This window comes from Haliotis asinina, chromosome 5 (assembly GCF_037392515.1).
Source record: "Haliotis asinina isolate JCU_RB_2024 chromosome 5, JCU_Hal_asi_v2, whole genome shotgun sequence".
NCBI classification, from domain to species: domain Eukaryota; kingdom Metazoa; phylum Mollusca; class Gastropoda; order Lepetellida; family Haliotidae; genus Haliotis; species Haliotis asinina.
Window position 1 is genome coordinate 71,793,552 of NC_090284.1, and position 72,089 is coordinate 71,865,640.

General features: G+C 40.0%; 1 protein-coding gene across 1 annotated transcript; it reads left to right on the forward strand.

Annotated features, from left to right (window-relative positions):
• Positions 1-4,236: 4,236 nt before the first annotated feature.
• On the forward strand, positions 4,237-46,922 carry LOC137284219 (rhodopsin-like). The gene is made up of 3 exons (XM_067815950.1): positions 4,237-4,728; positions 41,535-41,668; positions 44,217-46,922. The coding sequence occupies exons 1-3, from the start codon at positions 4,529-4,531 to the stop codon at positions 45,002-45,004; spliced, it is 1,122 nt and encodes a 373-aa protein (XP_067672051.1). The 5' UTR covers positions 4,237-4,528; the 3' UTR covers positions 45,005-46,922.
• Positions 46,923-72,089: the final 25,167 nt, after the last annotated feature.

Sequence of the window (72,089 nt, forward strand, 5' to 3'; positions counted from 1 at the left end):
CTTACATCACAAAATACTGCTCTAGTTTGTTTTCTTTTGTCTACAGCACCGGTAATGAAATCCTATAAATACTTCCATTGATTAACAGTAGAATCTCCTGGTTTGAATCCGGATTGGAGATGAGAAACCATGTCATTTTGTCTAAAAGAATTTTGAACGACGACAGGGAGGACAGAAGCCTCCTTCCATACCTGGGGAAAGGTATTTTCAGAATGGGATTGGTTAAATACATCTGACAGAAGTCGCGCGTTTATTTTTAGAAACTTATTGCTAATTCCGTCGGGTCGTATTGCCTTTCTAGTATCTACTGGATAAAGACTTTCATAAACTTCGTTTGGCCGCAAATAAACTTCACTTAATGAATTATCAGAATACGACACAATTCCTGCAGTATTCCTGTCTGGAACTAACTTTTGTTTGATTTGTGAAATATTCATTCATTATATGCAATTTCGGTGCTACCGTCATGAAGTAGGTCATTATTAAGTACTGGAGGAAAAGAGCTGAATGGAGATTTGCTTTTGTATAATTTTTAATAAGACGCCATCATCTTTCGTTCCATGTTTGTCATTAATCAATCTATCAATTTTGTCTGTATGTAATCGTTTTGCCATTCTGACGGATGATATAACTTTATTTCTGTAACGTCTGAATTTTTGTCCAATCGGAAGGCAAGTTGCTCCGTTTAGCAATAATTTGCGTGCGTCAAAAATACTGCAAAACCTATTTTCAACGCAGCGCAGCGCAACGCACCCAAAAAAAACGGACGTAGTGTAAAGTATAAATGATAAAATTACTAACTTGCGTTTTCTGACGTAACGCACGACGCAACGCAAGAAAAAACGGACGTAATGTAAGCCCTGCCTTATCTGTGCGTCCAACTCTTTGTTGGAACAAAGTTAACGTTCTCAATCATCTGTGTCTCAGTGACCGTTATTCTCGGGTCACTTGGTTCTGGATGTGGCATGGTCCATCCTCCCAGAGATTAATCATCACAAACTCATCTAAAGTTGGTTTGTTTAACAGAGGTGGCGAATCCACTCGGCCTTTCAGAGCCACAAACATTGGCCCGTTCCATTTCGGACAAGAATCTTTCACCCTCCATTCGCTAGAAGTTGAGATTGAATAGTGTTCACTTAGTTTTATTGTCAGCGGTGTACTAAGGCACTGGACTGATCGTCTTTCATGAGGTTATCTTTTTTCTGGTTCCTCCTGTCTTGATAATGTACTATGCTTCAAATTGTTGATTAACATTATGGGGGAATTCATCAGCTACGCCTGATAGTAGAATTGTCTACCTTTCTCCGGAGTCCACGATGCCCCATTCACACTGGCCACGTCATATGTATTATGCTGGTCTTTATGTCAGATGGGGTGGTGGGTAGCCTAGAGGTCGAAACGTTCGCTCGTCTCGCCGAAGACCCGGGTTCGATTCCCCACATGGGTAAAATGAATGAAGTCCATTCCTGGTGTCCACCGTCGTGATGTTGCTTGAATATTTCGAAAGCGCCACACAACAATACTCACAATTATGTCAGCAGAGTCATTCTAGTTCTCATTCTCCAATCATTCCACAATATGAACAGGTTAGTGCCATCTGACATTTTGTTTTGGAAGCTATTTTTTACCTGATTTTTTTCTGCAGGTTTGCGGTAGCGTATGTGTTTTCTCTATTTCCTCACTTTCATCTGCCTTCGTGACCGTGATTGATTGGCGAGACACCTTGTGCGTGACATGTATCCTCAATAAACACTAGCAAATTCTAATCCTGTTACACCTAGTTTGATTATGCTGTAATTGTCCTTGTTTGTGTGTTGTATTCTAAGATTCAGTCTGCAGCCGGCACTGATCTCAAATTCATGTGTCTTTGTGACGAGCTACAAAGATCACCGCTGGTTCATCACTAACTAGGGGCGGTGGGTAGACTATTGGTTTAAGCGTTCGCTGGTCACACCGAAGACCCGGGTTCGATTCCCTACATAGGTACAATGTGTGAAGCCCATTACTGGTGTCCCCCGCCGGGATGTGGCTGGGATATTGCTAAAAGCGGCGCACTCACCACTTGCGAAATATTAATCTTGCAATGTGTGCAATAAATATTCGTTTTCACAGAACATTTATTCAATTTTACTTATCAACCCCACAAAGTATCCAGCTGGTGACCGGTTTGCTGGCTTGGTATTTCTTTTTTTCTATTTCCGGAAATGAGAAACGAATCGCTTTTATCGGGTAATTCTGTATTCTTGAAATATCCAACTTCCCGTTCTGCTCTTCTCAATCAATCGTTTCCAGTCGATACTTAGTCTGTAGAAGTGGCGTTGTATTAGGATGCTGGATCTTTGTGACAACTGTGACCTTGTGCCCTATCTCATACACTGAGAATGGAGAAGAGTCTACACTGCCATGTTGGAAGCCTCTGTTAACAGGTGGGCATGCTTCAGTCAATCCAGAGATACGATTACAGGTCTCTAAGACTCATCGATTAACCTCGTCGCCAATTTCTCGGGGGTGGGTAAGTAACGTATCCTCTATGACACTCTCAGTCGTGACGCATCAAGAGAGACCATTCTGAACATTATCACGAAAACCTACAGATGTTAATAACGGTAAATGTTTTAAAGCTTCTCGCCCGTGGGCGTCTGCAGTTTACTAACAGAAATCGTCAAGGCGCAGTTTTAAGTAATGTATTTAACCAACAGTAATCATTGCTACTGTCCCTCTAATTATTGTATTTGCACAAACAGAAGCGACAAAACCCTTTGCACGTTAATAAGAAATCTCTGCCGAAAGCAGACGATGAGATAATTGTGGCATTACGATGTGCAGATATTTGTTTCAGCAGTGATTGTCACTATGCGACACGATGACAGAGTGTGTGTTATGAAACACTATGAAATAGTGATGATATTATGTGTTCGCGAAGAGGCGAACAAAAGTAATTATTGCTTGTGCATTGACCAACAGTAATCATGTTGGTGTCACTTTCATTTGACGTATTTGCACAAAAGTAATCATTGTTCGTGTCCCTTTAATCAATTCCCACCTCCGTACGCGTGATGTTGTGGCTAGTGCACCCACCCGGAAAGCGGAAGGTCGCATCACACACCCAACCCTCCACTACTCCTAGAATTTGTTTTGTACAGAATACTTTTTGAACAAAGTATTCACCATAACACACTTTCGAGCGTGTAATATTATATTACATAATATTATATTCTTACCGCAGCACTGAAATCTTCAATGAAGCAAAGATTGCGGCCAGCACATGTAACCGATGATCGGTACCAGAATGACACGCCTAGTTACATATGATTACAACAACCATTAATAAATAAAATATAGAGTCCAGGACAATGACACAGACAGACTACCAGGAACCCTATAAACTCATGGCATATTGTGCAATATCTAATGATACAAAAGATCTAGTAAGAAAAGAGATTCCATCCAATCCACATAACTCCAAAATATTAAACAAAGCTGAAGCTCCCATACATATTATGTAAATTTAACACGCGATTCTGGACTTTCAACTGAATTCAAAAACACAACTATTACATAATAATAATACTTAAAACTGAACAACAGAGTTGTTTTGCATGCACACGTATGTCTAAACCTGTTCATAAACATATGTTATATCCGGGATTACACGTTCTTAGTAAAGTACAAATTCTAGAATGTTTTGAGTGAGTCCCATTCTGGACCCACGAACCCACACCCTCAAAGTCAGGCACCTAACCCGCTCAGCCACCGCGACTTTCACGACAATAATTGTCGGACAACTATAATTTACTAGAATTTGTACTTTACTCAGAAAGTGTGATCCCAAATATAGCATGTTACAGTTGACCACGTTCTAAATGACACTGTCTAATCGTATTAGTACAGAACGTTACCCACATTTGAACACAAACAAAATTTTTATAAACAAATGGTCAAACCTAGTTGGAAAACAAATATTTCATAGAAATTTGGAGACTTCAGGAAGCAGGAACTTGCATCCGAGAGCATCATTCTAATTTTAATAGATCTAGGCAAAGGCCAAGACCATGGACAGTGACCCACTATCAAAAAAAATGTTAAGAGCGACCCGTAATATTGACATAACTATGCAAATAGTTTCCGTAATTAACACTATCGAATGAAGTGAAAATACTCTCACCTGATCCACAAATACCTCCAGAATCAATGGCCCGATGTAGGGGAGGTAACTGAACAATCACACCCGGCAGCAGACCGCGAGCGTTGGCGAGAGAGAAGGATGCTGGTATTGAACGAGCTTCTGTCGCTGAATCAGCTGGTGCCACGGTAGCTCCCACAGTACAGTTACAATCATGGAGCGACAGAGACGGCGCTCGCTTCGTGGTCGGATACTTGGCGCATGTGACACATAGTTATGCTCTATGCTATGCACGTAAATAGGGTAGTGAGGATTTCACGTACTCATGACAAACAGTGAAATTGCAGATGAGGTAAAACATTTATATTTGTAGAGAAGTCGAGGGATGTGGTCATTGCACATAGCATGGAGTGCGCAAACTTCCCCGACCTTCTGTGCCACAACGTCTCTACGAACGTCACCGCCAGCGTGGACAACTCTACGACGTTGATGTTGACTGTTGATGATAAACAAACCTGGCTGTACGTTGTCATCGGAGTATGTGTAGCCATCATGGGCGTCATCGGCATCATTGGCAACGGCACAGTCATCTGCCTATTCTTGAGGTAAGTCCCACAACGTAGGATTTATCCGTCAAACGCGTCAAACACACAGGCACAGTCAAACTATGCTGTCATAATGTATACACTTTCCAAGGTGTTGCTGACTGGGTTTACATCTTGATGATGTGCGTGTATATTGTGCAGGTGGGTGTGACACTGTTCCAAATGATGTCCGACAAAACCTGATTCCGTGAACAAATGACAAGAGAGGAGTTCTTTTAAAACCTGGGCAGTGTTATTTTGATAATATCTGGTGCTTCATAAACTCTTGGCTCAAAGTTTCTTGAATGACACAAGATCCACAGGTTTCCTTAACGTAAAAACAACTGAATGACATTAATATCTGGTTTGATTGATTTACACAGTCATCAAACTACATTATTCAAAATTCCGGAGACAGGAAACGACCACACCTCTTAGTTCTGTGAAAATAGTGTCTCGATCACGTTATTACTATTACAACCGAGTTCATTGATCCACAATCGCACAAGACAAGATGTTTATGTCATCTTTAATTCATGCAATACAGTATCCCCGTATACTGTGCTTGTTTAATGATTGTATTTGTTGCAGACCTAGTGCCTTTCAGAGAGTGGCCTTGTGTTACATATATTTAGAAGATAAACATACTGTGTTGGAAAATCAGAGGTATATAAAGAAATTATAATAGCTCTAAATTTTGTATTTAAAACCTCACGTATAACGAAATTATAATAGCTCTTTTGATTTAAAACCAAAAACAATTTAAATACACAATTTAGAGCTATTATAATTTCTTTATATACCTCTGATTGTCCAACACAATACGTTTATCTCCATTCTACCATAACTGTGTTATTCAGATTTTAAACAACTATATGATGTGTTGGAAAATCAGAGGTATATAACGTGATTATATACCTCTAAATGACTTTGATTAACCGATCACGATCCAGTATTGGGATTGCACCTTGTCAGTAAAGTGGATATTCTAGTACTTATGAGGAGTATTCGGCATTCAAACCCACACACCCACACACCCTCATTCTCAGTGTCAAGTCAGCTATCTAACCCACTCAGTCACCACAAAGATTACGTCAGCTTGGCATAATGGCATAGTGGTTAAATCGATCGCTCGTCACACCGTAGATTAGGGTTCGATTCCCAGAATGGGTACAACGTGTGAAGCCCGTTTCTGCTGGAATATTGCTAAAAGAAGGCATAAAACCACACTCACTCACTCACTTACTCCCATATGTCTTAAGTGGAATCTGTATTTGAAAAAAGAGAAAGAAGGAGTACTTCAAATGTAATATAAAATTTATGTCATAATGTTGTCGGTTGTTGTTTTGTACAAAAAAAGGCTATGTACACGACACGTATTCCTGCGATAAGTCTGTAACTCGTCATGCCTGGTCAAGACAGCCCAGACATCGACCTTAGCAGTTGGAATACGGTGATATGAACCAACCAAGTGACCGAATCTGACCCCTGGATCCCAGTTTAGCAGTTGAATGGCAGTTTACGTCAGTAGATGATAATTTCGTAGATATGGGTTCTATTTTGAAGCTAAATCGCCCTCCTTTAACCACCGTATGTAATCATTACTGAAGATTGTCAATTGATCGTGCATTTTTTTTATTGTGTTAAATATCCATGTTTGAAGGAGATGATGTGCAGCAATACACTCTCCCCGATCGCGAGGTACTACAAGTGCATGTACTGTACCCTTTCTTCTTGATGCAGTTCGCGCAATTTTGGGTGTTGCCTGGCCGCTGATATCTATAACTGATTGTTCTGCACAAAAAGTCAGATTTCATGTAAACCTAACGTTTATCAAGAACAACTTTGGTGCCCATGATTTCAGAATTGGCAGTAGCATTACTGCTGATCGCCATGTTTATTGACGATTTGTCAAGATTCATACCTGACTGGGAATATTACTTTCAGTCAAGTCCTTTGATTTAATCCGATACCAACAAACAATCATATTTTAGTGACCCTGTATCTTCACATATCAGGCTCTGTAAGATGCAGTAAAATGTATTCATCTTACCTCACACATAAATGTCGTTTTCTGATTGGCTGTTATTTTCAATGTACACCGCTTACAAGCAGGATACACTGCAATATACCCCACTGCCAATAGCAACTCATTCTGAACTTCGTGGTACCTACATTTATTATCTCGAACAACATTAAATGCACTGAAATTACTGATGTTTTGCGAATGGAAAGCGATGTAAGGGAGATAACTCTAAATCTGTTTTTCCTGTGTTTCTTTTCTTGTGCAAAATCTAGTGATGGCTACGAAAACATTTGACTCTCTTTCCAATAAATTTTGAGGAAACGTTCAAATGTAGTCCCTTGGAACAATACTTTAGTAAAACAATACCTACGGGGAAAAACAGCAAGATGCAATATTCGAATCGTTTGATTCACACAGGTTGGCTGAAGTGTACGATCCGATACCCATGCTTTAAACAGTTCAAAATTAGCATTGAGGTTTCGGTAAGTTGCTCACTGCTCCCTCGGGAACTATGGGTTGGGGTACCTTTGGGCTCAGGGAACGTATACAAACATCGAGAGTACCTCAATTCATGCCCCCACGTGACCAGTGAACAACTCATATTGTCTCAATGTGTTTTTCATTGAAAGCGTGCAGATTGTCATTAAAGCGTTATCCATTGGCATCACGCTTCGCCATACTTGTGTCTTGCTAAACTTTACGTCATTATGACGTCATCATTCGTGTAAACAAGGTATAGTTAAAATTTCCTACAGGGTTCTCCGTAAACTTGAGATGAATAATATATGCGTTGTGAAACACAGAACCAACAGTACCGTATATTATGCCCCATGCCACCAGCAGTGACTCCGCATTAGCGCGAAGTGACATACCAACTTTCATGAGATACAAGGTGCGGCGGTCCTCAGCGCTGCGACAGTCGTAGATCTATAATAAGGTACGAGAGTTACTGTCAACGTTTGCTTGGTACAATGACACGACAAATCCTTTATGCATCATTGTATCTTACCTGTATCCAAACGACGATTCTTCGAGGAACTTGTCATGTCCTTTTTACTGGACTACTTTCTTGATTGTAAAATGAATATCGATATGTATCAGTCAACGCGTTCTCTGAAAGAGCTTAGTAAGTCGCCCTGGCAACGTCCCGTGATCACACCCCTACCTACTCACACTGAACAAGTGTTTGCAGTGCTGGTTGCTAGGGGTGGTAATAGATTAGTGTTAGATAAATACATAGATATCAGTGCAATCAGTAACCCAGTTTAGTTGACGGGTTCACGGTTGCTGGAATCGCCAACAAACGATTGGAGGTGTTTGGGGATTTTCCAACATAGTGATGTCAGAGCAAACAGGATGCATATACGCACATTAATGTATCATCCGCTAGATTAATTCAGTTAAAATCGCAAGCACCAACCTCTGCCTCTCTCTCTCTCTGGAATGTGTTTATGATGGATTCAGTTCGTAAGGAACTGGGACAATTTGGAATATTTTCATTTCAGTATCAGTGGAATGGTATACAAGTACCGCGTTTATGTTAAAACTCTAAATGACGCATGGTTCACGTTTCAATGAAGAAAAGGAAGGAATTCTGGCAGACACGTGTTGCCGGCAAATATAAGTGTCTACTCAGTATTATATCCATCTGGCAGTAAAGGTGAATGAACGCAGGGTCAACACAACTACAGCTTTTCATTGCAGTAACTGCTATAATGTGATATTGATTAAATTGATATACGTTAACGAGATCTCGCTACTTTCAGTAAGCGTGTGAGTGAAACATCGGGCGATGGGTAACCCATCTGGTTTAAGTGCTGTCTCATCACGTCGAATACCCGGGATCCAATCTCACATGGGTGAACCCATATAATAAATAATTACTTTTAATAAACCATCTGTTTCATCGTACTTGTACATGCTCAAGTAGTTAACGCATTATTACACCAGATAACCCAAGTTGTGTGAGTCCAAGTGAGTCCATAGAAGATTAACAATCATATCACTTATCCCACCAGGTACCCATTTATTGCTGGGTGAACAGAGACAAGTTTATAGAAACTCACGTGCCTAGGGCGAGACCATGTGTCACGTGTTCTCCATTCTAGGGCAGGACTGAAGTCCTGCACACTGCAAGGAGTCGAGCTGCTAGACACGGTCACCCAGCGTTGCTAAACACTGTGACGTGGGCGGTGCACAGCCGACTAGATTGCTGGTCTCGGTGCAGTGGGTGGAGGTAACCGTTCATCACACACTTTTGCTTCCAGCACTCACCCCAGCAAGTTTTGAAATGATGTGAAACGGACAGACCCTCAAAGGGGGCAAATATTTTACGTTATTTCCGCGGACAATCTAAGTTGCAGCCTGACTCTACCAGTTTATCCGCTATGCACATCAACCAATTACCAGATTCTTTAAAAACAATAATTTAACAAGGGCTTATTTATTTTGTATGTATTTATTTTGCTTCAAGTGTCATGGGAAATTCAGTACATCCAGTGACTGAGTGGGTTTAGGTTTATGCCGCACTCAGCAGTATATCACCTATATGGCGGCGGTCTGTAAATAATCGAATCTGAACCACACAATCCAGTGATCAACATAGTAAGCATCGATCTATACCATTTGGACATGAAGACATGTGTCAAGCAAGTCAGCTGAAGATCAATTCTAACTCTCACAAGCAATACAAAACTGAGAATCCTCAGTTCAATAAACGTCATGTCTAATGTGACCGATTCGACATCGTAGTAAAACAACCTTTTCAAATCTGCCCTAACAAACCAAGTTGGCAAAACCGATAAATGGTTAAAATTCTTACTTATTTATATATTTATATATAACGTTCTGTGATCTCTGATGCAACATCTAGCGATAGGTTTACAGTGTAGAGAATTAAGAACCACTGGTGTTTTGAGTGCTGAAGCATCAGCCATTGTGTCACCTGCTGAGCAACCAAGGACACACAATGTCGTATTGGCCTCTAGCAAGATCATTCTCTCCTTCTATTAATTTCACGTGAAAGCAGATTGGAAAATAATTTGATGGCCTCGATATGTGAGGCCAAAACTATAATGAACTGTACATTTCCGGACGTGTTTCACAACAAGGGTGAAGATCAAACTAAAAATGCTTTATGGTCACAACGTTTCGAGACAGTTCCTAGTCTCTTCTTCACCTGACCATAAAGCATTTTTAGTTTGATCCCACCAACTTCTAAATGCCTTTGAAACAACTTAAGGGTGAAGATAGCGGCAATCACGCCTGTTGGCTGTTGATTGATCTTAACACTTTATGGATAACAGCTCCTCTATTTTAAAATGTTTCATGGCAACTTCTTTGCCCTCTGACTTGTGAATGGTACTTCTTCCACTTCATCACGTGAATGCAGAGTAAATATTACTTATCCAGGTCAAATATAAACACTGCTTTGTTACACTGGTTCAGTTTGCTCAGATATGAGGTTAAAACTAGTCTAATAAAGTTAACAGAAGTCAATTAAATGCAATTAGAAGGTAGTCACGGACTTCATGCTATAACGAAGAACTGACTACGGTGACAATACAACAATAATGCCATCAAGGTGCGATTGAAGATGTGGTTGAAGCGGAGCTGAGTACGGGCGTCATGGGGAAAAGCTTTGGTCTCTATTAATGGTCAGCTTCTGGCGTTATATGCGGTTTTCGAGCTGGTATCTGACGGACTAAATGCAACACATTTTAGACAGAAAAGGACGGTCTTGAATACGACTCATACGCCATCGGTAGCATGACAGGAATCATTTGATGTCGTTGGAAATTAGTTTTTCCTTATGTTTTTCTTTCGGGGTAAATTAGAAAGAAAATCGTAAAAGTTTTATATTGCCCTTAGAATTCTGTCTTAGCTGGAATTAACCAACATGGCGGTATGGCGCCTGTGAAATGTAAGATCTGTGGCTAGTAATGTAAAAAGAGAATTTTACTCGAGTGGTTTTTTAATCATATAAATCATCACGAGTTGATATAAGATCAATGCTGTGAGATGTCTCGTGGAATTTTAAGCGTTGTCGACGAGTGTAGATAGAAGAACATCGGGGCGAGATTCTGCGTTTGTTTCATCCAAAATCATTTAAAAAAATTATCATTGGCTAACATTAGTAAATCTATTTTGAGTGTAAAACGTGCAGTTTGAGTGTGAAGCATCAGTGGCTTTAATGATGTCATCTGTCTGTGATGACGCAGTATGAAGCAATATTTCCATGGAAACAGCCGTTTCCGGAATATTTCTAGAATATGTAGGGTTTCTCAAAGCTAAGTTGGAAAAGTGGCATTTCGTGAAAAAAACGTCATTGGAAAGTATCCCTTTCGGAATTTTATTGTTTTTATCCAATTTGCAAACTTGCTATGTACGAATAAGGGATTTGACTCCTGGCACTGTAAAAGCTTGTTTGACACAGTAAATAGTCGACACATTTATACAAAGCATGATTTTCTCGATAACATCAACGTTAAAGTCAGTGGTTCAGAACGCTCAGCGTGTACTTAATGACTTCTTATCATTCCCGACCGCACAAATACTAACCTGTTGTGATGCCGATGGTCTTTGTGTGTCCTCATGTCGTAGTCTGAAATAGATAAGGCAGTAGGCATCTCTTGTTTTACAGCAATGTCTGATGTCCACACTGGGTCGCCAATTTGCCAAAGGTGCTTGCAGGGGTGACGGATGATGTCATACAGGGCACATCCTATTTAAAACAGCATGCTTTCTCCAACATGGTGTAAATTATGTATATTATGTATATTGATATCGCTGGCATACCATTATTAACCACTAGTACAATGTACAGATAAGAAATAAAAATCAACAGTAAAGTGCACAGCATATATATCATTGGTTCACTGGACACGAAGGTACATCAACCCATGGTTCAGAATACATATACAAGTATACATCATAGTGGTGGTATCATACGATATATATCGAGTTAGTATCGCGTATACTATTACACAGTCCGAACACTGTGTAATATAAGTAATCAGTATTGCCGACGAATAGGTAGCACCCGTAGGTCGAATTATGAAAATTTCTCGCATGTCACGTGTTGGGAGATTATCAGGCTGATTATACTAATATTACCTGTGTATAGTATAATAGATGTTACCAGTATACCGGGCAACAGATATTACCACTATGTATCAATTTAATTGAAATATCCGCACTGCCAGTTCATCCTTACCAATATATGGTAAAAGGGTATTACCAGTATTCGATCTAAACTATATTACCAGCATGCCGTATACTGGATATTTCAGGAATACCGTATAATGGATATGTCAAAATCAAGATCAAGTGTGTATCGATCAATATTGCCAATAGACGTTTGCTTATATAGACGCCACCGGACCAAGTGTTTTTTAACATTGCTAACCGGATCAGGCGTGTATCAATATCGCAAATGGACGCTTGCTTAGACGACGCCGGATCAAGTGTGTATCACTATCGCTAGTAGAGGTTTGTTTGACGCCACCGCCAATAGACTCTTGTTTAGACGGCCCCGGATCAAGTGTGTATCACTATTGCTAGTAGAGGTTTCTTTAGACGCCACCGCCTATAGACTCTTGTTTAGACGGCACCGGATCAAGTGTGTATCATTGCCGCCAATAGACTCATGTTCAGACGCCACCGGATCAAGTGGCTATCAATATCGACAATGTGGTGGACATATAAGCGTAAATAGTTATCTTATAACAAAAGTATGTTCATGTGAAATATTTGAAATTGGCTCCAGCACATATCGAAATATATTTCGCGACATGGATATCGACCTTTTTTACCGTTAACTTCAACAATAAAATATTTCCTTAGTAGTGACAATCAGTCTTTCCATAGAGAATGCCTTACTGCTTTGACATAAAACACACATTGCTTCATTCTGAAACCAGAGACCTTCACTGTGTTACGGTGATTGATACCCGTGGGTCAATGGCAACCACTCATCAAGATCAAACCACAACTGTCGATTAGTCATCTGCTTTTAACATCAGCGAGGTGCTCGGATATCAAGACACGTGTCAAGGGGCAACGTTGTGAGATGTGTTGGCGTGAAATGCCACTTCTGCCGAGTCTGCTGTGGTACTAATTAAAACAGCTATAAGTTCATTATTGGACTCATGAAACTCCAGACAGTGACGGATTCGTAATCCAATGCTGAATATTATGTCCCCCACTGTATGACCATCAAATAGTAGAACATTTATACATAATATACACAAAGAGTATGGGATCACCCTAACATTTGATAGTCATACGCAAACTTAATACGATTAGCGGTCTGTGTTGTGGCATGGTGAAGAAGCTGTGAAGCTTCATTAGTGTCTGCAGCTTCTTTTAAGGGAAATGATGCCACATTGTGCATGGGAAGTCTGTATTCCACATGCACTAGTCTGTTGTGTTTGGGTGCTCGGATCAAACATGGTGCTGCTGAGTGTCAGCACCCCTGCTTTTCGCTGTTTTTGATAATATTTCATGTCAACGAATATTGAATTAGTTGCTTCACTGCGTGTTCAAACATTTCAACCATTAAATTGCCCATTAAGCACATGGGAAGTTTCATGTACTTACCACGTTTAGGTTTATATATCACTATCAAATTTTAGGATGTACTCATGCTTTTTGTTTGTAGTACATCTCCAAGTGGGTGTGAGCAGGGTATCTAACACATGCAGTGGGTGTATCTTAGTGGCAAGCTGTTGTCTTCACGCCGAAGACGCGCGTTCCATTCCCCATATAGGTACAGTCTGTGAAGCCCCTTTCTTGTGTCCCCGGCCTTAATATTGCTGCAATATTGTCACATTTAATATTATTAACACATAGTTGTGATATATGACTAGTCAGCTAAATAGGATCTGTGTCATTTCTTCATGAAAGATTCTGCTTTCTGTTAGCATGGGAATGCGTATGAAAATGAACATCACTTCATGTTAAAATGTAAATTGTGCAACATTCAAGAGACTGATACATTAATGTTCAATTATAAAAAAAAACATATAAAACGTGACTGTCCAATCACATCGTCATTAGTGTTACCTGAAATTGCAGATATAACCACTCAACAGAATGAACACGTTTTCTAATGTGTTCAGATTTATATTTATCAATGAAAACGGTTTGAGTAATCACAGATGTGACTCTTTGTCTATTCCCTCTTTATCTCTCCTATACTCTCTCCTCTGTCTCTGTCTCTGTCTTTCTCCCTGTTCCTTCCTAAAGTATAAACAATTGTAAATGCGTGTATGTAAATATTAACGGCATTTTACGTTAGATAGCCCCAACCCCTTTCACATTTGTGACTAAAGTATGTTTAAATCAAATGGGGCGTAAACCCACACAAACACATGCAGACTTAGTTAATCAATACGTTCAAATAGACCGAACATATATTGCCGTTGGTTCTTTATTCAGTTTAGGTATAAGATGGTCTATCTTTCTACTTACAAGTGCCAGATAAACGTAAGACCCGTATTTGACAGAGTAATGGCGTCACGTTCCAGGCATAGGCCGACAGATGGACAAATACCAGTAATATTTCCCTCAAGATAAAACCGACAACATCAAACGGCTACAGTCTTTCAATACTTGAATCTGAACTTTCAGTGGTTTATGTTTCATGTTTCATTCATTGTCGGTTGGTTTGCAAGCAGGTAAACGAACACCCACAAACTAACACGATGCTTTGGAGCAATCATTCCTCAATTACGAATAATTGAGGCATGAGGAACACCTCAGGATACCAAGAGGCAAGTGTTTGTTTATCCTGACTGGCCCTTCTACCTGATATTGGTTCTGAAATTCCCACGTTGAAACTAGGTGTTATCAAGAGCTGCTCTCATGTAAAGATACTCAGAATTGTAAAATACACTTTGCTTTTTGCAGATATTTCTTTCGTATTGTTATTGTCTGGTGTTTGGACGTGTGTGGCAATGCTGGGTATCGTCAGAACGAACATCACTGTTGGCTTTGTATGATACATTAATTCTATTTCAGCTGATAATCGAAATTGGTTCTCTGTCTCTGGCATTTGCGTTTATGTTGGTGAATATATATGGATAGATTTTCTAATACTGATCACACTTAGATCACAATTTCAGATCCAAAGGAATATCAGGAAATGAAGCGAAATACCGAATTCTTCTTTAAGTGGCAGAAAGTAAGTAATGTAATATTTTCAAGACTAGTCTTTGTTTCACTTTGTTCTGATTATCAAATATGAATATGCTTCTTGGAGAAGCGAGTCTATACAATCGGCGTTGGAATAGGATGGGTAGGCGTATTTGTCATCGGCTGCATAGTCGACCAATGGTGACCAATTGATTTAATTGCCAGGTTTCTAACCTTTGAAGACCTCAAATTACTTTCTTTTAACATAAACTGGGAAAAGTCACACATAGTGTGGGTAAACATTGAGGACGACAATGTGTAAACTAGCAATTAACCTTTTTGTCATGTTAGAATTCTGCTTCCATGAAAATAGTCTCAAGCAATTTTTGTGAGAACATTTGTATCTAGCGCACTCGCACTACCGCGAAGTGAGTGGAAACATAATTCCATCAAATTGCAGGAGCCGAGGGTACCGCTAAGGACAGCTAGTCATCGCATATCTCATACACAGTCAAAGCGCGGACAACAAAGTAACAAGTGTCCGTAGTGTAAGAAGGCTACTGAAGAAGATTTTCTGTTGTCATTTTTGGCACGTATTTAACTCCGAACATACCCCCAAAGAAATGTGCACACAAAAAAGTACCTGGTACGATCACCAGAGCTCTGATCATTAATATCGGCATCCTGTATCTGTATTCAGTCGTTCCAGCCTAAACGGTAATCCCGCAACTGTTCGTATCGTCTTATCTATTACAGCAATAATGACCCGACTCTACAGGTCTCCGTAATTAATCACTTTCCTTCACGTAGTACCAGTTCTGTGAGCCATCACTGAATGTGGTGCCATGACTACTTATAGGCTTTTCGCAATAGATGGGGGATGCATTATACTGAGACACGTAGGATCAAGACAGTGGATAATTATGTTATATAAGCAATTACTACCAAATTACATTAGTGTGTGGTTCCTAAATCTCTGATCTAATCAATTATGTTCCTTATTAGTTAGCTCGTTATTACCGAACGGTGCATGCGAGTGTCTTATGTGAATTAATTCCCAAATGGCTGAATCATCATACCCGTTAAATGAACACTTGTGTTTTATATCTACCCATGGAAACTTTCTGTAACAATGTCAATGTCAGAATGTTATATAATGAGATATTACGATATTCTGACTGCATCTGTTATGACGGCCATGAACAAGACGAGCCACTGTGAGGAAACATCCAGAACTGTGCAGGAACCCACCAATGCTAAACATAATAGCGCTAATCTAATGTTTAGCTGTGATAAGTCTCTGCAAACCTCTTTTTTTGCCTTAGATGAAACTGCGCTAAACTCATGGTCATTTGAGATGGAGATTGGTTAACCTCACCTTCATCTGAAATCGACCTCCGCTAACCTCATGTTTATCTGTATTAAACTTCCGCAAACCTTTGCTTTTCTGAGATCAAACTACGCCAACCTCATGTTCTATATCACCTTTGTCTCAAGTATTAACCGAAGAGGCTCTATATCATCTTTGTCTCCCCGTGATGCGTGTGCTATTAAGAGGCTTAAGATATCCTTGATATCATAATGATATACAGTGTATACTAAAATGTTTGATATCTTCAGATAGTAACATACTAAGGAATAGCAGAGACTTGACATTTCTGTTTACGCTTGCACTAATATATGACGTTATAAAAACTTTTGTCAAACCAGATTTGATCATGGATGTGATAGTGGCATACTGGAGTGGTACATAGTTGTCATTTTCCGTCAAATGCCTAATAGAAAATGTCACTTTGTTTCTTACATTGTTTAACAAACACCAATGTTTTCAGCCAAATGGCTGATAGAAAATGTCACTTTGTTTCTGACATTGTTTAACAAACACCAGTGTTTTCGCGTAAGATTGATCAATGCATATTTAGTGAAATATAATGAATTATCTGACCTTTCTCATGAAAGACGTCAGTCCAATCAGAAACGAAATTACTTCGGAGGTAACACAGAACTTTCATTGACGGCTCACGTAATAAACGAATATATGGATTAGGAGATATTTGAATTAGTTTTTTATAACCTTGTCTCCAGCAATGTGAATACAGGCTAAGTAAACAAGTTGAAAATGGGACAAAGTACAGAGCACAAAACAACACAGCGAACGGCGTCAAATGATTTGTTTACATGATCGACCTACTTCAGATGTTCTGTTTACAACAGGTGATTTATTGTCAGGGTGGTCGACATTTAGCGGTAGGGAATTGGAAACAATCCTTACAGTTTCAATAATAATCTTGGAATCTAACAGTCGTGGCAATTTTCATTCAGATGTTATTTATTTCAGCAACAGTTATGATGACAGGTTTCGTTCTCTTGTTTCACAAGCCAGTATTACAGGCCTTGGCCTTCTGGTCACCATGATGATCCAGTGTTGTATTCCTACTGCTTTCTGCAGCAGTGTCTCATGTTGCTACGAATCCTGTAAGACAAATATGAGAAAAAGGTTCAGATATCTTCAAGGATTTAAGGCGTGGCAGGTATACGATAGCTAGGTAAACTGGTTGAAATTACCATACGTAGTTGACATTAAGTGCATCTATTAAAATACCAGCTTTCATCAAGAAAAGTTGGTCGCATTATTGATACGTTCTATTTCTATTAAATATCAAACGCCGCCCATAGGGAAACCGTCTGTACTATCTGTTGTAGCGGGTGGAACTGGAAGCTGGAGGGAACGGGACTTCCGTCATGTTTACTAACTATCAATTTCATTATTGTTTGAAGGTCGGCACAACACTTGGTTTGTTTAGTACAAGATGAGTACTAGTATATTCCATATATTCCCATTCCAAGTCCATTCTATCGTTTCAATTCAAAATCCATTCCAAAATCCATTCCAAAATCCATTCCAAAATCCATTCCAAAATCCATTCCATACTATACACTATGCCGAAACGATTTGCACCGAAATGGTGAGCGTAAAGGTGACAGTGTGCTGAAATTACGTGTTACTGGAAATCGGTGGTAACACCAGGTGTTCACAGACTTGACAAGAACTGAATTTGTGCATGAACATTTCAGACCATGAACCAATACTCTGAGCGAACTTTAGTGTCTTTCAAAAGAGCTTGGAATAATATACGTGAGTTTCCCTGAACAATGAATGTCATCCAATGGAACTCCTTATTCTTAATTTTTTAGAAATGGCAAGTATATATCATTTGGTGTTAGAGTAATTGCACTCGACTGTAAATAGCAGCGGGCGATGGTGGTATCTCTGTTTACACATCGCCTTTGTAAGCGACGCTTAATAATTCCTTGGTCAGTTAGGCTGATACTAGTGTTTACAAGACGTGGGTGCTGCCCAGTTTTATTGATTTCCTAAATTTAAGATTTGGAGTCTGAGACTGCAGTTTGTACGATACACCCAGTGCACACCCCATTTATAGTCTGCATTATCGAAGATAAACTGATGAAGATTTTTCGTCTGGTTACTTCAAATAAATATGTCATCCGCATGCTTGTTCTTGAATGATTTATTTCAAGTGGTTACACGGGTTGGTACGGGTTATTTAGCAGCTAGTTGCTAGGGTATTGAAGAATTATCAGGTGCCCACTCCTAGATCTTCACTTGGTGACTTACGTTAAATGTGGCAGTTAGTCCTCGGGGTCTGCTTCAAAACCAACCTAGTTCTGTGACCGCAGTAACTACAAGAAGATACGATAGTTATACGACAACGAGTGTTTTGTTGGAAAAAGCCCTGTAGCAGTTATGACCATTTCTCACAGTTCTTGCGAAATACATGACAGTAAACCTTATTCTACAAGAGAATACTAATTACATACGTGCCTGCGTGCGTTCGTTCTTGCCTGTGTGTGTAATATATGTATTGCTGTGGCGGGACGTATAGACTGTCATTCAAGAGAATTTGTATTATGATATAAATGATAACCCGATAATACATTATTTCCCTGAGTCGATTCACTGCGGTCGTGTTATCTGCAGTCTCGTGAATATGTGTTTGCTTTGAAGCATGCTTCCTGGTATGCTGGCAGTGAACTGGCACATTCATTATAGTTAAAGGTGCCTTTCCTGCGGCAATTTAGTTGCTTGATGGGCGTTGCACGCACCACTCTTAGTGTCTATATGTTTGAGCCAGCCGCGAATCTTCCAGCTCGTGTCGTGCAACCAGAACAAGCAACCCGTATCAACTACATACCACGGAGAAGGTCATGGCGTTGAATAATTGCGCTTTTGACAGCTGTTCGGGGCACGTGACTGCTGCTATGTTTGTTACCGTGGCAACATCAAAGAATACAGTCACATAGGTTATAGATTGGGATAGCAGCTATGAGCAACACATTTAGAAAGAAAGGCTGAAGTTTCACATATACATGCTAATGGTTCATGATATAGATGTTTGATACCGATCCATATATACATGCTAATGGTTCATGATATAGATGTTTGATACCGATCCATATATACATGCTAATGGTTCATGATATAGATGTTTGATACCGATCCATATATATATGCTAATGGTTCATGATATAGATGTTTGATACCGATCCATATATACATGCTAATGGTTCATGATATAGATGTTTGATACCGATCCATATATACATGCTAATGGTTCATGATATAGGTATTTGATACCGATCTATATCCACGTGCTTATGAGTGATGGTGTAGAGATTTAATGCCGATCCATAACAACATGATACTGAGTGATGATTGAGATTTGATCCCGATTCATAACCACATGAGAATGAGTGATGTTAGAGATTTGATCCCGATTCATAACCACATGCTAATGAGTGATGACATATGGATTTGATACCGATCCATAACAACATGATACTGAATGATGATTGAGATTTGATCCCGATTCATAACCACATGAGAATGAGTGATGTTAGAGATTTGATCCCGATTCATAACCACATGCTAATGAGTGATGGCATATGGATTTGATACCGATCCATAACAACATGAGAATGAGTGATGATAGAGATTTGATACCGATCCATAACAACATGATACTGAGTGATGATAGAGATTTGATAGCCACATGCTAATGAGTGATGCTAATGAGATATGTCGTATGGGAATGAAAGGTTTATATTATTTATGCGTTTTATGCAGGAAGGGGAAGCATTCGATGGACCTGCTTACAGCTCAAGAGAGCGGTTCGCTTTTCGTATCAGAGAACACGATATGATAATATGATTTCCCATTCCCCTGCCCTGCTTGTTGATGTTCAGCGAAGTGGTAAGCACCTAAAATCTGCGTTATTTCGGGCGTTCTTCACAGGTCAGGGTGACACGTAGTTATGTAACTCAATTACTGATCAGATCCGAGTGAATCTCATCTCGTTTACTGCCTTTTTAAAACCTGCTCACGTAAATCATTGGTAAATTGACCTGATCTCTAGGGTTAGTTCATACGGACTCATTACCAGATGGTTCATATCCGCTGACAAAGTATGTTTCTTTACTCGTCTCATTAAAGGAAGTGCACTGCTTACACTGATTTCGGATCTCAAGTAAGCGTACGTGCTGTTTTCTACAGTTGTCCCCTTCTGTATACATAACGGTATAAGTTACATTTAGGTGTGTCTTCCGTTAGATATTTAGGTTCGAATGGAGCCTGTGACGGCTCTGTCTATCCTTTGATGTTTATTAATACATACTGACGCTCAGTGTTCTTTAAACACCCATGATGAATGAACACCTAGATACAAGTGCGCCATTTAGGACCAGCTTGTAGAGCGTGTTAATCCAGATCGTTCAGTTGGCACCATTATGGAGTTACGTTTAAGACCATATTCAGTTTAATCCAAATCAGTTTGCCTGGCATGCAACGCCATATGGTTAAGGGTCTTGTTTATCTACGTCTTTGAACAAAGATTTCCTGTTTGCACTGCTATAGTGAATCTAAAATTCAAACCCACAACCTGCTTATTACTCGTAAGGGAATAGTATATTGATCAATATCATCACTTGTCCATGTGTATTCCAGTTTTTACGTTAGAGAAAATGATTGTTTAAATACGGATACGTCATCTCTTTCCTTTGAATCTGTTCTTGTAATTGTCAAGTTAGAGCTAAAGCATATTAGTCAGTTGTAGGTTCAGTCGATACGCAATGCGCCAAGGATTTGGATGGAAAGTGGAAGCCTTGAATGTGTTAACAGCAAAAGCCCCTTGTGTATTGCAAAAAGCTGGTATAAATACTTTGTTGAGGAGTGCCTGTTTACATTTGACTGGAATGCCACGGATTAATCTGTTATGTCAGAGTGACTCTACGGATGTAATGTCACCTGAATTATTGAACTAACCTGTGATTACGACATAGCACGAATCACGCAAATAAGATATTTATCATAAATACTTCAGTCTGCAACCAGACAGGACGCCACGGTCACTGTTAGGAGATGTCACAAAATACTCTCTCTCACACACACACACGCACATACGCACACACGCACACGCGCACACACGCACACGCAACGCAAACACACACAGACATACGCATTGAACCTTTTTTACGATGTTGATTGAGGGAATTTTGTTTTCAGACACAATCGCAGGAATCGGAATGCACCAAATATATCCTCGGTGTGTACCCTTGCCAGAATCTTGGGTTGATTTAATACACTCCGACTATTTTACCATGTTCTGATGATAAGGGTCTATCCCTGCTCCGAGGGTTATAGGTAGGTAGATTACGGCTCGGAGAGGTGAGGGAGGGGGAGACTTGACGTATGCTTCCTCATCCATTCTTGATGAAAACATCTAAATGTCCACCATTAAAGGTCGCATATCGCGAGGCTTCTTTTTCTGTATTCTGTTGTTTGCGAATTTGGACTGACCATGACTGTGTATATACAAAAGACATGCTTAGCACTTTGACTGCAGATGAATTTGAGAAAATGTAAAGTCAACCAGCGTTTTTCTTTGGGACTTGTCCTTTTGAATATAAGAGAACAGCACATTCAGGTGTACGTGACAAAATACACATATGAGCCCTAAACACACTAACGCCCAAGAGGAGACAGTGACGGAGATGAAGCAATGGAAGCAAGCAGACAGCTGTCCCTCCCACAGTCAGTGCATCTCTGCAATGGTGTTAGCTGAAAATGTGTGCGATTTGTATGAAATACACGTGCACACCACCTCACATTGATTCCATGCTATCATCTGCCCATAAACAGATCTTAGAAGTACGGATGTTTTCAGTCTGTGTTTAAGTATGGGAGAACAGTTTGGTTTGATCTGATTTCCGGTTTCTCATATGTTACCATATTTCTTATACGCTGCATATGTTTTGAGTGAGCAGAATTTCATGAAGATTTACCTTTTCTCCTCTTCTGTTGCAAGATAAGAAGAAGTAATTAGCAAGTAGATCGACTGTTTACTTTAGGTATGTTGCTTATTTTAGTAGACCGGAGGTTGTCAGAACGTACCTTCCAGGCGATCTGGATGACGAGTAAGATGGATTTACGCCTAATTTGCTGTTAGGCAGAGGTGTCCATAGGGCACAGAGAAACCTGTGTTCGTTGGTTGTTAGCCCAGGTTCTGTCAGGTGCTGTTCCTAGGTTTGGCAGCGTTATTTTGGCGAACTTAACAAAGGACTGGCTTCGTCGTTCACCTGCCGTGGTGTAACAATGTTCAAACCTGCATTACACACAATTCACTGATTCATTTACTCACAACTGACTGGGTTTATGGGTTTAAATGGGTTTGTGGCCGTGTTCAAGGTAATTGCTCGAACATAACAACCGTTCATTCACACAGCGCACTCGTGTCTTGAAAGGGCGGTACAGTATTATTGGAGCATTACCGAAATAATACCCCACACATCAGTTTGCATTTATACTGCTGCTTGGGCTTAATGGCTTTTGCCGTGGCGTATAGATCCAACGTTCTGTTTATACCATGCAAACGCACTAACGATATCTTTGTGGTGACTCGAAGTGAACAGACTCCTGTCATGTGTGTTTTAGCACTAGCAGTACTGCTAATGAGCTAGCACTAATCAGGACATGGAGAGATGTTTCTGTGATAAGCTTGTCGACATGCCTGGCAGAGGTCTACTGGAGTTGGTGCTCTGCTCTGAATGTGGTTACAGTAAAGGCTGCTTTTTATCTGATGCAGGCACCGCAGACTTCACCTTTTAGCCAACTTGAAAGAAGTGTTGATAACGATGTTATGTGTTCTGGAGGACGTATGGTGTGTAATAGCTTTTATATCACGTCAGTGTCCGATTCAGACCACCTACCTCCTCGCTAACATCAGTCGATTCTGATGCTCGTGATCCCGCTGACGACTGTGCGTAGGATAATACCTCGCTGAACTGTATATTAATAGAAACTGGATCATATCATGTGCATGTTGGAAATATGTTGACTATGCTCTGTAGTATAATCTTTCAGTAGAAAATTCTACAGACGTGAAATGTAAAGTGTTTGAACAATATATCAGATATATAATTTATTAATAATGCACTTTCATTGTCCCATTACAGGATTAATATCTATCATTTTTACGCCGGATAAACTGTGCTGCCTTTTAGGTTAACAGTCACACGACTTATCCGACCGGGTACCCATTTTTTTTTTGCTGGGAGTGAACAAACTCACTTGCCGAAGGTGAGACTACATGTATCGCTTGTCCTTCGTGTTGTCAGAAACTGTCAGAATATAGGCTGACAATCGCGGTCACCCATCTAAGGACTCGTCACGTTCTACGTTGCTTAACTTCAACTGGTTTGTGACCAGAGCTCTATGCAAAGGATCACACGCCACTGGGTATCAGGTTTAATATGGGAGGAAAGTCCGAAGTAACGCACGCCTGTAACGTTTAGCACTTGGGGAAAGCCATGAGGTCGGTTGCGATACTGACAAGCCTAGGCACTTACCGGGGAAACCGAACCCCCATCAATCGGCTTCTAGTGTGCTTTAATATTAAACATTTGGGTGTACAACGTTGCAGTTGCTTAGAGTGTCATTGGAATAAGTATAGGGCTAACAGGATATAAAATATAGCGTCTTTAATCATAAACGTTTAATTGATAAACTGCGGTTTGAGTAAACGATCATATTAACCGGTTGGTAATTATTATCGTTCTCGTGGATGCCTTGAGAGCAAACACAAATGTATTCATCATTCACTGACTTACATATCCGAACGACCTTGACCTTAATAAAAGGAGAAGTCATGAAATAATAATTGCTCATTATTCTACTTTACTCTCAGATCATATTACACTCCGGCATGAATTATGAATCAGATAATCACAAACAACGAGATCGTTAGATTTAGTCATGCTTTTCTTACTCTGAACAGCGTAGCTGATGTTGGGTATTGCGTTTGTTTCATCATATGTGTAATTGCATCTAGGACATGATAACAATGCAACGTTGAGAAATATTACTAAAGCTGACTATTACGGCTTCAAATCTTGATTGTGTTTTTTTACTGAACCATGCCCTTCCGTTCAGTCCGTCAGTTAACAATCGAATTTCATTGACACACTGTTTCTTATAGGGTAATACACAATCAAGAAACGAAAACACGAAATTCATGTCAAGCATCATTAATATGTTTAATCAATAGGTACACCAAATATATGTCTAAAAATCAAGTGTGTAGCTCATTTGAACGTTTTCATAAAACCATATAAGTTCACCAGGGTTTAATGCCATGATACCATAATTCTTTAAACACTCGTCTCACCTTATCACACCATACCTGGAACTACTATTTAATACTATATTGGAAAATTGTACCTTCCCACACTGTTGGACGATTGGTATCACTGTTTCAATTCACAAAAGTGGTGATGTAAATAACCCAAATAACTATAGAGGAATAACATTACTTATAGTCAGTTACCAAACACCGTCCTGAAACATTTTCTGCCAGACTATAGAATATTTAGTAAAATTTTCACTTTTATAATTAATAGGAAACTTGTAAACTGAGGAGATACAATGGGTAAGATAAATGAATCGCAAGCTGGATTTAGACATACAAATACCACTGTTGACAACATGTTATTTTCACAAAGTATAATACAAAGATATTTGAATTCAAGGAGGACAGTTGATTTTGCGAAGGCCTTTGAGTCTGTCCTGCGCGAAAAACTTTGGTCTTTATTTCAATGTCATGGTCTCAGTAACAAGACGAGTAAACTTCTGTCTAATATGTACATGAGGGAATGTGTTAGAAATAATCAAGAATTTTCGTAAACGTTCGAATTACAACTCAGATAAGCTCCTCTCAATAAGCATAAATTTAAATCCCATCGCTTCTCTCGGCTTGTCAAAACAACTACCACTGTGTAGCCATCAGCATACCCCCCGGTCATCACTTCCTGGTCAGGGCCCACATTTTCGAAGCGCTCTTAGCGCTAAGATAGTCGTAAGTTAATGTTAATGTATGGCACTTACGACTATCTTAGAGCTAAGAGAGCTTCGAAAATTTGGGCCCAGTGTCCCGTTATCTTCCGGATCCTTGCATATAAATACGGCGTATCAACTCATCATCTTCACTCTTGAACTGCAGTCAGACTTGTTGGTCATATTTTGTTATTGTTCAGTTTTAGATAACTAGTGAGATACACGGAAACAGTCCGATCTCATTTCCAAACGACATCGTGTCACATATGTCATTTTGTTATTTCACTTTCTTAGTAAAGTACAAATTGTAGTACTTTTTTTCGGTTGAGTCCCATCCGGGATTCTAACCCGCACCCTCAGAGTCAGGCACCAAATCGCCAGCACACAAAGTCAGCCGCCTGGACCGCTCTGCCACCGCGACTTTCACAAAATGAAAGTTGAACAACTAGTAGTCTAGACTGCGTACTAGACTGCGTACTTTGTGTACCCCTCTGATAAGTGTAAATTGACACGGCTGCCATGGCAGAAAGCCATTTACCTTCAAACTTCTCTCGACTGGTTCACTGAAAGCGGCAGATATTGAAATGTTTAAAAAAGAAAATAGAATATGTACACGTTGTAAATTACATGGAATTGAAGAGGAATGTCACGTTTTCATCACATATCCTTCATATTTTTCCATACGTTGTAAATACATTGAAAGATATTGCTATATCCATCCAAACATAATAAAATTCTGAACACTTGTAAGCAGTAAAAGTCAAAGTATATTACGAAATCTTGCCATGTTCATTCACATTGCAATAGAACAAAACGTTTCATCACTGTAATGTAAATACATTTATTTATGTAATTCCCCAATATATATGTATATATACTATAGGTCTGTTGCCTCTTCAGTACGAAATAAAGATTGATTGAAGTTAGATTTAACTGCCATACATGTCCCTTTTGGGGTTGGTGATTGAATGTGACACACACCCTTCAACTTGCAGCAAAACCTATTAACATCTGATTGAAAAGAGACACAGTGAATCAAACATTTTACAAAAAAAATACGTAAAAAGGTATATACCACGTACATGTCAATTACATCCCGGCAAAAGACACATGTCATGGCACTGTTGTCAATGACAAGAGGCAACTTGACAAGCCTTAATGAAATGTTCTCCTCCACAAGCTCTAGTTCATTAACAGCCTTAAACAAGCGCAGGCGAAAGTCACCACCTGGGATCAGTCCACTGTGTGTTCAGTTAAGGCAATAAAGCTTCGTCTGCCTCGTCTTCACTTAATCAGTCACTGGCACAACATTCTTCTTCCTCGAATTATGTACCTCAATTCCAAAAGTATCAAAAACAGCAAGAAAAGAAAGCTATTAATTTTACTTCAGATAACGGGGAAGAATACAACGGGGTATTTTCGATTCATGAGCTCCATACAGCTCTTGACCAGGCCCATGATACTGCTACAGGAGCTGATAACATCCATTATCAACTTCTGAAACATTTACCGGAATCATGTTTAGAGACCCTTTTACATATATTTGATGATATCTGGACATCTGGAAAGTTTCCTTCTTCATGGCATGATGCTATAGTTATCCCTATCCCTAAACCTGGACGTGATCATACGGACCCTTCGAACTATCGGCCTATATCGCTAACTAGCTGTGTTTGCAAAACTATGGAGCGCATGATTAATAATCGACTTGTTTGGTACTTGGAAACCAATGACCTCATTACAGATATTCAGTGTGGTTTCCGTAAAAACAGGAGTACCGTTGATCACTTAGTGCGTTTGGAATCATTTGATAAAAACGCACTAATTAATAAAAAAGACGCTGTGTCTATCTTTTTTGATCTTGAAAAAGCATATGACACAACCTGGAAATATGGCATTTTAAGAGATTTACATGACTTCGGCTTGCGGGGTCGTTTGCCTGAATTTATATCCAACTTTTTAAATAACAGACAATTCCAGGTCCGCGTGGGTTCTACTCTGTCTGATCATTACAATCAGGATCAGGGTGTTCCACAAGGCAGTATTTTGTCTGTCACTCTTTTCAGTATCAAGATCAACAGTTTATCTAAAGTTTTAAACGATTTAATAGATGGATCGTTATTTGTGGATGATTTTAATATTTCTTGTCGTGGGAAAAATATACATACTATTGAACGGCATCTACAACTGTGTTTAAACAAAATAGATAAATGGTGTCTTGAAACGGCTTTAGATTTTCTAAATAAAAAACCAATTGTATACACTTCTGTCGTAAATACAAACCCCATAAAGACCCAGAACTATTTCTAAGTGGCACCCCAATCAAAGTTGTTAAGGAGGCCAAGTTCTTGGGACTTATTTTCGATTCACACTTGACCTTTTCACGGCATATCAAATCCCTTAAATCTAAATACCTGAAGGCACTCGATTTGTTAAAGGTTGTCTCAAATTCTAAATGTGGAGGTGGTCAAGCTACCCTCCTCCATCTGTATAGATCTCTGATCCGTTCCAAAGACCCGTGAAGGTCCCGGGGTAGAATAGGCCTTCAGCAACCCATGCTTGCCATAAAAGGCGACTCAGCTTGTCGTAAGAGGCGACTAATGGGATCGGGTGGTCAGGCTCGCTGACTTGGTTGACGCGTGTCATCGGTTCCCAATTGCGCAGATCGATGCTCATGTTGTTGATCACTGGATTGTCTGGTCCAGACTCGATTATTTACAGACCGCCGCCATATAACTGTAATATTGCTGAGTGCGGCGTAAAACTAAACTCACTCACTCACTCCGTTCCAAAATTGATTATGGCCCCATCGTCTATGGTGGAGCATGTAGCAGCAACTTAAAGCTGTTAGATGCTGTTCATCATCAAGGCCTAAGACTTTGTCTTGGTTCTTATAGAACTTCTCCTATCGACAGTCTATACGTCGAAGCTGACGAGCCTTCTCTCAATCAACGCCGTATAAAACTATCTTTACAATACATCACAAAATTAGCTTCTAATGAGTCAAATCCTGCATTTAGTTGTGTCTTGTATAACAAAATGTCTTCCCTTGTTCTCTTGGGCTCAGAATTAAGCCATTTCTTGCTGCTTCTAGTATTGAGCTGGAAAATATAGCTCCTTCTCGTCTTCTTTCTTCTCCTCCTTGGCAGTTGGTTAGGCCCCAAGAAAACTGATGAATTACAATATAAACAAGAATATAATCAATTAAAACATAAATATAACAATTATGAATCCTTATTTACAGATTGCTCCAAGGACGGTGGCGCTGTGGCTTGTGCCACTGTCATTGGATCCAGAACAATATCTTCTAGATTACCAGATAATAGTTCTATCTTTACAGCAGAAGCTAACGCCATATTAACTGCTCTTAAATACATACAAAGACACCCTAAACATAAACAGTACATAATCTATTCCGACTCTCTTTCCTGCCTTCAGGCTATTAAAAATATTTCTTGTAAACATCCACTTTTAATTGAAATTATTGAATTGCACAATAACCTCGCTACAGGCCAGTGCGACATCGTCCTTTGTTGGTTACCTAGTCACGTTGGCATTTCTGGTAACGCAATGGCCGATCTTGCTGCTAAGGCAGCACTCAACAAATCTGTGACACTACTTCTTATTCCATGCTCAGATTATAAAGCTACAATAAGATCTTATATCTGTGATCTGATGCAGAAGAAGTGGGATACCCTGGGAGGTATAAATAAATTGCATGAAATAAAACCTTATATTGGTTAGACTTACTTGGGTTGTCAGTCCAGATCTGAGGAGGTCATTATGCGACGATGTCGCATTGGCCCTGAGGTATACTCACGATTATCTATTAAAAGGTGAAGATCCTCCGTTTTGTACCCCTTGTGATGAAAGAATCACAGTCAAGCATGTTTTGCTTGACTGTGTTGAATATTCCATCACAAGGGATAAATATTTTACTTCACAAACTTTGAAGGATCTGTTTAATAATGTTCGCTGTCATTTAATTATTGCATTTTTAGAAGACTTAGATTTACTAAATGAATTGTAAATAGATAAATATTTTATGCTTGGAAGTTTGAATTCGTAACTTAGAGTCTTAGTGGCTGTATCCTCGAGGGGGGTTAAAGCACTGAAAAATTATTGTCCTCATGAGAGGGTACGTAAGTCCCAAAACATTTGAAGTCAAATTTAGTCTTCCATATTTTTTAGCCGTAGTATTTCTGTCATTTTAATTTGTGGCTAATCTTGCATACTATCACCAGCAGCTGAGGGGATGGTGTAAATCCAGCTAGGGACCATGCAGGTAGCAGAAGTACTGTAAGTCCCCATGGCCCCTAGTATGGTGATCTACCTTCAGTTGTTGGTGATCTATATAGCCTGTTTTTATATTGTATTGTCTGAATAGGGATATTAGTTTTAACTTTTCACGCTAGTTTTATTTCTTATTGTGATATCCTAGTTGTTTTACCGTCCGTCGTCGACAGGTTTTTGTCATATACGATATTCCTTTTTTAAGAATGCTGTCGTCACGATATGGCTGCAATACTGCCGATGTGACGTTAAATATTAACTCACTCACTTAATCAGTGAGTTAGTGACTGCATCAGCATTAATTCAGCATGTGGCGATGAGGCTCCACCAAGAAATTTAAATGTTTCTAGAGGCACATTTTTTCAAAAGTGACGAGGGTGGAAGGACTTCTAATTACATACTTCTAATTTTTGATAGAAAATAAAGTGACGAGGGAGATACACATTTTTATCTTTTATTCGCTTGGATTATTCAGCATGATTTTTCAGCCAATGGTATTTAGTCTCTTTGTATTTTGGCAATTCCAAATGACCAGTGAACATAGCTGTAACAAATTAGGAGCCACGTGACCACGTGGGTAATCCGAAATAATTGCCCTCTTTACTTCATATTTAATGCGGAAATCGAGTTTTCTATAAGTTTCTAATTTACACAGTCTGTGTTGGCACTGATCAGATCCGTTAATAAACTAATACACTTTCAATTCCAAACAATTAACATAGTAATAGAACCCACTTGTACGTATTGAGTGCCTAATGTCAAAATCCTTTCCAAATTTCGTAGTACCCATTAGCTTTTCCTGGAATTTCCTAGAAATGGTTCCTGTTCAATAGCGAGTGCTGTGCTGAGCGATCAGCCCGTGCCTAGTAATTCATTTCAAGACATGGTTCATTTCAAGACAACTGACGGAGGAATGGTCATCTTGAAATCAGCTTCACTACCAAACCATCTAACGTCCTTCTCATAAAATGTCTCTGATTACACGATGCCGTTTAGAAAGTGGTCAAATGCATCATATGTCATATTTGGAATTTCACTTTCTTAGTAAAGTACAAATTCTAGTACTTTTTTGGTTGAGTCCCATCCGGGATTCAAACTCGCACACTCAGATTCAGGCACCTAATCGCCAGCACACAAAGTCAGCCACCTGGCCCGCTCAGCCACTGCGACTTCCACACTAGAATTTGTACTTTACTGAGAAAGTGAAATCCCAAATATGACATATGTTGCATAAAATGTCTCAAGTTACTCATTTACCCCCATCGTTGTCTTTTAAATTCTTTTGTTGTTGTTATAATGTTCATGTTGTACCGACGACCTGACTCTAACGACTAAGTCACGTTTCTCGCAATAACATTCCCTTGGCGTAATGCGGAACAGCGTATAACCGCCACCCCTAACCATTCCCACAACAAATGTTCCCGTTCATATGCTGTACTACCAAAGTCCTTTTTATGATAGTCTAAGACGCTCCCTCATTCCTGCATACTACTTCACATTTCCCTCAGAAACCAAATTTCAACAGTTGTTAGCATCAAAAAATGTTCATGTATTATCACTGCTTGCAAAATATGTATTCCTAGCAGTTAAACTACGATCACGTTTTGTATTGCCAAATGTATAACTGATGTTCCAGGCGCTTTGTTGTGCTACACACTGTATTTCTCTTTTAAATGTATAATGGGCCAGTGGCCACCCATACTGTCAATAAACTCACTCACTCACCAAAGTCCTGGACAGTGGGCAAAGTCGGGACTATGGACACCTGGTACTATGATCAGCTGAGTTATCAGTATGTGTGAAAGGTTGAGTGAGCGGCTTTAGTCTTCCTTAAGTCTTATCACTAGTTAATCCTTCGGACTTGTGTCACTGGTGATGTTCTGAGGAACGACAGATCTGACAGTAACAGATCGGGGATACTCATCTCTATCTATAAGCTGATACTTTGGTGTATGTATGGCAGGCCGACAGAACTCTAACTGATAGAGGAACTCACAGCTCCCTGTACCGTAGCTATTGCAGACAAAGAACAGGAGTCAGATGTGCCCATCTGAATAAAGCACATGACACCGGAATAAAGACATTATCACTCGGCATGACACCACACGCCCTCACGTCTAAGTCATTACAGCAATGCCTTACTTCTTGCAATAAACACGTCAAATTGCTTTGTCCATATCGTGCAATTCTTATACATTTCACTATGCAACGCTAACGCTCCATTCAAGTTGCCATGTCTTTCGATCTAAAACTAAATTGCCTGTACACACAACTGATTCTTCATGGGTTTTCACATACACTTGTTCGATACATAGATATCAGCCTACACTATACTTGAAGTTATTAAATGTACATGTAGTGAATGACTAGAGTTGACGCGAATGGCATATCTGGTTATAGCGCCACCCTCGTTATACCACTACTGTTGTTCTAAAGAATAAATATAGTTAATGACGTTACAAGACGAGTGTAATATGACTAGGCTTCAGGGAGTTTGAAATACTGTGGCATTTGCAGAAATAGCTCTTTTGTTTGAGCTTCAAAACGCTCCTCTCCCCATTACGAAGGCACTTGCTTTAGACTGTCGGTATTTAGACGTATAAAACACCTTGCCTGCAGCCATGGGCTGAAACGTGCGCTGGTTACGTTTAAAGGTTTAATCAACACTTTACCCACACTTGTAAATGCTACCCACATTAGGTTTATGTCGGGTTAGCTAATTCTTCAGGTTAGTATCCGTGTAGGATGCACTTTTAGATTTGTCTTCGTTGTCTTCTGTTTTGTGCTGCATCGGTTTATGTTTTATGTGAATGGGTGTGTTGGGGGCGAGGGTATCTAGCAGCATCAGCTGATTGACCAGTGACTACCACAATAATATTCAGTAGAATGAATGAGTGAGTGTGTGAGTATATATTTAACGTCACATCGACAATGTGTCAGCCGTGACGAAAATAATTTATACAATCCAAAAATGAAACATTGAGAAGAGTTAAACCTGTCGACGATGGACAGTGAAATATTAGAGTATCACACATATGAACATAAAACTAGCATGCAAAACTTAAACGGTGTACTTACAGAAGGCAATACAATATAAAACACGGACTATAGATCGCAAGCATTAGAAGGCAGATCACCACTCTAGGAACCATGGTCAGTGGAAGGATACACAGCCCGCTGCAGAATACGCTTACCGTTTTGAGAACGTATATCAGCACCACTCTTCATTAACACATGGCATTCGACATACACTGTTATTTGAAATTACAACAAACGACAGCTTCATGTTAGGATAAGGAAAACAAGTTAGGCTGATGGCAGTGTTTCAGCGTTTACTGCTTTTACGACGACCATTTTTTCTGCCTTGCAACGCGTTTTGCGGGAGGAATTAAAATGCGCTGCGTCCGTCCGTCCGTCCTTCCGTCCGTGCAGCCGTGCACTTTCGTTTTTCCGGAAAAGAAATTCAAAATCGTTCACTGTTTCTTCACCACACTTGGCACATTGATAGATCTGGTGGTGTACTGGAACCTTTTGGTAGATTAGGATTTCTTAATAAAATATTTTTTTGCGTTTCCATGGCAACAAGTTTCACTTTGACTTATTATGGTGGGTGTGCTCTTTTCCGGAGCTGAACTGTAAAACCTTTCAGTATTTTCCTCACCAAACTTGGCACATATATTGGTCTGGTGGTGTAATGGTTCATTTTGGTAGTTTTAGAATTCTGAATAATATATTTTTTTGCGTTTTCATGGCAACAAGTTTGACTTTGAATTTGGTGGGTGTACTCTTTTCCGGAGCTGAACTGTAAAACCTTTCAATATTTCCTCACCAAACTTGGCACATAGATTGGTCTGGTGGTGTACCGCTACCTGCTGGTACTTTTAGATTTCTATATAAATGTTTTTGTGCTTCCATGGCAACAACTTTGACTTTGGATTTGGTGGTAGTACTCTCCTTCTACTTTGCCATATGCACACCAAAACATCTGACATCATCAAAACTAGTAGACATATTCATGAAGAGTATGTTGCCATTGCGGGGAGTATTGATGACTATGTCTTCTTGTTTCACACTGATTCATGAACACACGCTTTTTATGATACAGTTGGAATAGCACAATTGCATCTGCTGTGAGAAGACATTTGCTAGAGACGTGAATAGACTTTGCCACATCAATTCACATAGACCATCACGGGCTTGTAGTCCATCATACCATATCATATGTCTTTATTACACAGTTGTGACCATAATTGTAATTATGGTTTTCATATCTATTCGTTTTTAATTTGCATATTGTTTGAATGGAATTTTATTAGCATGTATGTATGATAGTTGATTCGGCTCCCCTAGTGTTATACTATAATTGTGTTAATACTTGTCTGTACGACGCGCTTCTGTGTTATGTTATTTGACATTTGTTACATGCATCAAATCACAACAAGTAGACAAGAGGAAATATGTACATTAAAGAATACGTGCTGAAACCAACGAACAACAAAGAACTGTTACACCACTGAGAATGAAAAAAGAGTTACTAAGAAATCAATACAAATTACTGCACACTGTTCAAAATGGCCAAACAGAACAGAGTGGCAATGTAAACTTCATTGACAGCACAATTACACAGGCTGTGACAATAACAATAATGACATTGGTAATGATATGGCCTTAAATACAGCTACAGCGGTCTGGCTCCCGTGGAGGCCTAGGATGGGGGAGGAGATGGATGATGCACAAGATGACAACGTATTGATATTTCGTATGATGCAAAGTTATCGTGAATCTTAAAAATTTCTCTCTAGAACTCAACACAGCTGCGTTATCGTGAATCTCAATAATCTCTCTCTAGAACTCAACACAGCTGCGTTATCGTGAATCTTAATAATCTCTCTCTAGAACTCAACACAGCTGCGTTATCGTAAATCTTAGTAATCTCTCTCTAGAACTCAACACAGCTGCGTTATCGTGAATCTCAATAGTCTCTCTCTAGAACTCAACACAGCTGCGTTATCGTAAATCTTAGTAATCTCTCTCTAGAACTCAATACAGCTGCGTTATCGTGAATCTAAATAATCTCTCTCTAGAACTCAACACAGCTGCGTTATCGTAAATCTTAGTAATCTCTCTCTAGAACTCAATACAGCTGCGTTATCGTGAATCTAAATAATCTCTCTCTAGAAATCAACACAGCTGCGTTATCGTGAATCTTAATAATCTCTCTCTAGAACTCAACACAGCTGCGTTATCGTAAATCTTAGTAATCTCTCTCTAGAACTCAATACAGCTTCGTTATCGTGAATCTTAGTAATCTCTCTCTAGAACTCAACACAGCTGCGTTATCGTGAATCTTAATAATCTCTCTCTAGAACTTAACACAGCTGGGTTATCGTGAATCTTAATAATCTCTCTCTAGAACTCAACACAGCTGGGTTATCGTGAATCTTAATAATCTCTCTCTAGAACTCAATACAGCTGCGTTATCGTGAATCTTAGTAATCTCTCTCTGGAACTCAACACAGCTACGTTATCGTGAATCTTAATAATCTCTCTCTAGAACTCAACACAGCTGCGTTATCGTGAATCTTAAAAATCTCTCTCTAGAACTCAATACAGCTGGGTTATCGTGAATCTTAATAATCTCTCTCTAGAACTCAACACAGCTGGGTTATCGTGAATCTTAATAATCTCTCTCTAGAACTCAACACAGCTGCGTTATCGTGAATCTTAAAAATCTCTCTCTAGAACTCAACACAGCTGCATATAATGAGCAAATTATTTCTTTAATTCCCGATAACTTATTTAATTCTATGTCAATTAATACACTGAGATAAATAGATAACCCAGAAGTAAACGTCTAGAAATTATGTTGTGTGGCTTTTCCAGCTTTAGTGCAGAAATGTATTTACGGATTGTTTCTTACTAAAGGAATGCTGGCATTATGCCTATAACAATTCTTCGGCAATGCGTTGACTTATCTGTCAAGCCAACATTCAAGTTATACATAAATGTTGTTGCAATCTATGATTTTCAAAATGTACTGTAATTTAATTCTTTGATATCATCCCCAAGGGAAGATTTTTTCCTTGAATACTCCCAAATATTGGTGCGATGCATTCGAAAAAGGAAATACATTTTGTCATTTTAAGATTGTATTTGCTATACATGTTTTCATTGTTTTCATTTTATTTCATGTCTGCACCGATGAGATGTACTCGCGGCGTCACCTTTTGACAGCTTCATTGGGAGATAAATCAGTCGATTTGGGTGACTTTCACCTGATTAACAGGATATATCATGAACTGTTGTACCCTATGTCTTCAAATTTGGTAACAGCCTACTTTAGGGAATTGTGCAGACACCAGTTACCTTGGGGGACCCTGACCTTATCTTTAAGGCCACCACAATACTTTGGCCTTTTTTTCAATCTTATGTAAACGCGATATCTCATAACACATAGCACCCATTATCTTCAATATTTGACAGCTTAGGTTGGATGAATGGATGACGCCGTCATTTCAGGCCCCTTGTATGTTACCAACAATAGAAAGTAATAACATGTTATGAATATTCCGTTCTTCGTTAGCGGCGGGGGACATTGCTACATTAATGGCAAACACATGTTTGATCTGAAGCAACATCAGTCTCGTTATTGTAACTGACTAATGTGTCACCATTAGGAGCTTAGTCCACTCGCGACGAACTTGGAGAACTCGCCAACACATGGTTACTGGGACTGAATGCAGCATAGAAATAAAATGTTTTCAAGAACGGTTATTGCAATAATACAAATCCCTCAATAGTAATACTATAAATAATACCGAATACCTGAAACGCTCCTTGGCTCAAACTTATGTTATGGTAGATGGCAAAGAGTATGATGAAACAGATGACTAGTTCTGCACGGTATTACCAGTATACCGGTATATCGCAATATGTTTTTCAAACGATACGTATTGCAATATATTTTCTTAGGACCGGTATAAATTGGGTAAAGAACATATATGAAATTTTCACATCAACGTTATCAGTGTGCTGAATACAATTGATTGTATACTTGTAGAAGACGCTTGCTTCATTTAGGACTTTACCACTGAAGGGAGGGCAAGGCAGAAGGGAAACTATTGTGGCTCAGAGACTAGAAATACCTGTAATCATCTTGTTTCAGGATTTGTAATATTTGTAGCAGTCAGAAGTGTATTTCCGTTACTCAGTAGTGAAGAATATAGGAACGCTAGTAATAATAATCAGTTGTATTTTGTTACAGGGTTCCAGTATATATGACAAAATCACTGTAGATGTTTCATGCACAGTCTCTGAATAAAGAACCCACTACCAGTACTTTAGTCGTTATTCGACATACGAATAAAGAAACACGAATCTGCTGGGGTTAAGGCATCTAATACGTATTATTCAAAGTCGGAATTACAATCCTGGCGCTGGTTAGCTCTTCGCTAATCAGAAGTAATGAATAACTAAACATTTCTTGGGGTATAGACCATCTAATATAACTGATAGAATTGATGGATATAAAGTGAATGAAGAACATGCTGGTGCTGAAAGGCGTAGGATGTTTACGATCAGGTACAATTAACTTGCTTCCTTTCTGTGTCCTTTTACAATTCCCTGAATGTGAATGTGAGACGGGATCAAACATAGTTCCATCTGATTCCCAGGCCCATCAGCCATGTACACTCGTGATGAATATTACTGATAATATTCCGTTCATATTCTACCACTGATTAGGACATTAAGCGAGTCTGATACGATGATCACCCTCACTTCCGGTACTTCCATATGAGTTGGACTCCTGTATGAATAGCCCCTGTCACTGTTTTGGAGTTCTCGAAATCTAGGATGATTAAATGTAACATGTGATTTGTGACTTCGGATGACCTTACATTCTAGCATCCGAAATGGTTTTTACTCAGACAGTGTTGGGCTTGAAGCTTTGTCTCGCTGGCCGAACTTATGCCTTGCCATATTAGTTTACCTCAATGGATTTGCTACGGTCTCAAAACCTGCTCTTTCCTGAGTGTCAACAAGACCTCTGTTTCTACTCGTGTCGCTTCTAGTGAAGTAGCTGGTGTTTTTCCTGTGGCTAACATCGGGGCATGATATTCTGTATAGGCGGCTGTAGACACTTTTTATGCCGAGAGAAAGCTCAGAGAATCATGATCTGTTTTTCATGAGTATCAAAATGTACATGTCATATGAGTGTCTGTCAAACTGTCGAATTGTGTCCGAATTTCCGCTGTAAGTTCAAATATCTACGTTATTCTATTTTCCAGGTATGTCATGTGTTTGCTTTACGATAGACATATATAATGGATCACGCCCACAAAGTTTGCTTTTGGAAATAGAAACTTGGGTTATGATTGTGTCTTTTCCCATTGTTTAAACAGAGCTGCCAAAGTTGGATTTTTCTCATTTGAACAGATGATCCAATATTTGTTTCATGTTTGTGATTTCCCGTTATAGTTTTTTTGTACATTACCATTGAATTTGAACGTCCTGTAGGACTGTTGACTTGACCAAATATATATTTGATCATGATGTCAAACATGCTTGGGCGTATAATGCTTCTTGAGGCGTGTAAGTTGCGGGTTCAGTAACATAGGACCGGATTGGTTGTTCCCTTTTTAACTGATAGCGACCGCCTAGAAAGAGGCTGTTTCGAAGTTTGAAAAATTCCCGTCCATTCCATTTTGAGTTAGTGCTGTGAATCCGTCAATACCATGTCACAGTCTTTGAAGTTGTCCAGAAATATTATGCCAAGGCATTGCCTGTTGTCAGAGCTTTAAAATTAGTTTTCTAGTATTTGATATGGATACCATGATGATGATGTTGCTATAAGCTCCCTGACTGTTCTCCTTTGTCTGGCAGGTTAGTTTAGAATGAGATACTAGTATATGTTCTCGCACATGTTTTGTTTGGAGTGAGCGAAATAATAAGAAGTGACGAGCTGGAAAGCCAATGTGTGTATTTGGAATAACATGCATGGAGCGGAAAGAAAGTGTACACGTAAGCGTGAATATAACATAACTTTGTAATTGGGAGAAAGGAATTTCGTGAAGATGTTCAAACTGATAAGCGTGAATATGGGACTATGTAACCAACGTCTGGTAGAGTTGTGTGAAAGTCATTATTGGCACATGTGGAAGGAGCCGCATAGAATGGGCCTTGGTGGAGAGAGACAGAAGGAGATTCCAATAAAGACTGAATTAGAGGAGGATGCTATTAGCGGGAAATGGCATATTGTGTTACACGATGAAGAGAGATTACTCTCAGCAGATGAACGTGGATGCTGGTACTTGGAGAGGCAGAGTGTATACTGACAGATAAATCTGCGAGAATGTACATATTCTCTTCAAGACAATATATATTTGATGTCTTATTAAGGACATTTATCACTCACTGAGTCCCCTTGCATTTCCCCACTGAATGCGAGGAACTTAGTAATATGAGGATAATGCATATGTTTTTATTCTTTAAACTGAATAATGTGGGGTTAATACATATATTCAGTTTCTTTTTGTCCCAGAGAAATACTTAAGGCTGTACTGACGAGCTGTACGTTCAACACTGCAGAGTAATATCTTTAATAAGGCATACATTTCCGTGACAGCATTTAATCATGAAATGACATGAATGCATCTAAATATCAAACTGACCCAGAAGTGTATTTGCATGTACTGGAAATCTCTGCGTGTTGTGTTTTCAAGATTCAGGCTTTAACTATCAGATATCACGGTGAACATTGAACGACAGTGCCCTCCAATAAGAAACAAGAACCGGTAAAGATCTGGGTTAGAATTGGTCTTCAGCAGCCCATGCTTGTCGTAAGAGGCGACAAACGCGGTCGGATGGTTATGCTCATTGACACATGTTACCGAATCCCAGTTGTTCAGATGCCTGCTCATGATGCTGGATCTACATTCGATTATTTACAGACGGCCGCTATATAGCACTCACTCACCCTAGACACTTGTGATAGTCTTTATCCTATATCTATAGAGGAAAGGTTGCCCCTACCACATGTTTGTAACGGGATTGTGATCTAGGAGAAGAATACATTCCCCTTAGTACATATGTTTTCTAAACTTGCATTATTGAAATTCATGTCAAACTCCAAGGCTGATAAATTACTTGTTGGTTTAGAACTGTTTCTGGAGCATTGACTTATGAACTATAAACATCCATAGATATATATAACTCGCACGGGAAATTTGTATATATGATTTATACATGGCGACTGTATAAAGTCCCACATGTGTGTTGGCTAGAGGCCGAGAACACAATTACACTTATGATATTTGGCTAAATCGTATGCTATTTTGACATACCCTCAAAACAGTTTAGACGAAAGTAATCTACTGTTGGACATATGTACACTACTTAATCAGTTTGTTTCTGGTTTGGTTATGTTGAGTTTTTTTTGTGTGTGTTTTCAAGTACAGAAAATGTTACAGGTTGAAGCTTGATGATATCGGTGTAAACGTCGGAGCCACTTGGCAAGCTCTTCATTAAATATTGAGTACCAGTAAATGGTCATAACATCCTGGTTTCATGTTAATTATGTCTTTGATGAAAGGATGTTTATTGCTATGTTTTATCTAGTCTTGGATGTTATGATTGATTTCAAAACGCGATGGTACCATTATTTTCTCCTTAGTGTATGCTGTTGATAGTGTTAGTAGTTGACAGTTAACGTAGTTTATCAACCCATGAAGACGCCTTGAACAAATTGCTGCAAGTATGAATAACTGGTTTGATGATGATGATGATGCCAGAAACCTTGGGCGGATGCAGAGGTGGATGTACTGTGCACCCCCACCCTGCACCCCCACCCTGCACCCCCACCCTGCACCCCACCCTGCACCCCCACCCTGCACCCCCACCCTGCACCCCCACCCTGTCCTCAAAGTTTACTAATTTACCGTTGAAACTCTCGTATTATGCCGCGGTATTAAAACGTCCGCGCACGTTTGTCTTTCGGAACCAGAACTTAAAATCCCTACAATATTTCTTCACCAGATTTCGTATGTATATAGGTCTGGTGGTTTGGTGGTGCCTGTTGGTAGTTTTAGATTTCTGAACATATTTTTTTAAAGTTTCCTGGACAAGTTGGACTTCGGCTGAAATTTACCTGGTGCTCTTTTCCGGAGCAGAACTTAAAAACCGTTTACTATTTCTCCACCAAACTTGATACATAGATAGATTTGGTGGTTTACTGCTGCCTTTTGGTAGTTTTGGTTTTCAGAATCAAATATATTTTGCGTTTTTTTAGCAACAATTTTGACTGCGACTAAGATTCGTGTTTGTGCTTTCTTCCGGAGCGGAACTCTGCAACCGTTCGTTATTTCTTCACCAAACTACCAACAGGCACCATTTCACTACCAGCTCTATCTGGGTGCCATCCTAGATACAGTTGGAAGTGAACTGTTGCCTGTTGGTAGTTTGGGATTCCATGGCAACAGGTTTGGCTTCGACTGAGTTTGGTGGTCATTTTGCCATTTGGGGAGATATTGATGATTTTCTCTTGTTATTGAACATTTTACTAATCACCAAAGGTGAGAGATTTAGAGGTTTGCATTACAGAAAACCTCTGTGGTCTGTTTTTAATTTCGACACATCTGTGTATGGTTACCGTTCAGTATCTACTTTCGAGACGGTGCATAACAGGCGATTAGGTTCTTCCTTTCTTATCAGATTTGCACCTGTTGGTTTAGAAATATACCCCATTACAAAAAATCGTAATGCAGCATTATATCTATTTGCAGCTCTGGTTTAAAGACGGAAGTTTTATCTGGCTATTACAAGGTTTACTTATGGAAAGATCGTTTGTGATAGCCTGGCAGAAAACGTTATGAAGACATCAAGTTCATACTGGTTTACGCGATTTTCATACACGGCGTGTGCCCCTCAGCGAGACAAGCGGCTTTGACCTTGATGTATTTGCGGTTGCAGGTACAAGATACTCCGGACGTCGGCCAACACGTTTGTCTTCAGCCTGGCGTGCACCGATTTCCTGATGTGTCTTGTGAACTTCCCCATATTCTCCATGGCCAACATGACAGGGTCATGGCCTTTGCCCGCAGTGTGTAAGTATTCTCTCACAGTCCATAACCCGAGACGGATCGCTTGTAACTTGGTTATGTCCTACCGGCTGTGATTGATGAGACAACAGTGGGTTGACATTTACTCGTATATCGATTTGCACTTTGAAACGGGGATCTTTTCCACTCGACCTAATTAGAGTCGTCTGAAGTGCCACATTTTGAGATGTCACGCCAAAGATAAGCGTTGTTTTACCTCTAATATCAAGTGTTACGCACCGTTGAACTCCACTCTTAACTACAGGCTTACCGCTATATGTAGCGTGTGCAATTTATCACACACATCTGCGTGACTTTCCATTGAGAAAGAAATTTGAAGACGTTCTAATACATAAAGACTGATACAACAGAGTTTATGCGATATTCTTAAGAATTTCAGAGTCAGTGGGGTCCATTACGGTGTAAAGAGTCTTTTTTATTGGTTGTGGACGGCTGATGTTAAAATGCAATTATTATTTCATAATGAGTGAGTGAAATGAGTTTAGTTTTACGCCGCACACAACAACATTCCAGTTAATGGCGGCGGTCTGTAAATAATCGAGGTTGGACCAGAAAATCCAACGATCAACAGCATGAGCATCGATATGCGCAACAGGGATGCCAAGTCAGCAAACCTGACCACCCGACTCCCGTAAGTCGCCTCTTGCAACAAGCAGGGATTGCTGAATATCAAATCAAACTCGGATCTTCGGTGTTTTATGCATAGAAGAAGGCACATAACAGATTGAAATTGCGCATGTATTTCCACGTATCACAGACTCATGGTGTGTTCATGGGTTTTCGTGCACAATTTAACTAAATGCGTCCTACATTAAAATTCATCGTGCTGAGATTAGTTGACCAGTGGCCTGTCAGCTGGTCGGTCGATGATGTCATTTATCTCTGCAAGAATGCATGCGTGATTCTGTGTGTATAAGGCCTGACATGCTGCCTACCGAGTTTACGATGTAAGCTGGTTACTGGGAGCTGGTCAGTCCTCAGCTCTGCTGGGAGCAACTGTGCAACTGTTTCAACCAAGAGTGATGATGGACGTCAAACCTTAGAGGCTGGCATGTACACAGTCTCTCCATGACAGTTCTTGGTAGACATCCACTTGTCATTGAGTAATGTATGAGACTAGTAAAGTGTGATTGTGTTGCAGTGATATCTTTGTCTCAGACCATCTCATTACTTTCCTGGTTGAGACAAATTCAATGGAAATTATTCCAAAGTGGGACACGTTTCAGTTTCTGGCGCAGGAAACAAAATTGATATTATTAGTAGTATATTTGTAGTCAGTTTTTATGTAACTTTTGATCTGGCGAAAGTCTGGTTTAGCTTCTTTTCTGCTCATAGTATAAATATTCGTCTTAACTATTCGCCAGATAGTGTTTACAGGGTTGTTATTACTTCCCCGCCCTACCAGTTGACGACTGCCGATGGAATGGTGTATCTTTACACGAACATGTATGAACTCACTGCAATATCTCTTTCGGTGAAGAATATCATGCAATTTTAGGATGTCCCTATTTTGTTGACTCCCGAAACCAATTTATTAAACCTTACTTTTACAAAAAGACCAAATTTTGTCAATTGTTTTAAAACGGAAAATTTGGTCAACTACGAACTACTTTATGTAACCCGTCAATGGCAAAGTGAATTATATAGTCACATTTTCTGTAAAATGTTGTAAAAATCTAGATGTATGTCATCTGTGTAAAAGACAGCACAGTGTACTGCTAATTTATATACTGTTTCTAGCCTGTATGTCTTACACTCGGACAATCAGCCCTGTTACCATAATGTACACATTTGTGTAATCACTGTGCCGTTGTCTTACGGCCTGAAAAGCAATAACGTTCTGCTCTGTTCTGTCACTGCTCGACACCGCCTTGTTATATCAGAAGTCGTCGGATTTTTGTTTGGGGAATTCTTCGCCATTCCTGATGCACGTGTTTGCAGGTTCTGCAAATATCTGAGGACGACTGTGGTGTTTACGGACGCGTCGATCAAGTTCGTCCTATTTGCATGATCGGGTTCTGATATTCCAGGAAATTATATCAATGTTTGCACCGGCGAGATAGACACCTGTTACACTGGATGTGTGGAGGAGTCGTTTTGAAACAGCCCCCTCTAAGGGAGGCGATGATTTGCTTGTAGGATTACCTTGAACGACCACTAAATCTGACCTACCCGTGCAGAACACGGTTCCCCATTTTATGAAGTTCTCACCTCCAATTCTGTAAACCTGTCGAACGCAGTTCGCAAAAGGTTCGTGTCGACGCCGAGAGGCGCATTATCTCCCATCCCCTGGCCTCCCATGCTTTGTGGTTTGGGGTGGAATAACTTTCCGAACCTAGCCGCGAATAGCTGCAACATTGCTAATGCAGTGTTAAGTAATATTCACTCACTCACTCACTCTTTCACTCACTACAAGAAAACTCAGTAAATGATAGTAACAGTCTTCGATTATATCGATAACAGAGTTGATCCAAGAAGCACTTTAAATAATGGTCAACACAATATCATGTTACATCTGTATGTTCTGTTGCAGCTTGCCAGGTGACCGGTTTCGTGGCCTCCATCACTGGCTACATTTCTATCAACACCTTCGCAGCCATGGCCGTCGACCGCTGCAGCGTCATAAAGAGAACTAAACCAGTAAGTGGAAGGCCATCCAAATGCTCCAAGGTTGGCACAGTGCTGGGCATCTGGCTGTACTCTGGCATATGGGCAGCACTGCCCTTGGTGGGGTGGGGCCGGTATGTACGGTATGGGCCGACTGTGTGTTCCTTTGACTTTGAGACAAGGGACACCAACAACGTGTCTTTCATCATTAGTATATACGTGTTCTGCTTCACGCTACAGCTTATGATAATCATCATGTGTTACTCTTCCATCTTTGCCACTGTATACTTCCACGAGCGAGAGCTAAGCAGGATGAAGCTGATTCTTACCAACGGAAGAGAACATCGGACTGTGTCCAGGCGATTACTCGAGCTCAGAGTTGCACGATTAGTCCTTTTCATTGTTTTTCTCTTCTGTGTATCATGGGCCCCGTATGCAATACTTGCTCTTATAAACATGTTTGGATGTCGACACCTCGTCACTCCAGTTGGCGTGTTGTTAGCAGGGGCTCTTGCCAAAATATCTACTGTGATCAACCCTATAATATATGCTATCCATGCTCCAAAGTTCAGGAACTGTATCGCATTGTGTTGTAAGACTGGGAATGACGATAAACGAAACTATAATCCCTCGGCTATCTATCAAGCTACATTCCATAATACCAGCTCAAGACAGAGGTCAATAACGAACAACACACATCCGTCACATGTATGAGGTCGGGATCCACATGGAGGAATGAGTCTTTGAACTGACATAACATAATAACAATCGTGTAGAGTCGGACAGTGAAACCCATGCAAATCTGTTGCTAAAGGAACATTGGTCGACGGTTCTGGAGCACACTTTGACAATAAAGACAAGCTGTGATTATGGACGATGTATATGTAGAGATCAACGTTATCACCCGATATAAGCATCAAGACCCGAGAATCTCGTCTGCAGTTTAGACACCGTATGCCCAATGCATTTGGGTCTTTGATCTCACAGCAGCCTAAAAGGACAGTGCCCAAGTACATGGCATCATCAATCCTGATGGTGCGGGAATTAGTGTCCACATATTTAGTCTCGTCAGTACACATGGTTAGTATCAGCTCCAAACGAAGGTTAAGCTATTTCGAGAGACAGCAGTTTTAGCCTACAAATAATAATTGGATAGTCATCATCTGAATCAAAATATGAACGTTATATGTTCATGGGCGATGATGACCCGTTATAGGCTCTACACGATGCATGGATTGTAACGTGTTGTACTCATCACATGGGAGATATCGCATAGCATATCCGAAGTTAAAACAGTCGTGTTCAATCCGCAAGGTCCACAAGCCGATTATGACAGTTGTATCAAATATGACATCGGATATACATTTTGCGTTGTTTCGTCATTGGCGACTTTCACGTTTACTCTCTATCTCACGACCTTGGCCTTCGGCACTGACATCTGTGTACGTTGTGTAATGCCTAACTCGTCATAGTTGCCTTGTTGGTGTCCTCGTATTAATGACAATATTGTATGTCTTTCAATGTGCTCATTACATCGAGAACTTTAAGCTAATTTTCAACATTGTTATATTTATATTGTTGCCATGGCCTGTGATGATGATTAGGGGTCCATTACAACTTCAAGTACATACACTCCCTCTGAGCCCTGGATAATGGTGTCAGTACAAGCTAAGTCCAATTTGCAATGTGCAGACCTACCGTTTGCGTACTTCATAATCATGATCATTGTGTCGAATGGTTGAGAACAGGTATTCATGTGAGTGGTGTGGACAGCATTAAGATATACATGTACAGCGGAGAAATTATTATGTGATTTTTTTCTATGTGTTTTGAATCGGGTTAACTACGTAACTTGTTGAGGCTGTTTAACATCATGCTAGACAAGGTCCTTCGCTCAATGTCTATGAAATAGTGATGAGGCAAAAGTGTGTTAACTGCAAGCAAGTCAGTTGCCCACACAATCAAGCTGGACCATATACAGGAAGTTCCAGAAGCCTTACTCTGCCGCCGGTGATTACTGTGGACGGGGTAATTTTCAGCAAAGATAGTGTACTCTTAATGTTGTGCAAAATATATCTCGTAATTCTCACTTGTTGATACTGTCCCCAAGGTAAACTAATGCCTGAATTGATATTGAACATATCTTGAATCTTATTGAAAGTGTGCCAATCTTGCTAGTTACTGGCTGTCCGTGAACGAGTGCGGCGCTGACGCACAGGAACCTCGTATAGTCAACAAACGTTCTACAAGTGTTCTAGTGTATCTCAAGTTTATATTTGTCTCTCTCAATCTGAACAATAGAGCTATGAAGCATTAGATTTAAACTCCAGTACATATCATTAATTATCGATCTTTAACGACATAAATTATTAAACATGCAGAATACAGATATATACGTCGCCTAAGGTTTTAAGACTGTGACATTGTGACATTGATCCCAATGTCTTTTGTTGTAGATAGTTGTTTACCATCTGGCTGTTTGTTGTGTACGTATAAGCGACCAAGATATTCAGAGCAAAATATACATTCCAGGTTTCATAACAGTTTCATTGAATGTGATAGTGTTTCTCGCATAACGATTGATCAAATGTTCCTTATTGAAGTTAGCAAAATAAATGGTATACATATATTGCAATTACGCATTCTGTTTTCTCTTAACAGTCGCCTTTCCGATGTGTTGCATAATAACTCTATTGGGCGGTACCACGTACAAAGCATGGTTCTCAATATATCCTAAGGGAAAACCACATCGCTCATGTCACGAAGTATATCCAGTGAAGAGGTACCATCAAGTTTATCTCACATAATACGGTCAGTAAGAAGTATCACAGAGCGGATGTCACACGACATGGAAGGTTCAACCCAGCTTAATTAGAATCTTTCAGGTGTCCCAGTGGAAGGTAGCAGGTTGTCTTCAGTTTAGGGTAAGACCTTGCAGATGACACATACCATCTCCAATGAAGGTTAACCTTTGTTCAAAGACATCTATGGTTGGTTAACATAGTGTTAAAATATATTGTTTGGGATAGAATGTCCAGCCACAAAGTGACATCCGTGTTTGAGATGTTTCAACAAAAGTGGGGACATTTGTTTCAATTTTTGAAGATGGGATATCCAAGAACCCTTAAACAGTAACGTATCTGGGTAGTTTTTAAAGGTGTTTTAAATCAAAGTATATTTTAAAAAATGATGCCATATAGAAATATCCCTATTTAAATGTGTTCCTCATTATCAACTTCATTCAACAAGAGGCCCGACGGGCGAAGAATGACTAAGTTTCTTACATATTATCATTTCATAATAATTTCACTAACCGTGTCCTTTTATGAAATTTTATGTTTCGGATTACTTGGTAATAGGCCTTGAATTAGTTTTCAAATTCAAATGTGTATTGTTTCGGCCTATATACATGAAGTGCATTTGGTACAGAATATAGCATCACTTAAAGAACAAATTCTCATTTCAGTTCAATCCATTTCTGAATGAATGTTTAAAGGATAGCATAACAGATTTAAGTCTCGCTGGTTTGTTGTTGCCATGAGGCGTACAAACTGTTGGATTGAAGGTGAGGAGCATTAAATATTTATTTTTTTAAATTTTATTAGTATTACAGGATATTTATATAGCGCACATATCCATGCGTCTAGTGCTTGCTGAAGGCGCTGGTATATTTATTTGGTGTTTATTGCTTTCGAATGTTTTTAAGGACATAAACGAGTGCAGATCTGCATATATACTGTTGAACACTACCGGTGAAATTCTTCCATATCAGCAGAGCATTCTAACTATGTTCCACTGGCAGTAAAAACCGACTGCCACACAAAAAGCACTTTATGATCGTCGTCTCTGTCTTTTCTTCTTTTCTGTTGGCATAAACTTTGTTGAAGATGAGTTCCATGTACTACGTATCTGTGGTAAATAATCTGAAATAAGAAAGAAGTGATTCACAACCCATTCTCAACACCCTTCAACATCTGAAATCTTTGTACGTTTATGTACCTGTACCAATTTAATCATATAAAAACATTAACTACATTCTTCCCCTCTTTGCGAGAAGTAAACCCACCATTACAAGTAATTGACCTTGTAATTCAGTCGTTATCCTATTTCCAGCATGTGTGCATTATTTATGTTTCCTCTTTGTTTGTATCGTGGGACAATGGGCTACATTACTGAAGATCTTGTAAAGGCGTTAAACTTCTCATGTAATGGCTTTAAATTTCTGAAGTAGATCGAGTCCTTATGCATCGCAAACAATCTCTGAATAAATCTGATGCAGCTGTTGAAGGATGAAGCCGATCTCTCTTCTTTTTCATGAGGGTAAGATCTTTATTCAAATCACCCCAGGGCATATTATTTGCCCAGCGGTGGGGACAATTGATATCAGACTATTTTCCATTACTTCGTATAGAAATGGAATTTCAGGGCTCAATTAAGGACGATGGGAGACGGCCTAAGGTCCAGTACAATTTAGTCTTATATATTGCGAAATTCAAAAAATCAAACTTTAAGATAATAGATATCAAACATGCGGTATATTTCATCGCTCCTCTGTTTACATCAAGTGACCATAAGAACAATGTCCGCGCGTACCTTACGAATGCACGCCACACATGTAAAGACATGTACTCTGACATCTCAATGTTCAGCTCCCATGGCAGTAACACCTGTTGACTCCACCTGTTTTCACCGAGTTTAGAGTGATATAAACAAGTACCAGTAACAAAGTTACTCTTTGGAACATGTTTTACACACAGAGTAAACGTACAAATGTTATGACTACATGAAAGACTGCCACGGTGTCTATGAAATAGCTCACGTACAAGAGTACAAAACCGTGCTAGTTATATTCGGACACATGTTATTTCCATAGACTTAAATGTTATTTCAGTGTAGTGTACACAATGTTCATGAAGTGAGTTTAGGATGGACCTTTGTCAAATTTGAAAAGGCAAACATGAAATTATCTCCGCTCTGTACACATACTTTCAGTTCAGTTTTCAGACCACTATTTAACTATTGACTATCTAATGTGTCCATCAACTTGTCGCCTTTCGATAAATAAGCAACGGAAAATTAAACAGAAATTGTGTGATTGTAGGTGTCATAGACTAAATCATTTCAATAAGTTTCCTTAAAACTTCATTTATTCAAACGATCTATTTGTTTCAATATAAGTCCAAATTGCACCGAAATTCTATCCCCTTTGTCTATGTAATGTATTCAGCAAACAGTCGGTGTATCCCCTCTTATCATAAACCCCCCTCCGGGCAGGACCCTTAATTCTCAAACGCTATCAATACATGTCAATTAACACCTCCCTACGTCGGCGAATCTTACGTATGTACATGTGCATGGGCCAGTGACCTTGCACAATGTGGCGTAATGGCCCTGTGTATAAAAAACCTGACTGATGTGGTCAGTCGCACAGACCATCCAGCGAGACCATCCAGCGAGACCAACCAGCAAGACCAACCAAGGAGACTAGATCACCGACAGAAGTGGACGGACTGTGCGTCTAGTCGGAGTGTCGGCCAAGGCCGTCGCCCCACCTACGACTACGTCGACGATGAGAGAATCGCCGTCGGACTTCTGAATGTGTGTAAGTGACAGAGCGGGTCTCCACATCGGGATCATTGGCCATTCAGTCCTGATGTGCGTTCTGTCACATGTTTACCACTGTATTTTACCATTTTGACCATCCTTCGACCAAACAGTAATAAAACATGGCTGCTGCTGTCTTCAACTCTAACACCGACTCATGTCCTCCCTGTCTCTTGTCCACCATCCTAAACTACCACCCGAGAGCAACCTCGACGACCGCTCCTGGACAGATGGTGGAGAATCCGGGTAGCGTGAGTTTGCTGTGACTCACGCACGATTCCCCTACCCTAACTCGCAGCAAAGCAACCGGTAGTTTAGAGATGGTGGTTGACAAGAGCAGCGTCAACGTCGGGTGCCATCTTGGCGGAAGAACGAAGACATCAGACAGTCAGCCGACCCGACAGTCATCAGCGAAACAGCAGCTCATAGCCGGCAAACCTCAGCACTTCCAGCAATGTCATCGACAGCAACAACCAGACCCAGCAAAGTCATATTATCGAGTGAGTACAACAACTTTCAACACCACTCTTCAAGATCATGTCATCAAGACTCAAGATTCTTCATCATGTGCTTCACATTGTGTTCGTGTGACAATTTATGTGAACTTTTCTTCGAACTTTCTCACAACCTTTGTGTTTATACGTTTCCCTCGGACATTCTTGTACATGTCAGGTATGTCAATCTTCAGGTATTTATATGTGTCATATTTTTCATCTACTGAGTACGTATTGCTATCTGTATGTGATGTTATGAGGCGTACATCTGTATTAGATTAAGTTTTTGAAGTCGGTTAGGCGCTTACTTTACTACATATCCTTGCATATACACATTTAATGCAGATCAACGCTATCTGCGGGTTCCGAGTCGTCCCGATCAAATCAGACTCCCGGTTTCAAGGATTTTTCTGACAATTTGTACCTCTATAACTATTACTATAGACAATAGCTTATAACGAGTTGTGCAATACCCTAATTACTCTTTGTGAAAAACGTCTAAAACTTTTCATGTGGTAATAGCTGTCGTAGAAGTAAAATAAGCTATGTCTCTCCAAGCTTATTTGATGGAGACTGTTTATCCAGTCTACATCCTACTTCGTTTTGCCAACGTGTTTTTGTGCTTAGTTATGATACCGGCGAAAATTTAGTATCCATGTGCATAATACTTTCTATGGTAACTGGCACACAATATACAATTCGCTAAAATATCTTTGAGCCAATTTCACTTGAATTAATTTTTCATCAACTTTCGGTTTAGACTTTTGAAGTTGGTTAGGTTTATTTTTTTTTCTCATGCCAATTCTACTTTTAGTGCAGATCACATCTACATCTGCTAGCCTTGTCGAGTCTAGGCTCACCAATATAAGACTCCCAATTTCAAAGATCTTACTGTTGTCATGAAAATATTACATTCAAATGCAAACGACGACGCATTACGCACATTCTGTTTTTGTTCCTGTAAGTCATACGTGTACTTATCAGTCAGGTATTCCGACTGTATGGTCGACCGTGAGCAGGATTTTGCCGCTCGGTGGACACGTCCAATGTTTTATTTGTACGAGCTGGATAGCCGCTCACCTGTGTTTTTGTACGAGCTGGATAGCCGCTCACCTGTGTTTTTGTTAACGGCTGGAATCTCCGCTGACCTGTATTTTGTGTATACACGTCCGATATTGTTATTGTTTTGTTTCGCCTGACCATTGTTGACAATTCGATTCATGTATTACCTTCGACGTTCCCGTATATGCCATTACGATTATGTGACTTATGATCGGTGCCTGTACTAGATATTGTCAACGCGTCATCGTTTCATGCAATTCACTGTATACTTGTATATCCAATATTGTCACTATTTTTAAAAAGCGCCTTTGAGGACAAAAGCTCCACGACGTTCAGGGGTGTTGTCATAGACTAAATCATTTCAATAAGTTTCCTTAAAACTTCATTTATTCAAACGATCTATTTGTTTCAATATAAGTCCAAATTGCACCGAAATTCTATCCCCTTTGTCTATGTAATGTATTCAGCAAACAGTCGGTGTATCCCCTCTTATCATAAACCCCCCTCCGGGCAGGACCCTTAATTCTCAAACGCTATCAATACATGTCAATTAACACCTCCCTACGTCGGCGAATCTTACGTATGTACATGTGCATGGGCCAGTGACCTTGCACAATGTGGCGTAATGGCCCTGTGTATAAAAAACCTGACTGATGTGGTCAGTCGCACAGACCATCCAGCGAGACCATCCAGCGAGACCAACCAGCAAGACCAACCATGGAGACTAGATCACCGACAGAAGTGGACGGACTGTGCGTCTAGTCGGAGTGTCGGCCAAGGCCGTCGCCCCACCTACGACTACGTCGACGATGAGAGAATCGCCGTCGGACTTCTGAATGTGTGTAAGTGACAGAGCGGGTCTCCACATCGGGATCATTGGCCATTCAGTCCTGATGTGCGTTCTGTCACATGTTTACCACTGTATTTTACCATTTTGACCATCCTTCGACCAAACAGTAATAAAACATGGCTGCTGCTGTCTTCAACTCTAACACCGACTCATGTCCTCCCTGTCTCTTGTCCACCATCCTAAACTACCACCCGAGAGCAACCTCGACGACCGCTCCTGGACATAGGTAAGATGCTTTCCTCGTAAATGTGCAAAATTGACTCGAATCTTGCGAAACTTACATCCAGGAAAATTAGGTATGCCATAGTAAATTAACATGTAGGTCAATGGAAATTACGTCAAATGTCCGAATATAACTGGCTCAGGTGTGTAGCTCTAAATCTACCCATCTATCGGTAATTCTAGCTAAATACTACTCTTCAGATACCGGTCAAAGAGATTGTGAAGAGAATTCCAAGAGATTCCTTGAAAGGTAAAGCCACTTTGAACATGTGTATATGCGTGATAGGATATGATATGATATGATATGGGGTTATTTAAGTAGCATGTGTGAATGTCTATGACTCTATTTTTGTATGATTGAGACTAGAGTAAATTTAAATTTTAAAGTATACCAACTCGATAGTCAACACGTGAGAGTGGTAGCTATGTCAAAGCCAAGTACTTTGTCCGTACACCATTGGTCCGAATGACATGACACCGCCTGTCCCTGAAACCAATTAGCCTGTGAATGACACCTCGAAGAAAGGCAGGGCATTCCTGGGCGCCATTGCTGCAGATTTGTTGTTGACACTAACGTTAACCTCTGTCCTGTGTTATTGCCTGGACACCTCCGATCTGTTAATCAGCCTGAATTTGTGCTCAGGCATTTCTCTCTAAAAATAATATACACTCCCATTGTTAAAGATGCACTTTCAGTCAGTGATTCGTATTCTCTGGTTTGGCAATTCCAAATGACCAAAGAATATAGGTGTACCACATTGGGATCCGGAGCCATGTCACCATGTGGGTGATCCAAAACAACTGTTCTACTTTACATCATAGTTAATGCGGAAATCGAGTTTTCTATAAGTATCTAATTTAAACATACTCTGTTTTCACTTAACTCAAATCCGTTACTAAACCGATACACTCTCAATTCCAAACAATTTTAAAAGTAATAGAACCCACTTGTACGTGTTCAGTGGTTAGTGTCGAATTACAGATTCCAATTTAGTAGTACCCATTAGCTTTCCCTGGTATTTCCTAGAAATGGTTCGTGTTCAATAACGATTGCCGTTCTGAGCGCTGAGCGCATGTTATACCTTCTTGGTATGAACACTGTGCGAACCCACACGAGCTCACAGACTCTGGCACGGAAGTGGCACTATATAGGATCGTGTTTCCTCCGACGGCCATCAGTAATTCATTTCTGGACATGGTTAGACATGAGAAGGTCTTTAAATGATATTTACTGGAGCTGACAGTACCGTATTTGTGGTGCGTGTACCATCTCTAATATAAGCAACTCTCTTGTAGACGGAGATATGATCATCTTAAAATCAGCTTCACCCCCAAATCATATCATGTCCTTCCCATGTCCTACTCAAGTCACTTAAATGCTTTCCTTGTATGGACGTGTAATCCACCGTAGAACAGTCTTGTAACTGTCTGTCATTGTTTCTGAAGGGTTTCAAATGCAAATAGGTTTGGACGTTGTTTTGGTGCTGTCAAATTCGAGATTAATCGACATGTTTCTAGAAATGCCCAGATTATTCTGACGAATCAGAACATTTTGGACAAGTGGATGCCACTCTCATCTCTCATCCCATCAACACCTTGTTGTGTGGTGATCATGTTTTCTCTCTGAAACGGGGCGGTGGGGTAGCCTAGTTGGTAAAGCGTTCGCTCGTCACGCCGAAGTCCCGGGTTCGATTCCCCACATAGGTACAATGTGTGAGGCCAATTTTCTGGTGTCCCCCGCCGTGATATCGCTGGAATATTGCTAAAAGCGGCCTTAAACCAAACTCACTCACTCACTCACTCACTCACTCACTCACTCTCTCTAGAACCAACAACACATACGTGTCGTAAGAGACGACTACCAGGATCGAGTGGTCGAGTTCCCTGACTTGGTCGACATCTTATCACAGAGTTGCACAGATCGATGATCACTGTATTGCCTTGTTCAGACACGGTTGCATACGCACAGCCGCCATGTAGCTGGAATGCTCTGAGATGCAGTCTTAAACAACAAACAAACAAAACATTTTATTGATAATGACACTACTAAGGTAGTAATTGTACAACCCGTGTAATGTGTATTGATTCGTAAACATGGTTAATTAGTGCAATAACTGAATTGTTAATTGTGTAACATTCTTTGTTTTTACACTCAGTTCCCTGAGATTTCTGGGTAAACCACAGTTAAGCCATTGACACGTACCATGTCCAAAGGATGGTCAATTGGGTTGTGATCCAATTACCGCAACGGTCAAAGCAGTGCGCGTATGATCTGTCAGAACAGAGACAAGACATCAGAACAGGGACAACACTGGGGACCAGCACTGTCATGCAGACAATAAGCGCCAAGTTGTTTTCAGAACTTTTAGCATCTGCCCAAGAAGCAAGGGACGGCCATTCAACAGGCTCGCATCAGAAAGTTTTGAGGTCCACGGTTAGAAGTCATGTCAAAGTAGGATAATGAACAGAGGGTTCGCGAAATGTTCTGGGGGTTGAATCCCGTTCTTAGGGTGGTTGATAGGTAGTATGGAAGTACAGGAGCAATGTGATGACAAGGGATTACATGTAGAGGCCAGTGACAATAGGTGGCATACTGAGGCCAGTAGGTGGTACAGAGCTTTAGATATTGTCGCACCAATCCAACTATATTCCAATTTGCAATATTCCAGCTATATAGCGGCGGTTTATGAATAATCGTGCCTGGACCAGACAATCCATTGATCCTGAGCATCGACCTACACAGCTGGGCTAAGATAGTAGATGCCAGCCATGACAGCGAGACTGACCACCCGCACCCATTAGTCAACTCTTACGACAGGCATGGGTTATTGAAGACCCATTATAACCTGGATTTTAACGGGTCTGGTCCCCGTTTCACAAAGCCCTCGTAAGCCTAAGATCTGGTAACGTTTCTCGTAGCGTCTGTACTCCCTTTGTTACAGTATAGGAGGTAGGAATGCTACGAGAAAAGTTACCAGATTACCAGTGAAACGGGGACCTGCTGTCTAAGCTGAAAGGGGTAAGGGGCTTGATCTAATGGATGGAGCTCGACTGTGCCAGGATCGCCCGAACCATTTGTATTATTGCTATATTTGCATAATCTGTGATTGATGAATCACAAGAGAAAGTGTGTATTCACATGCAACAAAGATGTAAAGATAGGGTGAGACAAGGGTACAGAATTATATTTATGGTGCGCCGTGACTACAGTACTTCCAGATAGCTCTAGCTGGTCGATAAAAGCGACAATGACTGCAATCGTGTTGGCAATGAGCCACTAACATAACGTTATCACTACACGCCCCTGATGCTGTGATCAAACCTATAGCTGGCTTCACCCTCACAAACGTCAGTAGGGGCAAGGTCACTGGTTTAATTCTCTTGGCGCGGCGTACCAATGACGATAATGGAGTTTTAAACTTTTAATCGATGGCGCTCAGTATCAAATATGGACTTGCGTCATTTCACCATGTCTGTGTGAGATACCACTGTCAGGACAGCAAAAGTGCATCTCAGAGGAGTAACATCACACAGAGGTCCTGATGAGAACAAGGAGAAAGTATATTCGTGAAGGCGTATTAACTTTTTTATCACTTGTTGCATTTCATATCGTTTTCGTGAACAGAAAATATACTGCAACATATGTCATATTTGGGATTTCACTTTCTCAGTAAAGTACAGTACTTTTTTGGTTGAGTCCCATCCGGTATTCGAACCCGCACCCTCAGAGTCAGGCACCTAATCGCCAGCACACAAAGTCAGCCGCCTAACCCGATCTAACCGCAGAAAGGTATGATAGAACCTGTCTGAAAACCTCCTAAAAAGCTTACGTTCGGAGATGGAATAGCACAGATAAAGATCATTGTGGAAGATCTGGAACAATGTGATAAGCTTTTGTATCTTCATGTAAAAAATAATTGTGTAAATGATATCTATAATATGTGATGGGTAGTAGCTTTGTGAGAGTGACATTGCTGTGACTTGCATTGACTAACAACTAACAACAACTCCGAAATGAAAATATTTCACTGAAAAAAGCTCTTAATTAAAAGGAGCCTTTTTTTAAATCTAGACTTGCCACACTTTTTAGACTTCTGTGGGCTTTCTTGGATATATTTGCTTCAGTGTCTTAATGGCAGACTACCCATGGGATTTTTATTTTTGGGGGTCATTTCTGTCTGTGTCTTGTATTGCGGTGTGCCTTTTTCTAGTGTACATAATGTATTGTATGTATGTGGTCAGTATTTATATTTTGTATTGAAACCATGGACGATTACAATCCACAGTGAAACCACACATTGGCCCAGTTGCTGTGTTTATGTCTGAAATATTGTCACGTTATCATTCCTATTTGATAGTGAGTCATGAAGTCCTGTTCAATCACCGGATTGTCTAGTCGACAAACACTTGTTCACTTACAAAACGCTGCGATTGCTGAGTGCAGTGATAAACAACCACGTTTGTAATGTAGTGGGAACGTACAATCCACTGTAGCACACATTTCTTATGGGTGTGGAAAGGCTTTTGTCACTTTCATTCTTACATATTGATAAGATAGACTGGTAGTGACAATATCCGTCTGGATGATATGCTAGTTCTTTTTGTGGGTTTTGGTGGTGCTGGGTGGGGGTGGGGGGAGTTGTTTGTTTGTGTGTTTGTTTGTTTAGCCTCTGTGGTTGGTTTGTAATGGTCGTGTTGCAGGAACTTGGTCTTAAGAACATTTATGCTTGCTGATGATTGTATGGTGAGATTATTGGGGTCGTCAGCGAACCAGGCATCTGTTGCAGCGTACCGAAGGATAAACGGAAGTTAAACACCCATCAAGTACCATTACACCGCTTGAGAAATGACAGTTTGTTAGGTAATAGATGTAAAATGTAGGGTTTAATTGTAATGGTTACGATTGTTCCATTTCCATTATAAAGTATCCGTTATTACAGACAGCCCACTTCAGAACAAAACTGCCAAATGCATTTTTTCAAACATCTTGTTATAACCCAGTCACGCTGGTACATGTGGAACATCAAGTGCGAGACAAACGCCGTTGCACGTAACTTAGAACATATAAAAATGACATGTCTTGATGTAATTTATCAACGTTCATTATAAATGCCACGAAGCAGTTCCTGTTGTTCTGGGACGCTTACTTTTACGGTCGCACTTCCGGTGATTAAGGCAACTGCCGTTCGTCTTGGACATGTCATCAAACTTGGACCCTTGATACATAGGCGTGTGTGTGCATGCGTGTGTGTGTTTGTGCGTGTAGAGGTGCATCCCACCCCACCCCTTTTTGTCCTGAAATTAAATGACCATTGCAACTCTTGAAAATGGGTGCAAATGAAGTGCGCGCGCATACCCTCTGTTTTTACCACCTTGTTGAGGTGTTTCCAGAAGCTGCGAAAGTTGATGCCTGTCTCCTTTCTTGAGAGCTAAATTCAGGCTAATCCAACAGAGTCATGACATCGACTCCTAAAAGATATTTCGCCCACACACTTGCTACGCTGTTATGATTTGTCACTTTGCGATTCCTGTTGCGTTTTCAGGTCTTTATACCAATACTTAATCAATAAGTTTGATGGAAGGTTTTTCGAATGGGTACTGTATGAAAGTGATAGCACTGTACAGAGAAGTACTGCGGTATTCTGTCCCACATGCTATTAAACGTCGGTTACAAGAAAAAGGATTCTGAAGTATCTCCATACCGAAAATTCAATAGAACCACTGCTCATATTCTTTTTCCTTTTTTTCTAAAATGCACAGTTGCATAATGTCACTAACTGACACTAAGAGCATGGGTGGAGATGGGAAATGAAACGATTCAAGGCCACTGTTCACTATGTCATCAACACTTTATCATCAAGACTTTATCATCAAGACTTTATCATCAACACTTTATCATCAATTTGTTTTATTTCAATCTATCAACATGATGAAAGTTCAGTGTCAATATAATCCCATCCAAGTTTGATTTATCGAAACTGCATTAAGTCTCAATGTCATCATTTATTCTAATATCACTGGATGTAATGGGGTATCGGTTTCGGGTCAAGGCCAGGTCATCTTCGGAATCCATTCATCACGGAAGTCGTAACGAGAAGGTCGCCTTTGTTGTATGGATGTTTGTTCCTCTATATCAGCCAGGAGCTGCAGAGGTGTAGTGTATTCTTCAGGATGGTTTAGTTCGCAGGAAAACAGAACATTTTGGTGTTGTACATGGAACCTTATTGCAATTCCATCTAGTTAACGTCTCTTGCTAGATGTCTGTTTTGCATTGCATTCAGAGTTACGTGAAATGTACAACTTTGCTCTATATAATATTCAGTGAAAAAAATGAAAAAAAGAAATTTACTTGGTTTACCCCTGCTATGCACAGGCTTCTTCTCTCAATGAGCATTGACTTTTGTATCTTTTTGGTTTACTTTTTTTAAAGGATAAATGTTTTAACGTCTCACATCGTATCACTAACATCGATGAATAATTGATTATCTAAAAGCACTTTATAAAATATGAATTGTCATTGTTCTTTTATTTTTTGACATTTGAAATTAATTCCATATGTGGTGTCCTCAAAATAGAGGTATCAAATTTCGAAAAAGACATTCTCATATTGTAAATCTACTGGAGTTGAAAGTAATAGATATGGGTGAAGAGCTATAGTTTCCGTAATTAAGTACGTTATGAGAAACAAGGTAATGGTTCAAACTAGTTTGTTTAAGCCAAATGAATTGTTGCAAAGTGTATGGTCTTTCAAAAGCGATTCGATGTCTCCAAAAACATGATTGTCCTTAAGTTGTCTTGACCTTGTACTGCTTGTAATGTAATACATATAGATTACTATGAAAACTTGGCTGCCTAAGAGTTCTTGACAGTTTTGTCCTTGACAGCACGTCTTACACATGTCTGTACACAGTTCAATAGTAATAATGTTTTATTCCTCACCAATAGGCAAAGTATGGCCACTTGGGGAGAATTACGTTTTCACGAATTTAAATAACAATATTATCATCCCATTCTTTCCCTAAAACTGTGTGTAAATCCTTACTGGAGTGACAGTCCCGTAAACACAAGACAGCTAATCACAAACATTCAACTTAAACTTGCGGGATATGTCGTTCAGCCTTTCTTTGAATGTAGGCTATCCTCGCTTGCCTGTGCGTGCGTGTGTGCATGTGTGGTGAGCAGTGTACAACTTCGACCATGCCATGAGCATGGGTTTATTAGTAACTATCAATCGGTGATGATGTTAGGTGCTCGTTAAAACATCCGCCGCTGGCACTTGACATATACGAAATCCATTACAGTTCCACAAGAAACGAAACAGTCCATAGATTAATCAACACGTTTGGCGATATACCGAATCGAATACCAAGTTAATCAATGAATCAGGGAGGTGGGGTAGCCTAGTGGTTGACACGTTAGCTCACCACGCCGAAGACCCGGGTTCGATTTCCCACATGGGTACAATATGTCCTCCACCGTGATATTTGGTTGTTAAAATCGTCCGAAAACCAACTCGTTCTCTAACCAAACGAATCGTACAGATTACATGAACTGTCCTGGGCTGTAGATGGAGATCAGGGAACAGAAATCATTATCATTATTTGGTGGTTGTCGTGAGCACGTTAATATACAGGTGCATACAAGACATGTCTTGTGCAGCTTCAGAAGCCAACAGATGTGCGTGAATATTGTTCAAAAATAATATTTTCAAATTCTTTTCTACAAGGTAATATATTTTTGATTGATAGTCCAACTTTCATGAAACATATTTACATATGTAGGCCAGAATGTTCTTCATTCGTAATTTCACTGGTATTTAATTTGTACGATGTGAGGTTTGGCATGGTTACGTGCAAGCATTACACAGATATCTCAGGTACCAAATTGTTTATGTGTTGGCGTAAATATTCTCATTTGAAATGAATGAATGTCACCCACTGTCCCTTTTTACAGACTACCACCAGTTTGCAGGATCTGACCCAGGTGCAACGTTTTGGGTTTCCCCTGATGGATCTTGTGAAACATCATATTTATATAGGATGTGAACATTCACTGTGTGCTTACAGAGGTCGTATATATTTGTGGTATCTGCATTATTATAGAGGTTGCCAGCGTGTTTATAGAGGATGTACGGGTTATCGGCATGTTTACTTGATGAACGTAAACCCGTTTTCTTCTTAACAAAGACGTTTTCTCAGTCTCCATGCCTCAAACAAATACACATTTGTCTGGCCTGAGCAGCTGAATGACGCGATCAAAGGCCGGTTTTTCAAGCACTTACATATTGCCCGAATTGTCAGATCGATAGTATCTATAAATGTTTGTCCCATTCAACTAACAGCAAAGTCTATTTTGGTTTCCATGGGAACCTAAAGAATGGAATCTTAGAAAGGGAATCAATGCGAAATCGAATCATACATTCTGGTTTCCGATAATAAAGAAAGAGTAATTCGGAGGGTCTTATTTGAAGATAGAAAATGCTCAAAATGACGTTGCGAAAATGTATAAGAAACATGAAACTTCGAACAATTACATTTGTAGTTGGGGAGGTGGGGGTAGTCTAGTGGTTAATGCGTTAGCTCGTCACGCCGAAGATCCGGATTCGATTCCCCACATGGGTACAATGTGTGAAGGCCATTTCTGGTGTCCCCCGCCGTGATATTGTTGTAATATTGCTGAAAGCGGCGTAAAACCATACTACAATTGTGGTTGGAGGGCTTGTATGTCGGTTATTTCAAAGTTCAAAAATCTATATCACGCTGAAAGAAGCAAGCACCACTTCGATATAACTTGCTATGTTGCCTGTGCAAGTTGGGAGACTCCTGAACTAGAGGAAATCTAGACTTGCTTCAGTTGATGGGTTAGGGGTACAGGTGGTACTGGATATAAGTGAACACATGGGATAAGAACCCGTCAAACAGACTAAGGTTTTCTGTAGGTGCAGTGTTGCTGGCCTGTTCTCGGTCTCAGATTCGCTGCAGCATTATTGACCGCTGCTATGTAGCTCTGACAGGTTGTCTCCCACAGTAAAACTATTAATGTACTTCCGCGGACCTTTATCTGTTTGTAGTGAGCCTGGATGAGTGGGTCTTCTGTCACTTACAATCATTTGATCTTGGCCAGCTAATTGGGCTTGTATTGAATGCTGCATTTATTCTCTCACACTGACTGCAATAGACTTGTAGCAAAATATGGCAATTTTCTCATCTCGTGGCAACCAAGAGATGTCATCAAATATGACCCATATGAAAGTTGTTTGTAACGCGTAACTTGCAACATGTCAGTTGGTGTAAATATAGATTCATGCCTTAATAGGCAGAAACAACGACCTTGTTTGGACACGAGCGGTAGAAAAACATGACCGTGTCTACCACGGTGTCTTCCTTCCAACCTATCCGCTTCAACATTGGTAGGAGTATAAAAGCACACAAGGGTTTAACCTGCTGTGTCATTGGTAGTCTTGACTGGACTTGGGTTAGTTTGTTGGACTAGTGATATAAACGGAATAAAACCTGTTTAAGGCCCCAAATTTATTATTTTTATTGATCGTATTATTGATTCTCCATCAGCATACTGGAGAGGGAGGTGTTTTGTGGATTTCTCGGAGATGGCGCTCATCTCTGTGGTATTTTCTTTCTTCTGGCTGGGATGGGCAGCTGCAGCATACAGTGTCGTTGTAAGTTGGATGATCCGAGGGCGGAGGGGGAGTGCTCAAGGGGGGTCTAACACACCACACGCACGCGCGCGTGCACACACACACACACACACACACTTTGAATATGACTGAGGTCCACATTGAAAGCTAATGTGCACTGGTGCAGGCTGCCTGGGTGGTTCCACTAGTTCTCCCCACCCTTCTTGAGAATTCCTGGTTCCGCCTATGTTGTGGTTCCATTTAGTGCAGTCATGGTTGCCCCGATCCCAGTTGTCGTTGACGAAGTCTAATAATCTCACAATAGCAATGTCACAAAGTACTATGAACGTGATGTAACAACATGGTATAGTTGTACGTGGTTCCAGATTTTCAACTTGTAAGAGGCGGATTTTTTTAATATGGATGATTTGGTGGACTGAGTGTAACGCAGCAAAAAACTCACCTAGACATTGTTCATAATTGTCCCACTCATTTACTCCTCAGTTTACATACTCACGCACGCACGCACGCACACACACACTCTCTCTCTCTCTCTCTCTCTCTCTCTCTCTCACACACACACACACACACACACATTAAGAAACATCAAACATGAACTTGTTAGAACATGCACTTTGCTTTTCGTTGGACGGGTATTCGAAACGGGTATTCGGTACTCTCTGCAGCCGTCTTGTAAAAACATAAAACTTTAAAGTGAACGAATTTCTGGCTTCTTTTAAAACACTTCTTGCATTTCATCGGAAGCGGAAATTTACTTAACTCCCTACATCAACCTTGTAGGCCCTTTGCTTCACCTTTTAATTAATCCTTGAATAGTGAGACGGCATGCAGCACCATGATTCACTGAATTTGCAATTCTGTAATTTCAAGTTTCAGTGTGAATCATTGTCGGACATATGTCGATATCCATCAAATGTATTTCCAGTTCTTTGGTTCAGATGTTTAACTGATCTTTATTACCGACGGAATGCTGTCTCAGAAGCGCACAACAACCTGGTAGTCTAACCTTGAGCTCAGTGTCGCCAACACAGTTTTCAGCCCAGAACACTTCCACTTTGGTTACATCATTTATACTTTGGAATTCTAATTAAATCAGTTGCCATTGTGTAGGGGTAACTGAATATTCCGCGGATGGATGGATTGATGTTTGCACATCGGATTGAAAGGGACAAAATCTCAAATCGGAGATTTAAGACGCACATTGCGCAAGGCTAAAGTTAAATGGATGTATCCCAATACGCTGGATGTTTTAGTTTATGGTGTGAGTGAGATCACTTTCAGCAATATCCGCCTGCTATACAACTGCTTAAACAGTTTCTAAATACATCATTTACATATCCACCAAACAAATTTGTCTCATTTGGAGTATTTACACGAAAGTATCTTGGAATCTGTTTTGACAAGTGTTATTTTTTAACCTACATAGGCAGTCTGACGTCATCATACCACACCTGGCGTTCCTATCGCGTAATTAAGTTTAGAGAGTGTTTTATATTTTGTGCTGGTGACATCATATAGCACTGATATCAGTTCAGCCGGTATCACCTGTTAGATACAACGTAGACACTAAAAGGTTTACTTACAATATACAACAGTAAATCAAACCGTTTATTTCACACCAGATGGAGATATAAGAGGGCAGATACTAACTATGTCGGTTATAAATGTGTCCTGAAAAGCTTTTCGCGTTTTATGTGGTCTGATTTAATAACTGTGACCCCGATAACGTTCTGGAACAGAAACTTCTATCGATACAAAAAGAAAACGAGGCTTGTGAGATAGCTAGAGTATTGTGTAAGACATAACAGAGGTTGTAAAGCGGATTAAGTGCTGTCCCAACAAGATTTCAACTTCGGTTGGCAACAGCACAAGGTTTTATGCTAGGGTCTGTAAATAACCAAACCTGAACCAGAAAATCCAGTGATCAGCAACATGGGCATTGATCTACACAACTGGGATACGATGACATGTGTCAAACAAGTCACGAATCTGACCACCAGATCCCGTTAGTCTAAAGAGAAGCATGGGTTGTAAAAATTCTAAACCGGATCTTCATAGAGCGGCTAGTTGGCGATTCCAGACCTTTTCTTTCCTGATATGAATCGTATCTAATTGCCGTCGATAAGTATTTATAAAAACTACACGGGTTCACATACATTTGAAATTGCAGTATTTTTCTGGATTACTGGAAGAAAACAGGCTCAACCAACAGGGACGGTGTTTTGAACATTCTAGGAAAAAATTCGGACTTTGTGACTTAATGTCTCAGTCTTGTTTCATGTTTTGGATTGCCTTTTACCACATATTTCACTGAATATTTCACTACAGTTACTGATGATTTATTGATTGTGATTTATTGATTTGCTGAATTTGTCAATTTAGTTTGTTCTAAATAGATAACTTGGCTTATGTCAGCGTTTCAACATGTAAATCACTTCATGGCCCTGTGGTGAAACACGCAAATGCAAACAAGTTCACCGCACACTGCCATTTCGTCCTACATTCTGGATCATTCTGGATCATTCTGGATCAGCTATCACACGTGTGTGGTACCATAGATCTTCTACAGCCATCGTATTGTAGAGATGTGAAACGATTAGGACGGCATGCAATCTTCAAATAAGTGTGTAACAAATCTTTTTATAATTGTGAGCAAACAATTATTTTCAAGAAATAATCATAAGAAAAACTAAAAATAATTGCAATGGTTCAGGAGGAACTCACAAGCTTTAGTTACTTTGCGAAATACACAGCAAACAGCTTAACCAATTTACTAAATTCTGGTCATCTTATCGTCTTAAATATATAAATTATACAAGATGATATACACTTGCAAATGTATATACACGCAGTAAAATAAAAACAATTATTTTAAAAAACAATATAAGTCTCTGTGTGTGTCAAGGACAAACTACTACGACCATTGTTCGTATTTAGGTTCTCATGTCTGATCTGTCCTGAGTGGATCAAGGTCAAATAGCTCAGTGTGGCGACAGTCATATATATAAAGTTCAGTGGCCAGAACATTTATGTGACACCTGCTTATAATCTAATGTAACATTTTCGGCATAGAATTTCTTGTCATCGTCTTTAAGACTTAAATGTTGTCGGTTGATATTAGGGTTTTGACGACATACAAACACCAACCAGGAAAATGAAGGCTTCGATATGCGCAAATGTGAATTATGAGTACATTTAGTACATTTTTACATGCTATTACACGAATCATTCATCATAAATATCCGATGGTCGACCTATGGTGAAGGAACATGTATTCACTCCGTAACGTCGTCCTGTTCACAATAATGAAACTGACATCCATAAATATTGCTTTTCTTTTGCATTCCACTTCTAAATGCCCTCCATTTAGGGTCGACGTATTTAATTAAGTTCTCTCACAATGATTATTTTGTTTCCTTGTTCAGTGTCGTCAGTTTTCACTCACAAAGACAACACGTTAAATGACGTAAAGTGTGTGCTTACCAAATATGATTGGTTCATTGTGTTACGGTGAATAATTTGCCGTGAGAAATAAATCCCCTATGAACCAGCAAAATATAACACTGACAAGTCTAAAATATTCAACATTATGTATTGAGCAGACAAGAGCAAGACACAACGATTCACAAGAGATGTTTCTAGTACAATGCAACTCAGTCAAATCTAAAGTAATGGGTCGCAAATATAGTATCAACTCACCAAAGTCTTGTTTTTCAGTGAGAAACCTGTTCAACTAAATATTTCACGGCGAGCGGTCAGTCATGGATGTAGGTCGATGTTAATAATCAGACAAAGAGGTAGAATGGTGATACAACTCCTGTGTTACTCCGTGTAGTAACAATCAACCTTACATAGGCGCAGTCACTGATTCTTGAGCATTCCAGTGTGGAATTTTCGTGATCGGCCTCGTTTACCAACATTCAAAACACACCCAAGGCAGGCAAACTCAAAAAGGCGTGCCGCTAAACCACTATTAACGATGATACGAAATGTGACCCATAGTAACTATCACTCAAAACTCTAAACATTTGACCCAACAGTAACTATCACCTAATCAGCAACAATACGAATCACAGCAAATACTCTTGTAACAATTGAATTGTGGTGCTCCGGCTGTATAACGGTGGTCTGTAAGTAATGGATTCTGGACCAGAGAATCCAGTGGTCAGCATCAGGGATATCGATCTACGCGATTGAGATACTATCACATTCGTCAACCAAATCAGTCTGACCACCCGATCACCGTTAGCCGCCTCTTGCGAAAAGCATGGATCACTGAAGCTCAATTCCAAGGATGATCCTCAAGGGTTTAACCAATATGAAAGGGTTTTACAAATATTAAACATAAGTGTCCATTTACGTTATCTGCGGAAAATGCTTGCTGTTACCAACAGAGTTATATGTAGAAATATATGCTATTCCTACCATAGTACGTAGGTAACAAAACCTTTTTTCTTAAGAAAAAAATGTTTGCACAGTTCTCACGCAATCACGTATTACCTGTTTCGATTAAATGATTCATTTACCCCAAAGTGCCATATGGTTTAGAGGTACTGGTCACGGCACAATTTGCACGCTTGTCATCGATCTCAGCCTTTTTCCTTTCAAGCCATGTCCTTACAATTAATCTGGTCCAGTGCGTCGGTAACTGAAAATAAGTTGGAAATATTTATTATTCAAAATTACAATGTCATATCGTGAATAGTAAATTTCTCAGAGGGACCATTACATGTTGAAAGATTCAGCTCAAAAGAAGAGACAATTCTGCACTGTTCTGTACTGTCCTTGAACTGAATGTCGAAGAAAATTCAAATATGGGGGGGTAGAATGATTAATAAGACTGCTTATATAACACAGATCTCAAGCCGTAATTAACATGAAGCAATTGAATGTCAAGGTGAAGGCCATTTGAAATCATGTTTGGTGTTTTCTTGTTGCATACATGTAATCGGAAGGGGGAATGTCCGAAGATTTTCATCTGTGTAAAGCTGTGGCGTTAAAGTGACCTGGATCAGATCTATAGGTACGGGATAATTCATCCCCCACATTCCTGCCACCAAATCCGTCTCCTTCCTTATGCAGTTTAATGTTCCACTTTCCGTACAACGTCTGTAGACACAATGTCTTCGAGACGAACTCGCCACTGAAGCCAACACTGTTACATCGCTGTGGCCATACGTAGCGCCCTTGACTATTGGCGACGATGCTGAATACTCCACGGTGCGACATGTCGCTGTCATCCCACACTGTCTAGGGTGAAATCGGACGCAATGCAGGAACTTCTGTACCTGTAGAGGTGTACATGTTGAGTCTGTTACTGTTGCACATTCCTTATATGCTGTTGTGTTTGGTCGCATCCCCCCCCTCTCTCTCTCTCTCTACTTCTCTCTCTCTCTCTCTCTCTCTCTCTCTCTCTCTCTCTCTTGATTTTATGGTCAGGGTAATTTTAAATGTTACAGATGTTACAGTGTATGCTTAAATAAATGTGCAAATGTCTGTTGGGTGTTAGACGCAGTGTCGATGCAACTTAACGTGAATTTGTACATAATGTTATCGTCACAAGACTGTCCCAAGCGACATCGGGCCTGCTATAACGCCAGTTTTCACATGACGCCATGATCACATATCTAAAGTAATGCCAGTGCTCCTTTGACATAGATGTTTTCATGGTGCCATGGTGGCTCTTTCTAACAATACCTTTGTTTTTATTTTTAGTATTTTCGGATCCATAGGGGTCATGTTCACGTCATGTGTGTGAGCCTTGTTGAGGACGCTTTCACATCAATATGTCGTGTCTGACCTCCACGCTTACAATAGCCAGTATTACTGGATTGAATTGTAACACAACAATAGGCTAACTGGACATGATTCAAGTCTCAAGCTCGAGAAACAACTGAACGCAATTTTCGGTGAAAAACAATGCTATTTCAGTGATTATGCGCCTGTGGGGGAGACATTAAAGTTTCTGTCCTTGTGTCTGTCTGTTTATCTGTCCGTCCCATGGGAGAATTTATGATGTACACGTATCCGAGTTATTTTCACCTATCACAAATATACTCTTTAGAAAAGTAGGAGATAGTGAACTTTCAGCTTGGATAGATAGTGTCAACGTTATGAAACGTTTCAAGGACAGATATCTTATGACACCACCATTTCCCTCTTTTACCACTCTTAAACACTACGCATGAAATGCACGTACACAACGCAGTTGCCCCATACATGTGCATGGAATCGCATTCTTGATTTTGACGTTTTTTCAAGACAGTCGAGAAATCTCTTAGAACATTAATTTTGACGCTCATCTTGCATAACACACTTGTTAGTGTTTGTTTCTAGTCGTTTGTTTTAAAATGAAAATCGTATACATGCAAACTACATGCCATACACAAATGAGCGACAACATTCCAAATAACTATGGTTATAAGGAAGTGCAAATGGCGATGCACTCTCAAAACATTCAATAATATCATTGATATCAACATTGATTGACTCCGATAAGTCTCCTAAATATTTTTAATCGTAAATTTAAAAAATGAAGATCCCCTACTTTATTAAGAGTACATGTTTGACATAGACATAGGTTTATATAGAGATCACTTAGATCACTTTAATAACATTGTTTAATATAATTTTTATAAAATAGTGATTGCTGGCCTTCAGAGTTTCAGGTGATTTAAGAACACTGAGATTCGTAAACGTGGCAGAACTATACAAACTGGACCTTCAATTATATGTATCAGATGAAAAAAAGGTTTCGTGCATGATTTACAGCATATGTTTTCTCGTGTAAAATATTCAGTCGGTCACTCCTGTTCAGATGACTGTCATCTGAACTAAACTGTGCAATACGTTGTAGTTTTAAGTCTGATTATTTAGGGGTCATCCGCAGCAAGATGTTTCCATATTGTGTAGCTAAATGTTGTTGTTTTTTCTTACATACTGTGTGAATGTAGTCCAGTTCTCCTCATTACGAAACTGTCAAAGCAATAGGGGAATGGCATGCACTCAATGAAGCTTGATCGGAGCTGATTAATCCCATGAGTGATCAAAGAACTATTTCTATAGACACTTTGATGACCCAAGAAATATTGACGTCTTTTAACTGTCATTCTGTGTTTTGTTTCGTCGCTTCTTCATAAGAGTAATTTCAGATAAAAGGTTAGACAGTACACTATCACTTCAAGGTCACCGTAAGATGGTGCTGTGGTCAGGTCGATTCGGTGGTGGACATGATAAATACAGCAATGCCAGTTCAAAGGTTGTAACGGTGTAGTGTTTTTCAGGTGGAGGTGGAGATGGTGGTGGTGAATGGATTGATGTGTGGAAATGTGGTGGTTGTCCGATGGAGTAGTGTGTGTAGATGTGGCGGTTGTCCGTGGAGTGGGTGTGTAGATTTTGGTGGTTGTCTGATGGAGTAGTGTGTGTAGATGTGGTGGTTGTCCAGTGGAATGGTGTGTGTAGATATAGTGGTTGTCCGGTGGAGTAGTGTGTGTAGATGTGACGGTTGTCTGGTGGAGAACTATGCACAGAGAGACAGACAGACAGACAGACAGACACAGAGAGAGAGAGAGTGAGGCAGACAGACAGAGAAAGAACAGACAGGAGAGAGATGTAGAGTTAGAGCAGGGACATGTGGTCGCCGAAATGGGTCAAGGTATAGTTTCAATGGACCTTCTGTTAAATAAGCTTAGAAGAAGCCCAGCTACATCTGTGTCGCGGGCATGCGAACTGGCACATGGTTAAGGATTTACTGGATCGTTATTTTCATTTAAGGATCGCGTTGCTGGCTCCGGACAGTGTCTATAAGCACTTGACCGAGAGACGAGTAGCGACCGAGACTCTGTGTGAACGATCAGTTGTTGAGGGCGTTATATTAAAGCCTTTTAGGAATCGATCGTCAACTTCATCTCTCCTCATCTCTACTACGTCGTCTGCTATTTTGACTATGTTACAAGTGTCTTCTCATTTTGTCATCTGCGTCACAATCTTCGTTTCCACCGGTTTCGTCCATGGTATGACGTTCTATGCGAATATCAAAGATCTAACATTTCTATACTGGGGCATTTCTCGGCACAATTTTTGTCCCAAACTTTGGCAAACTCGCAAAACTCTGACAGAGGCATACGAATGTGAATTTCTGTTTAGCATAAATACCCCACAGGCAGTATTTAATTCAGACTGATTTACCTTTTCCGACCGCCAGGCAGGGTAACTTCAAGGAACATCTCTTTACGTCGTTTGATGTTGATATGTCCCAAGACCTGACCTCCCGCTTAATGGGAAGACTGAGGCGGTCATTCTTATAAGGTAGACTCATGGAATACTAAAGTTATTCAGTGACCACATACCGTTATCTTCTAACAGGCTTGGGGTATGTACTTCACACAATGCAGATTTGCCTCTGTATTTATAAGGAGTCCGCATCTAATCATATAAGCCTGGACGCCAGAACACGAAACTTCTTACCGTAATAAGCAAACTTCATTACCTGCTTTTGGACACATCAGGAATTATGTGATCCGGAAGGAAGACGGTATGATTGCTTCACGCACAGCCTTAGTGAAGTCCAGTGATTCAAACATTTGAACGAAAGAAGAAATTATGGTTGCAAGTTCAACTGAGTATTCAAGACAGGATCTTACATTGTTTTCAGAATTCATTCATAAATATTCCATATCAATGAATATTGTTGACAAAAATGAATTTTGTTTGGAGGTGGACAGTCACACCTCCGTCCAGAAAAATATAGTATCACGATAAAGACGCTCTTTTAAAACAATGGTAAATGCAATGTTCTACATAAACAAACATCATTTAAAATGTGTATATGTGGATACATGTTTTCTGTATACATTCACGCTGCTAACTAGCCAGTCTCACAGTCCCTGAACCATATCATGTTCCCTACAGTCTAACCCTCCCTGTAGTGTAGCCAGTCTCACAGTCCCTGAACCACATCATGTTCCCTACAGTCTAACCCTACCTGTAGTGTAGCCAGTTTCACAGTCCCTGAACCACATCATGTTCCCTACAGTCTAACCCTACCTGTAGTGTAGCCAGTCTCACAGTCCCTGAACCATATCATGTTCCCTACAGTCTAACCCTACCTGTAGTGTAGCCAGTCTCACAGTCCCTGAACCACATCATGTTCCCTACAGTCTAACCCTCCCTGTAGTGTAGCCAGTCTCCCAGTCCCTGAACCACATCATGTTCCCTACAGTCTAACCCTACCTGTAGTGTAGCCAGTCTCACAGTCCCTGAACCACATCATGTTCCCTACAGTCTAACCCTCCCTGTAGTGTAGCCAGTCTCACAGTCCCTGAACCACATCATGTTCCCTACAATCTAACCCTACCTGCAGTGCCAGGGCTCTTAATAAAGAAGGTCTAGATTTCCCCAGTCTGAATTTCTGGTCGGACTTGCCCTCCTTTTCAATTTAAATAGGTTTGCATGCTACAATCAAAATTATTTATCTAATTACATATTATGTGGCCCTGGTGTGTATGAATTGTACTGAAACTGGGTTCATCATATTTAAAGGTCCACTGTCATTGTTGTCATAGACATGTTTTTGTATGAAAAGGCGAAAGAGAAAGGGGAAGTACTGTGTTTAATATTGTAACTGTGTTCTAGATAGATATGCTAACTAGCATGATTCCTAGCAAGTACAGTGCATGACAAACCAAAATGGCCTTGTAAACAGTGACCAAACTGGGTGAAAGCAAACTCTGGGAACACAGAATATACATGAAGCAATATGCCATGAAGTGACAAATACTTTCAGATCCTCTGAAAGTTCATTGATAAACACGTGTCGTCAGTTTAAGTAAGAATCATGGTTAAATAGTTTTCCAACCATTAGATATAAAACACTACATAAATAACGAACCGTTAAGCCAACATCATGTATTC

Coding starts and splice junctions, on each gene's coding strand:
- LOC137284219 (XM_067815950.1), top strand. CDS start 4,529: ATGGAGTGCGCAAACTTCCCCGACCTTCTGTGCCACAACGTCTCTACG. Junction 4,729..41,534: donor GTCATCTGCCTATTCTTGAG/GTAAGTCCCACA, acceptor TTGCGGTTGCAG/GTACAAGATACTCCGGACGT. Junction 41,669..44,216: donor ATGGCCTTTGCCCGCAGTGT/GTAAGTATTCTC, acceptor GTTCTGTTGCAG/CTTGCCAGGTGACCGGTTTC.